Source organism: Podarcis filfolensis, assembly GCF_964270895.1.
Source record: "Podarcis filfolensis genome assembly, chromosome: 9".
Taxonomy (NCBI): Eukaryota; Metazoa; Chordata; class Lepidosauria; order Squamata; family Lacertidae; genus Podarcis; species Podarcis filfolensis.
In genome coordinates this window covers 74,437,648-74,489,046 of record NC_139610.1, presented here as the reverse complement: position 1 = coordinate 74,489,046, position 51,399 = coordinate 74,437,648, and the positions used below count along the sequence as shown (strand labels likewise).

The window sequence follows — 51,399 nt, the reverse complement described above, 5'->3', positions numbered from 1 at the left end:
TATATGAGAGTCATGGGTCTGGAATTTCCCAGTGATAAAGCCAAAATTATATTTGTGATTATTCTGCTAGAAGGGGACACCAGGTGCTGGGTGGCCCCCATTCTCATTGGCTGGCATGCAGGGTTGTCCTTAGGTGCCTTGTAAGGTAGCGACCATGGAGATCAGAAGAGGCAATGGGGCATCAAACACACAAAGTAAGGAAACAAATATTGGTATGCATTGCAAATAAATACATTAAACAGAAAACAGGCTATGACTGGACCCTTCCATTCTTTATTTTTGTAGCCATCTACGTTTAAGCTTGCAGAATAAGGTCTTTTCAAGGTGTTTTTGAGTGCTGACGCCAAAGAGTCCTATAATCTAGATGGCAGAGTGTGGATTGTGCATTAAAACAGTGAGGTGGGGTGGTCTCCTGGTTTTGTTTTTGTGTAGTGATCATGAGATCCAGTTTCGTTCATCTTAAAGTGTCTTCTTAGAGCCAAGCATCATTCGGCACCTTCTTGCAAATGTACCCTATGCGTTGCTCACAGTGTAATGCTATCCAGCAATCCATGTCGCAATTAAGGCCTATTGCAGCACAGTGGTTTCTGTCTTCGTTTTTAGGCTCACCTTTTTTCCAGTACCTGAAAAGAAAAGAGCAGCACTGAGCAATCAAGATTGGATGTCTACTTCCTCATGCGCTCTCTGTGCCTTCTACCATTAAAAATATGTCCAGCTCATTCTCTCTTAACATCCACCCACATTTGGGATGGATTTTTCTCCCCAGATTTTAGAATTCTAACCATGTAAGGAAAACAACAACAACTGTGGGTCAAGACTGTCTCTTTTCTTTTCACATGAAGTGGTTTCTCATAGGAAACTACAAAAAGTGAGGGTGTCACTTTGGAAGGCTCAGTGGTACACACAAGAACTGTCAGTCAGTTTAGTTTGGGCAGTATCCAATGCAGTACTTCTGCTATTGCCAGGGTTTCCATTTCTGCAACAGAACTGGCCCTCTCTTCTTTCCATATGCACCCACATCCTCCTCAGGTCTGCTCTGGATCATTGTGAGTGTTGAGAGATCCTTACTCTCAAGTAGCTGAGTTAGCACAGTAGTGATTTTTCTGAGCATATTAAAACCTTGTTAGATTTGCATCCGTCTTCATCCACCTCATCTCACATCCATCACCCACCCCATGCATGAGGAGAGCAATGACACTCTACAGAAACAAAAATGGCTATGTCCTCAAATGAATTACAAAATTAATTCTATAACCACAAAGCCATTATAGGGTTGATTGAAATGACATTTCTCTCAAATATATATCTTATCTAAATCTAACATAATGGTTCTAAGTTTACTTTAATCAATTACCCATAGTTGACAAAGGTATTGCCCTAGCCTCACACTTATTGTCACTTGCATTCTCCAGTGTCCATTGTGTACTGAATCAAGTCCCACTACACAGCACTAAAATTCTGTGATAAATGTATTCTATAACTCCCTCATTTTTAGCTCTCTGTGAATCTATTAAATTGATATTACTAGTAATGGTGTAGTAGGTGGTTGTTGTTTTTTACTCCCATGAGATGTTTGGGTGAGATTTGCCCTTTGATCAAGTCTAAGATCACAAACAGCAGTGGTTCCCAATTGGTGGTCCACGGACAACCCACCCAGGGGCTCCATGGTGTCATTCACATAACAAAAACTACTACAGAGATATCAAAATGTTCAAAGGTACGGTGTGGCTTTTGAAAACGAAGGGGTCTGCAGTACTTAGTTAACTGGGAACCGCTGGCATACAGGGTTTAATTTCCCAGCTTGTATTATACAACCCCACGGCCCGTTTGTAAAGTTTACTCAATACCTTTGCCAAAAAGGATTAGTGGTTGGTATTGGGTGCATCAATAGAGATGAATGTCAATGGATTTTATACCAGGAGACACTGCACAAATAGAAGGTGACCCTCTGTTAATCCGGACTACCTGTTCTACTACCAAACTGTGGATGAGCGAGATCTTCTCTGACCTTATCAATGCATCAACACAAGCTGAAAAGAGTTGTTAGATACTTAAAGGGAACCATGAACTATCTTAAACTGCCAGCTGACAGTGTTGCTCAGCTTTAGGTTCCTGCAAGTCCTTTTGAAGCTGAGCTAATCAGCACAACCATTTAAAAGCCTGCCTTCAGCCTCTTCCGAATCACCACATTCATTAGGTTAGAGAAGCAGGAAGAGTAGCCTTTCTGCCTCTGCAACCTAGTGAGAAGCACCAGTCACTCACCTGGACAATGATGTGGAGGAGTACATATGTAGATCTTTGGTAGTAGAGAAAATTGCATGGCAAAAGATATTTGGAGAGGGAAAGAATCAATTATGTAAACTGAATCTGGAACTTTTTGGAATGCATCCCATTAACAAATGTTTCTGCAGAAACTTACGTGACTAAAGCCTCTATTCCTGCCAGCCATCTCCATTTCTTTGCGTTGTCTTTAAAGACTCCAAACCAAAAAAACTTGTTACGCTTTTGTACTTGCCTGTTTATAAAATACTAGGGTAGGGGTGTTGAGAAAGAACAAATAAAATCTTTTAAGACAATGTCCCTTTCTCTGGGAGACTATAGCCCTTTACAGAAATTCAACAGGCATAAAACAAACACATTTTAAAAGGACAAGGTATCACATTTGAAGACGCAATCCAAATTTTTGGGGGGAAGTGATCAAAACTATACATTGTATTCCCATCACCAATAATAATTTTGCATAGTGGTTGTGATATTCTCCCCTTAATATAAATTATGATGCTGATGGTAATGACGATAATGATGGATGATGATGGTGATGGAATCAAGGAAGCATCCCTAAGAGGAAATATTGTAGTGAAGGGGAACTTCACCTGCCCTCACTGAGTCTGGCTACATATGTGTTCCAGTCATGACACAGAGTTATAATTTCCAGATACTTTAAATGACTGTGCCAGAGAACAGTTGGTCTTGGAACCACCTAGCAGGACAGTGACCTGTGTGTCAAATACTCCAATTTCTGCATCCATGTTTGATGGTTGGTTCCAGAGACACTGGAATCAGTCCAGTTGTGGTATGCTTGATGGCATGATGATGGGATCTCACACATGTCTGTGCCTTGCAGCACCCCAGTAGCCCCTCTGCCAGGGCTAAGGAGCTGGGAGAGGGATATACCTTGCAAGCTCCTCTAGAGTCATCTCCATGATACTCTCCTGCCATGTTAGCGTGGTGAGGGAAGCCATTTTTTTCTGAGCACTCAATACATCTCAAAAAGCAGAGGAAGAATTTACAGAGAATCCAAGAGATACATGCCTCCGAAGTATCTACACCTCCTCCTCCTCCTCCTTGAAGATCTCCATCCGGACTGCCATTTTCATTCTATTAGAGCTCAGCAGCTCCAAGAAACCTTAGTTAGCCCCAGATGGTAGCAGCTGCTCCCTGCCCCACCCACCCTTGGCTTGACTGATGGAGTTGCTGTCTTGGCTGCATACAGGTAGATGTAACCTTCTTAAATGGATAGTGATGATAGGAGCCCTTTGACTCAAGGAGATCCCCTACCTTTTCAATACTCGGCTTTGATGCTCACCTGTTCTTGATATGTTTCCATAGAAAGGAGCTGGGCGCCTTCCCTCTCACATTTTTTTTTGGAATCTGCCCATGAATCTTGGTCACGAGAAAGGAAATACATTGTCCTTTGATATATAATCCAACCACCTTCCAAGTTACCAATAAGGAGGTCTTTGAGTCAAGCCAGATATGGAGGAAGAAGAGAAAAAGAAAACAAGATAGGGAATTCAATTTCAGCCTCATATTCAAATTCAAGATAGGGAATTTAATGGGAACCACCTTGTATGCCTGTGCAGATTTCAATTATTTTTGTTAAATTCATTTCTGTCGCCGCATGGTAACATATATTCATCTAGGAAGCTCAGAAATCTTAAAACAAGAAAAACAATAACTCTTCAACCCATGTTGATGCTGCAGTAAATACCTGGGTGGGCATAGCTGGAACAGGGAGCACAGTCAAGAACCTCACCTACTTGTTTCCACCTGGATACTTAGGGCAGCATCAGGGCAGACTTGAAGGTTGGGAAGGGGGAGTAGCTGTGGTTTATCAAAATTCTCTTTCTCTCTACAGGCTCTCTGTCCAGTTGCGGGGGGGGGGGGGGAATCTAGAGTGTGTGTTCCTGGCATTGGGCAACTGGGACAGATGAGGGATTCTGCTGGTTTACCACCCGCTATGCTGCCAAGCAGTCTCCCTGCCTGAGCTGACAGGATGGATCCAGTGGGCTTCCAAATGGCTCTGGGGGATTTTCCAACTGCTCTGACAGGTGCTCCTACTGAGCTTTGACTGATCTCTGGAACATCCGAATAATAGTAATAATAATAATATGCTGCCTGTTGTTGTTGTTGTGGTTGTTGTTGTTGCTGTTGTTAATATGCTGCCCATCTCACTGGGTTGCCCCCAACCACTCTGGGTGAATTTCAAAAAAATAAAACACAATTGAACACCAACCATTTAAAACTTGCCTGAACAGGGCTGCCTTCAGATGTCTTCTGCGAGTAAGATAGTTCTTTTCCCCCCTTGACATCTGGTGGGAGGGAGTGCCATAAGAAGAGCGCAACCACCCAGAAGGCCCCCTGCCTTGGCTTGGGCCATGGACACAATTGGCCCTGAGTGCCCTTTCAGTTGACCTCTTTTGATTGTCTCTGCAGAGGCGGGGCTCTCATGGGTGAAAATAATAAAGGACAGGTCTTTTAGCTGACCTGTTTTGATTGTCTCTGTTACAGCAAATAATGGCAAAGTCTTTTCTTTCCTAACCATATAGGCTAAATCAATTCAAAAGTTCAAGAGAACTGAACTGAATATCTCTGATGTTTCCCTAGGGTGGCTGGATGCAAAGGAGGGCAGCACTCTGCTCTGGCTCTAAGAGTATTCAGCTAGAGGAGGGGCTTTCAGCTGGGGCAGAATCAGGGCAGGTTCCCACTGTACTACAATTCTTCAGCATTGTAAGGTATCTTACCAATTTCTTTTTGCAGTTCATCATTTTTGTTGGCAATATACCGCATTTCCTCTGATTTGTTTTGAGCTACAGCAAGTATTCCGAAGTCTAAAAGATTTGAAATAGTTCAAGGCAAAATAGTATCTGAAATAACAATCTGCAAATATTAAGAAACCATTTTCAAACATTTTCAAAATCTCTAGCTTGAAACAAGAAGCAGAGCTCAAGGATCGGGTTCTTATGAATATGAGGACAGACTTGATTCTCTGTGGCTGAGATCACCAATGAAAAGCCTCAGAAGACCCCTGCAGCTGGATCAGACCAAAGACCCATGCAATCCACTATCCTATTCTCATATTATAAGTGGCTCATGAAGTATCTCTAATGCTCCCTTCCTATGTCCTCCTTTTCTGCTGGGAATCACTGGGTCACAAAACAATTCCCACCTCGAGTCCCACAGTAAAGCCGAATATACAAAGAATACTTTGCAGTTTTCTATTATGCTTTGTGAGATCTAAGAAAATAGAGGCGCCAAAACGCTTTTTCTGATGAATACTGGGTTGCATTCCACATAATTCTAAGGAGGACATTATGTCAGTGCAGGAATTTCTCCTTGCGCAATGCAATCTTCCGCCCCTTTCCCTCCAATCTGTTCCCCACCCTGCAGAGCAGCTTTGGTGATGGCATGCAGGGTGAAGGGGGGGCAAAGTTCCCTTGTGCTAGTACTAAAATCTTGCAGCAGCACAAACATTGTGAATTACAGTTTGATGAGAAAGAACAGCATTTCTAGTGGGGGGATGTGAGAATCACAACCATCTGCTTTTCTTCCTGCTGAGCAGTGAAAAAGTGATAAACTCTATTGGGTGATGAGTTTCATTGAATAAATGTATTGCTTACACAATATGAATCCCAAAGTGAACTACAGGAATTGACGCCTGTTTAAATTAAACAAGGTCTAGCAAAAGTGAGGATGTGCATAAAAAAATGCTTACCATCCTTGTCTTCATGGATTGTATCAAGCCCAACAACAAAGGTCCGAATGATATCCATTGCCATTTGAAACTCGTCTCTTTTTTTTACTTCCTTTTGATCTAAGGAGGAGGTAGGTAGAAAAGACATGATTAAAATGTCTGACTGTCTGGGGGAGGGGATACTTGGTTTCAAACTGCTTTTAATATTGAATTTAAATTGCTGACTTGTAACGCAGATAAGAAATAAAATCAACAAAACCATGGCTATGACATTTATTATTATTTTCTGGTCTCGGCCCTTAACAGCGGCTGCCCTGCTGATCTGAAGTCCTGTTTCAATTTGGCCTGTTACTTCTGTCATTAGATGGTTTGGCCTTCCTTTGAGAGCTTTAGATTTTTGGTTGTCTAGATAGACCTTTCCTCTTTGTCCTACAGTCTTGCATTTGCCAGGCTGCCTCATGCTCTGCCACATGCTTAAACTATGCAAAATGTTGGATCATTTGATTCCCTCCACTCGAGATTTGCTTACTTTTGAGTGCCCTTTAAAAATGAATTAGGTGTGCAAATAGGTCAAGGGCTCATCTATCCAGTGCTATTTTTCTACAAAAAGAGGTGCTGGAACTCAGCATGAATGCCTCCCTTCTTCTCTTAAAATGGCAACAGAGCCCACCTGAGAGGGGCCAGAACAGGGTCCTGATGAATTCCAGCTGAAAAAGGCCCTGCATATATCTAGATATTTAGGTAAGCTCTGGACCCACCCACTTTGGCCATGGCCTTATCCTCTGCAGCCTGTATTCCCCAAGCACTTTCCTTCAGGGGACTGGAGCCCTGGCAGAAGGCAGGGTGGCGAGGATCAGGAATGGGGGCTCTCCCCCAGCAAATGAGGATTAGTTGGGAAAGGAGCAGAGAATGGCAACTGGGAAAGGGAATTGCCCAGGGTGTCCCAGAGACTTGTTAGTCTATGTGTTTGTTCCAAGTGCTGGAACTCATTCTGGGAGAACAAAACAGTGCTGTGCCATTGCTTTCAATGGGTGACAGCTGTAACTCATCCCCGGAAATCAAAGAGAGATGAAAGGGCTAAATGGAAGGTGGATCATGCCGTCTCTTTTTGGAAATATTATTGGCATTCAAGCAAAGCCCAACACAGTAGTAGCAAAGTATGCCAATTATGTACTTACATAGCAGGAAAATCAGCAGTGTCAACATAGTAAAGAGGATCATCATAAATACGACAATGTATTCACCCGTGGGAGATTTCATGAAGGTTAAAAACTTCTGAAAACCAGATGCTTGAAGAAAGACAATTCTGCTTTAGCCATCAGTATAAAAAGTTTCTTATCTCGATTTCTTATTCTTCCCGTAACTTTTGCCATTTATGCATATTGTTAGTATTGTAATATCTCATTATCACATTGCACAATGTTGCAGGTTGCCTTTAATTACTTAATTAATGTAGGAGTATGGGAACTATTTAAATGTCTCCTCCCTCTCTCTGCTCTCTCTCTCTGCTCCTCTGCTGAAGAAGATGGATGTGAGTGTCCTCTTGTTGTTTTGTTATTTGCTTTACAAATAAAACCTTTGGTGTTACTATTCCAACCACAGTTGCTTCTTCTGCATTCTGCTGTAAAGGACTGAATTTACTATCTGCAAATGGGCATTTAATGCTCACATATATTCCATACGTTTTTATAGCCGTTTCTCCTTTCCTGAGACTTCTGCTTCTTTCCACTTTGGGGCAAGTAGCATTCTTCCTGCTGTAGTAGCATACATAAATGTATTTCTATACAATTTGGGTAGTTCTGTCTCTATAATTCCCAAAAGAAAAGCTTCAAAAGGCGAAAGATTTATACGATCTGAGGTGAAACATTGGCACCTGACCCCACCTGACTCACCATTCCCCCCTCCACCTCTTACCCCCTTTTCTTCCTAATGCAACACAAATGTCTCAACAAACAAAACTGATCTGTAGAAAATGTAACTTGAAAAATAAGAGACATTGCACATACTTTTGTTAACCAAGAAATCTTTAATAAAAATATATATTTGGAAGGAAGGAAGGAAGGGAGGAAGGAAGGAAGAAAGAAAAGTTTCTGGGTTTGTTTTTTTACAAAAGTTATTTTGAACATCCATTTCAATTAATTGTAGATCATTTCCCTGTAAGCTTTAACCTTACTACAAGACCACCACATATGAGAAAAAGAACCTTCTTTCTTGTTACATTTCCAAGATTTATACATTTACACATTTTTGCCAGTTTACTCACTGTTAGATACCAACAATATACCATTTTCATATAATTTTCTTTTAAACCATAGCATGTTGTGAATTTTATATCCATACTCCACAATCATTCCCATGCTTCCATGTCTATATTATGACTGATATGAGTTGCCCAGTGTATCACTGAGGATTTTACTTGCTCATCCTTTTTACTTGCTCATCCAACCTGTTACCTCCGAGGATGTGGACAGGCTGCTTGGACAAGTGAAACGAACAACCTGTCTCCTTGATCCTTGTCCATCCTGGCTCATAAAAGTGAGCCGTGAAGGGCTGGGTGATGGGCTCCATGGGGTGGTGAATGCTTCTCTCTGTGAGGGAGCCTTCTCAGACCCACTGAAAGAGGCAGCTATTAAACCACTTCTTTAAAAAAAAAATAATCCTTATCGACTCCTTTACTTGCATCCCATACCACTTTCAATTTGTCTCCTGATTCAGATTGATTTAAAAATAATCTCTTGATATCCCCCCTTTTCTAATATTTATTGATCATTTAATAAATTCTCATTTAGTCTGAATCAGCAATTTTGCTCTGTTCTTATTTCTATAATAATAGAGTTGTGATCTGATAATGTCCTCGGTAAAATTTCTACCTTTTTTTACCTTAGTGTACATATCTCTGGAGGTCCATACAGAGTCTGTTCAACTCGCTGAATTATTCTCAAAGAAGTAAAATGTAAATTGTCTGTCCAGTGGGTGTTTCTCTCTCCACATATCAATTAGACTTAGGTTTTCTGTCATCTGAAAAAGGCCTTAGGTAGCTTCCCTTCTTTTGTATCGCTTCTTCTTATAGTCCTGTCCCATTCCAGGGAAGCTACACCATTCATATCTACCATCAAAATTATCTTTTCATTCATATATTCAAATAAGATTTCCTCGTCTCTTTTGAAAGTCAGATTTTTTGTCATTTCGTGCATCTACATCTATTAATATTATTTTTTTCTCTCTGCTTGTGATGTTATCTGTATTATCAGTATTCTTCCTTACTCATCTTTAAATAATTGTTTTGGATCTAATTCTGGTTTTTGTATACATTACTATGCCTCTTTTCTTTGTACAGTCAGAGGCTACAAAGTCATTTCAATAACCTTTTATTGATCAGAATTCTTCTGTGTTTCATCGCAATATGCAATTCCTGAGAGCAAATCACGTTCAAATTTATTTATTTTTACCACATGTTCAATCCCATTCCTTGTTTTATTATTGAGTCCATTTACATTCCAAATTAAGATTATCAATGCCATTTTCTCCTTTATTTATTAATCTCTCTTCTCCCCCTCTGTTGATTCTTCTTCATGTTGTGGCTCCAAACCAAATGCTCTTTCTCCTGCTAATTCTTTTCCTGCTAATTCTTTCTCCAGAATTTATCTGCTTCTGTGGAATCTCTACATCTCTGCTTTCTCCCTTTAAATGTAAAGGAGACTCTATCAGGGTATTCCCAATGAAAAGCGATTTTGTTTTATCACGGTGTGTTTGTCAGATGTTTGTAATTTGCTCCTTTCCATAGCAGTCTCATTGGGATTTATTTCAAAATTATTATTCTCTGGTCATCAAACTGAGATTTTTCTGGAAATGCTTCTGTATTATTCTGTCTTTAAATTGCTTTGAATTGAAAAAAGAAACCCAATCAATTGACATATTTTTTGCTTTAGCATATCTTGATTTTACAGAAAAAGATTTATCCAGTGCCACTTTAACAGTTTCTTCATCCATTTCAATCAAATTCACAAGTTCTTTTATTATTCTTTCACTTAATTCCACCGCTGTATCTTCTGGCAAATCTCAAACTAAGAATCAAATCTTTTAGATGTACTTCCAAAACTGTGATCTCATCCAGAGTCTGTTCATAAAGCAATTTGATTGCTTCAGTGTCCTCCCTCATTCTTTCTTGCTCCCTCTTTGTTTCTCTTACCTCCCCTTGTACTTTCTTAGATGATTCCTCCAAGCTGGATGAATTCAGCTTTAAATCCTGTACTGTTTTCTCTAATTCTGAAGTTTTATGTGACAGTTCTGTAATTTCTGCTGATAGGTTTTGAAATGCATGCACATTAAAATCAGCCTTCTGTCCTAGTCTCTGTATAGCCTCCCCCATCTCTTTTCTCATTTCTAATGAAATTCTTGTCAAATCAGACTTTGTGTCCCCTTCTACAATTAAACCTTTTCTCTGACTTGGTGTTTTGGTTGGGCCTGGAGGTGTTTTCATGCCTACTTTAGCCATAGCCATAAATATTTATAAAGTTACAAAAATTCTGCATCCAGAGCTTTAGAGAAATCACAAGTTAATCAAAATTCTTCGCCTGGAATGCTTGTAAAAATAATCACTAGACTGTACTTCTCATTCTCATTCTGAATTCAGTCCCTGCATATTTTTTCCATGCAGATCAACACCCGCGTCCGGTGGGGGGGCTCCTCTTTGCCACCCCAGTCTGGATCCAATGGTATTATTGACACTACCTTAAATTCTTTTTCTTGCCTTGTCGAATTGGTCCAAATTCCTTTGTTTGGAGATGTCACTGCTTCAATGGAGGCACAAGAGGCAGCTTACTGTGGGTCTTCAATTGTGCTGTGTGTCTGACCTCAATCTGGGATCTTTCTCAGCTCCCTGTGGAGCTTTGGGGGAATCCAGAGAGCATATTTTGACACCACTGGACCCTTCAGAAACTGAACTTTTCCTTCAGGCTCTTCTTGAGAAGGTGCTTTGCCGGAGCCCCATTCTTCGATCCTCACAGCAATCAGGCTGCTCAGAGCGAGCAGTCTCTGTCATCCTCCATTATTCGTATCCAGCAGGAAGTGCTGGAGGAAACTTTTCTGATAACTAGCAAATAAAAATGCTAGTAGAATTAAAGTAAATTCAGCAGTATATAATTAAGTTGGGAGAAAGTAGGAAATAAATTATATGGAGTAAGCTATACTTAAATGGAGTAACTTATATGGAGTAATTAGAATATGCAGCAGTAGGAGGTTAATAATTAGAAGGAACCCTGGAAGGGGGGAAAGGGTGTTTATGAATAAATGTATTTGGGTGTTTTCTTTTTGTAAATGTGGAAATTTGTATAAGTGTGGCATAGGGCAGGGAGGAGGAGGCAGAGCAAAGAAGGCGATTTTTGCCCTCGCTCGTCCCAGCCCCTTCCCGGCTGCCAGGATACCAGACAGAGGCTGGGAGGAGTGAAGGCACTTGTCCCAGGCCCCTCTCGACTCCTGGACTGCTGAGTGGAGTTTGGGAGGAGAGAAGGTGAAGATCCCCTCGCTTGTCCCAGCCTCCTCTTGACTCTTGGTCTTCTGGGCAGGGGCAGGGGTGGGGCACACAAAGGGTGCCCAGCGATGGTTGGGGATGTGAGCCCCTCAATATTGCAGCTTGTTTGGACCTCTGCCTCAACATGTTTACATGGCTGAAGCCCCTTGAACCTCCTATACCCAATGCCCCTGGACAAGATACTCCCTCTGTACACATAATTCTGTTAGGTTTCAGTTATGCCACTGTGCAGTTCTTGGAGTCACAAGACTCTGTTGACATTCCAGACTGTTGGAAGTCTCACGGGAGATGGGAGACGGATGTTGATGTTATTGGTTTCCTGTTTCTTTGACCTTTTCTTTTTTTCTGTCTCTCACGGAGAGCAGACACATATTCTTTTCTGTCTTGCGTAGTTAGAAATAAAGTAGCAATGTAGCATATATTTCTGGCTGCTTCTGCTGCTGTCTGGGTACTCTGTGCAATGGAGTGCATGCCTGAAGTCTCATTCAAAGGCTTAGGTCATTAATCACCGTCGGAGGAGAGCCTGGATGGGTTCCGAAGATACGTTGGAGGAGTAGCCATCACAGCTGGGTCGTATGGGGCTCCGACAAATTCCACATACAGAAACTTTACTGGGCTGGCCATGGGCTCTGTTTTGATGCTGCTGATGGGGCAGCAGGCTAACTGAGGAGGTGCAGTGCAGCTTGTGTGGTCTACACATCTCTACTCACCCCAGCACCTGCTACCTGAGTCAACTGCCTCATTCTGCCTAATGGTGGAGCCATTCCGGTCTGCACACAGTAAAGGAACACAACAGCCAGCAGCCAAGAGTGGGCTGAATCCTGGGGTTTCTATGGGGCTTAGTGGATCTCTGGCACCCAAAGAGCTGTGTGGGCTTTTCCCTGCATTTTCCCCTGGCACAATATGTCTGGTTCCACTTTCTACCTGTCTCTCCATCAACTTCCCTTTCCCGTGCATTCCTCTACTTTAAGAGAAACTTCATCCCATATGACTGTGCTGTATACAGACCTCCAGTTCCTGGTTGTTCTGCTCCCGCTTGAGCTGCAGGCTTTGCAGGCTTTGCTGGCTTTGCCGGCTTTGCCGGCTTTGCAGGCGCTGGCTTCCCCATCCTCTCAGTCTTGTCTGTGCAACAACAACAAAGAATCAGACAACAACAAATGGAGAATAAGACTATGAGCACATTAGGTATAGAGCAGCGACAGTCAGTCGGGTCGGGACTGCTGGTTCTCTTAGATCTGTCAGCAGCCTTTGACATGGTCGATCATGAACTTTTGGACCACCGCCTTGCCGACATGGGGATTCAGGGCACAGTCTGACAATGACTGCACTCCTTTATCTCAGGTCAGGGACAGAGGGTGGCACTAGGGAGGGAGTTGTTGCCGCGGCACTCCTTGGTGTGTGGAGTCCCACAGGGAGCAATCCTTTCCCCAATGCTTTTCAATATCTTTATGTGCCCCCTTGCCCAGATTGTCCGGAGCATTGGGTTGGGTTGTCATCAATATGCTGATAACACCCAGCTTTATCTGTTGATGGACGGCTGCCCTGACTTAGCCCCGGACACACTGACCAGATGCTTGGAAGCTGTGGCTGGATGGCTGCGTGGGAGCCGGTTCACCTCCAGGCTTGATTATTGTAAAGGATTTATTGTAACTCGCTCTACGTGGTTAAGGCTGCCCTTGAAGCTGACCCGGAAAATCCAGCAGGTTCAGAATGCCGTAGCAAGGCTCCTTACAGGATCCCTGCCATGGGATCACATTCGTTCAGTGCTTTACCAACTGCACTGGCTCCCGGTGGAGTACAGGGTCAGGTTTAAGGTGCTGGTTTTGACCTTTAAAGCCCTATGCAGTTATGACTGTGCTGTATACAGACCTCCAGTTCCTGGAGTTAGCTATGCAGCCTAGGACCGATGTACCTACGGGACCGCCTCACCTGGTATGCCACGCGGAGGACCTTAAGGTCCACAAATGACAACTTTTTGCAGGTCCCAGGTTGCAAGGTGGTTAGATTGGTCGCAACTAACGCCAGGGCCTTTTCAGTACTGGCCCCGACTTGGTGGAACACTCTGTCACAAGAGACTAGGGCCCTGCGGGACTTGACATCTTTCCGCAGGGCCTGCAAGACAGAGCTGTTCCGCCTGGCCTTTGGTTTGGACTCAGTCTGACCCTTATGTTTCCCTCCCCTTATGGTTTTGATCTATGGGTTACTATTAAAATGAGGCTGCATTTTAAACTTATTATAACTTTGGGTTTTTTTGTCCCCCCCATTATGTTTTTATTGTAATTTTACTGGTGTTAGCCACCCTGAGCCCAGCTCTGGCTGGGGAGGGCGGGGTATGAATAAAATTTATTAAAGTGGTACCTCGGGTTGCATATGCTTCAGGTTACATACGCTTCAGGTTACAGACTCCGCTAACCCAGAAATATTACCTCGGATTAGGATGAGAACAAAAATTGTGCTCAGGCAGCGCGGCAGCAGCTGAAGATAGTTTGAAGCTGAAGTGGTGCTTCAGGTTAAGAAGAGTTTCAGGTTAAGAACGGACCTCCGGAACAAGTTAAGTACTTAACCCGAGGTACCACTGTAGTATTATTATTATTATTATTATTATTATTATTATTATTATTATTAAATCCAACATAAAGATGTTGTTCAGTCCAATATAACTGAAACATCTTCCATTTTCTTTTGCTGGATCAATCTCAGTTTTTAAGCCAAAAGGATGTTCCATATGGATTCCAAGGCATTTTTAAAAATTGTTTTAGGTAATATAGCACATTCTCATTTTGCATCCTATTCCTCTCCCTTGACTCCTGGACATCTAGCTTACAGGACTCCAGTAAGATGTTCACCATTTAATAATAATGTGGGACCTATGAGGTGTCCTATGTTCCTGGGTGTCAACTTCCTCCATCACAGGGCCACATCTTCCCCACCCTTAATGGAAGATATATTCATTTAATTATACAACTACCTCCTGGTCATCAGAAAAGATGGAGTACTAGATCCGGTCTCAGTTGGACGCATATAAATCCACTTGAATCTAACAAGACTTTGGAGATCATGTGTTGGTCCTGGAAAAGAAGCAGAGGGAAGTTGTTATCCAGGCTCTCCAGGTGTGCCATTTTGTGTGTGTTTTGCCAAGACGCAGCCTGACATCTGATGCTGTGGCTTAAAGAAAGAAGAGGACTGTTGTAAAAGCAAGTGAATGCTTTCTGTGAATTAAAAAAAAAAATCTCAGCTGGCAAAACTTAACCCAAGGAACAGAACTGTTAACCCCTTGCGAGGTTTCCTGCCAAGCATACCCTTTTGAGTTAATATACCTTATGTGCAAATGTTATCTATCAATTTGTTCTGTGCAATCGCTGCCGTCTTTGTTATCTCTTCTCTTAACAGGTGAGCCTTTGCCAGAAAGCCTTGTGCCTTTGCTCGAACACCAGCTGATGAGGACCCAGATTGGACCCAGACGCCCAGACATCGCCCCAGCATTGTTGGAAGGGACCCAAGACGCCCAACGCCCACCAGACGCCTGACGCCCGTGAGATGACCACCCTGCCTTCCTGCATCACCCCTGGACGCTTTGCATGGCTCAAGAATCCAGCATGGATTGAAAGAGGACATTTTCTCATTTTCTTTTCTTTCCTTTTGCATAACTGATTTTTATAGAAGGTTGCAGAGCCCCTGGATAGCTTTATAACACCCCTGCAGAGGAGGGTATTTGTGTGGGTTGTTCAATCAGGGAAATCATGCCCCGGCCTCCTTTCATTATCTTGCCACCTGGTAGAGCTCCACCCAGAGCCTCCAGAACCTCCAGAACTTAACTAAAGCCCCCGTTGAACCACAGCACCAACTTGGTAATAACCCTGTGCACGAAAGGCTAGGTTCACCGAATTACTGGCTGGCTTTGTGTCAAAGAGCGCCAGTGACAATTTGACATGTACGTTCCCAGCCCAAACCGTTACACCTGAGTACACGCCAGGAACTTATCTTTTGGTTGCAATCTGACTGCATGCCTGACACGCTTGGTGTGGTGACAGCTGACCTAGCAACAGTTGCAAGCAGCTCCCAGCTCCCAAAACAAACAGGGGGGAATGAAGGGACAGGATGCCCAAATCCTGTCTGAAATCACCCCAGGCTTCAATAATCACCCCAGGCCTCAAAACTGTCCAAAACTCCTTTTGTCTTCTAAAAATCCAAAACAGCTTTTCTCTGCTTGTCTCTGCTTATTCTCACAAGATGCTGTGCATAGGCAAAATGTTACTTTTAAAGGCTAATGAATAGGCTCTGTCATTGCCAAGAATACTCAGGCCTGAGAAACGAATCTTATCTCATTCTAGTTGTAACACATCTGAACATGCTGAAAACCCCTTGGCTTCTCACCGCCCCCCCCCTTTCCTGGGAATAGTCCCAAGACAGCTTTCTGTTCATGCTCAGAGGAACTCATGGGGCAGGACTCTGGAAGAAGGAGGAGAAAGGGGGAGGGAACTGGAAAGGGGTATATATGCTTGTGCACATGACTGTGAACTTGTGCATGCTTTTGTGAACTATCACACTTGCTCCTTCTACCAGTTCATGGATGGTAGAAATAAAAAGCTTTTTCTCTGAAACTATTCCTTGAGTGTCTGTTGACTCCCACTTCCCTTTCCCGGGCGCAATATTTTTCCCACCCGAGGGCAAAGCCTCATAAGGCTACATTGTCTAATCCCGTTTCAAAGCCATCTGATCTAGCAGCCCTTGATATGCAAGTAAATGAGTTTTTTCAAGAACTGTATTTTCTGGATCATGTTCTGGATCATGATCTGGATCTGGATTTACAACCTGGGACCATGAATCAGAGCAGGGCACCTGTACACAGCCCTAGAATATACCACCACTCTGTTTCATTGGATGACCCTGGATTCTAATATTCAAAAGAGAAAAACTATCTGAAGTTTTATAAACCTGCTTATCATTTTCCCTCTTAGTGACCTTTTGGCCCTGGAATGAGACCCTGCAAATATCATAGCTTGTAAGGAAAGTAGTCCACCCATCAGACTTATTTCTGTTTGGATACCTTGGTGTTGTCATGGAATAATCTTTTCTCTCCTTTAATTTCTTCTTAAGGTTGTTTCATCCTCCCACTGGCTAAAAACCACCTCCCTTGTGATGTCAGGCATTCCAGAACTCCTCCCCTTTAGGCTATACCATTTCCTGATTGGCTGCTCATCATAGCCAATCAGCATGCCACATGTTGGCATGCTGTTTATTTCAGATCTTGTATACTACTTATTTTTTTCCAAAAGTTATTACTGTTTTATTTTTGAAGCTTTAAAAACTTATCTAGAAGTACATCCAATGGTCTTTGTTTTATTCCATTTTTGGAAGGTGTGTCTTTTTCTAATGCCTCTAATTGACCTACTGTGTTTGGTAGACACTCAAGCATTGCTGTATCCCAGTTTTTATTTTCTCATATGTTCAGGGATATTTCTTTTCTTTTAATAATAATTTTTATTACTTTGCAATTACGATCCAATAATAGCCTCATTATAACAATACCAATTTATAATACAATTATTAATACCTATTGTTCAAATACCTAATTATATAATTTAGATAAAATGGCCCCCGTGTGCTAGAATTTGTCATGGACAGGACTTCCCACAGTCAAGATGAGCAGTCCGCGTGGGTGAGGGGGCAGTCAGTCAAAAGAGGCAGAGAAAGACTTGCATTTTTCTTTTCTTTTTTAAAATATTTTTTAATTAGTTTTTAGCGTACAAAACTTTAAAGACATACCACACAAATTTTTATACACATATCCTTATTTGGACTTCCTTCAGCACCTCTGATAATCCTCCGTCTTAATTATTTCTCCTGCAATTCTTAACTTAATATTGCCTTTACATTTTCTAACAAATCATTTCTCCCTTTCCATTTTTACAATATTTCTTAAATTACTCCTCACAGAACTTCTTGTAATCCTACAAACGTAATCTGATCGTCACAGATACTTTTCAAATACCCCATAAATTTAGTCCAGTCTTCGGTAAACCTCTGGTCCCATCGGTCTCGGATCCTTCCTGTTAGCTTGTCTAGTTCTGCGTAGTCCATTAGTTTCATCCTCCATTCTTCTAATGTTGGCAATTCTTCTTGCCTCCATTTTTGGGCCAATAATATTCTTGCTGCTGTTACTGCATATAAAAAAAGCTTACAGTCTTTCCTGTTTATATCATTTCCAACTATACCCAAGGGAAATGCTTCTGGTTTCTTAATAAAAGTATATTTCAACATTTTTTTCAACTCATCATCTCCCAGAAGCATTTCACCTTTTTTACATTCCCACCACATATGATAAAATGATCCTTCTTTTTCTTTACATTTCCAGCATTTGTTACTAACTTTATACGTTTTTGCTAACTTTACTGGTGTGATGTACCATCTGTACATCATCTTCATGACATTTTCTTTTAGTGCATTGCATGCAGTAAATCTCAGACCCTCTTTCCATAATTTGACCCATTCATTTAACAGTATATTATAACCAAAGTCTTTTGCCCAATGAATCATAACTGATTTTACCTCCTTGTCTTTCAAGTGCCATTCAAGCAGTAATTTGTACATTTTGGACAGAATTTTAAAATCATTATTCAATATTTCTTGTTGAAACCTTGATTCTTTTTCACAAAAGCCCTTTTCTTTAATATCTTGTTTAAATACTTCATTAATCTGATGATAATGTAACCAATCATTAACATACTCTTTCACTTCCTCATATGGTTTCAATTTCCATTTTCCTCCTTCTCTAATTACCAATTTCCCATATGTTATCCACTTCCCGCTCATATTGACCTTTTTTACACACATCATTTCTAATGGAGACAACCAATGTGGTGTTTTTTGTTCCAGCAGGTTTTTATACCTATCCCAAATTTCAATAAGAGATCTTCGAAATATGTGGTTTCCAAATCCTTTATGGACCTTTTTTTACCATACCATAAATATGCATTCCAACCAAATCTATTATCATGGCCTGCTAAATCCAACAATTCTGTATTTTCCAATTTCATCCACTCCTTCAACCAACAGAGGCACGATGCTTCATAATATAATTTCAAGTCCGGCAGGGCAAAGCCTCCTCTTTCTTTTGCATCTGTTAATAACTTATATTGTATTCTCGGCTTCTTACCCTGCCAGATATATCTTGAAATTATCTTCTGCCACTCTTTAAATATTGCTGCCCCTTTGATTATGGAATTGTCTGAAACAGAAATAACATCTTTGGTAGCACGTTCATCTTTATTGCTGATATCCTTCCCCAAAATGATAGTTTCAACCTTCCCCATACCTCTAGATCCCTTTTAACATTATTCCACATTGGTGTATAATTATTTTGAAACAGATCAATATTTTTAGGAGTTAACCAAATTCCTAAGTATTTAACTTTTTTAACCACTTCTATACCTATCTGTTGTTGCAATGTTTCAACCAATTCCTGTTCCATGTTTTTAACCATTATCTTAGTTTTCCTTTTATTCAGTTTAAAACCCGCCACTTGACCGAACTGCTCTATTTCCTCAATTACTTCATTGATACTTGTTGGTGGTTCTTCAATTGTTAATACCAAGTCATCGGCAAAGGCTTTTACCTTATATTCATTCCGACCGACTGTAACACCCTTTATCTGCTCATTTTTCCTTATCGATCTTAGAAGTACTTCCAGTACCGATATAATAATAATAATAATAATAATAATAATAATAATAATTCTTTATTTATACCCCGCCCTCCCCAGCCAAGGCCGGGCTCAGAGTGGCTTACAAGCAATAATAAAAACAAGATGAATGATTACAACTTAAAAACAAAAATAAAATACAACATTAAAATAATGGAACATTAAAATATTAAAATGTAGCCTCATCGCAGGAGGAGAAGGAAAAGAAAAAAGAAAGAGAGGGAGGGAGGGAATCAAATTGGCTCCAAGCCAAAGGCCAGGCGGAACAACTCTGTCTCACAGGCCCTGCAGAAAGAAATCAGATCCCGCAGGGCCCTGGTCTCATGAGGCAGAGCGTTCCACCAGGCCGGAGCCAGAGTTGAAAAGGCCCTGGCTCTGGTTGAAGCCAATCTAACTTCCTTAGGGCCCGGGACCTCGAGGGTGTTGTTATTTATGGACCTTGAGGCTCTCCGTGGGGCATACCAGGAGAGGCGGTCCCGTAGGTACAAGGGTCCTAGGCCGTGAAGGGTTTTAAAGGTCAAAAGCAGCACCTTAAATCTGACCCTGTACTCCACCGGGAGCCAGTGCAGCTTGAAAAGCACTGAGTGGATATGTTCCCATGGCAGAGACCCCGTGAGGAGCCTCGCTGCAGCATTCTGTACCCGCTGGAGTTTCTGGGTCAGCTTCAAGGGCAGCCCTGCGTAGAGCGAATTACAGTAGTCAAGCCTGGAGATGACCGTCGCATGGATCACTGTGGCCAGGGCGGGGCGGGAAAGGTAAGGGACCAACTGCTTGATGCGGCGAAGGTGGAAAATGTCGCCTTGGCTGTTGCTGTAACTTGCGCCTCCATGGAAAGGGAGGCGTCAAGGATTACACCCAAACTCTTAACGGAAGGCAATGGCACTAATTGGGCCCCCGCAAGAGAAGGGAGTTGGTCCCTCATCCCCATGCCATCCCGACCTAGCCATAGGACCTCTGTCTTCGAAGGATTTAGTTTCAATCGGCTCCCACGAAACCATCCAGCCACAGCTTCCAAGCACTGGTCAGTGTGTTCGGGGCTGAGTCGGTGTGGCCATCCATCAGCAGATAGAGCTGAGTGTCATCAGCATATTGGTGGCAGCCCAGCCCAAAGCTCCGGATAATGTGGGCAAGGGGGCGCATAAAGATGTTAAAAAGCATTGGGGAGAGAATTGCGCCCTGCGGCACTCCACACACCAAGGAGTGGCGCGACGACATTTCCCTCCCTAGTGCCACCCTCTGTCCCCAACCAGAGATAAAAGAGCACAACCAGTTACGGGCTATGCCCTGTATCCCCATGTCTGCGAGGCGGTGGTCCAGCAGATCATGATCGACCATGTCAAAGGCTGCTGACAAATCTAAAAGGATCAGCAGTCCTGACCCGCCTTGATCCAGTTGTCTACGGATATGAATAATAATGGAGAAAGGGGACATCCTTGTCTTGTGCCTTTAGCAATTACAATATTTTCTGTTGTTATATTATTTACAATCAATTTTGCTTTCTGATCAGTATATATAGCTTTTAAACCATTTAAGAAGAATTGACCCATATCCATAAGTTCCAAATTTTTTAGCATAAATTCCCAAGATATATTATCAAAGGCCTTTTCCGCATCCACAAAAATTAACATTGCTTGTTTTTCATTCCTGGCTGTCAGGTATTGAATTATATTCACTATATTCCTTATGTTATCTTTCATCTGTCTGCCAGGAAGAAAACCTGCCTGATCTTTATGTATAATTTCTTTCAGTATTTTTTTCATCCTGCTCGCTAATATGCTTGCAAATAATTTATAATCATTATTCAACAGCGAAATTGGCCGATAATTCTTTACTTGTGTTAAATCAGAGTCTTGCTTCGGAATAAATGTAATATATGCTTCTTTCCATGTTTCAGGTAATTCTCCTTTCTTTAATATATTGTTCATAACTTCTTTCATTGGCACAAGTAGGATATGTTTCATTTCTTTATAGTATCTTGCAGTGAATCCATCCGGTCCCGGTGTCTTCCCACTTTTCAATTGTTTTTTGGCTTCTTTAATTTTGTTTTTTTTAGTCGTTTAGTCATGTCCAGCTCTTCGTGACCCCATGGACCAGAGCACGCCAGGCAATCCTGTCTTCCACTGCCTCCCGCAGTTTGGTCAAACTCATGCTGGTAGCTTCGAGAACACTGTCCCACCATCTCGTCCTCTGTCGTCCCCTTCTCCTTGGGCCCTCCATCTTTCCCAACATCAGGGTCTTTTCCAGGGAGTCTTCTCTTCTCATGAGGTGGCCAAAGTACTGGAGCCTCAGCTTCACGATCTGTCCTTCCAGTGAGCATTCAGGCCTGATTTCCTTAAGAATGGAGAGGTTTGATCTTCTTGCAGTCCATGGGACTCTCAAGAGTCTCCTCCAGCACCATAATTCAAAAGCATCAATTCTTCAACGATCATTAAATTCTTTAATTTCCTCTACTTCAATTGGGTCATTCAGTCTGTCTTTTTTATCAGTCGGGATTTTTTGCACCTCCTTTTCCCTCAGGAATTCTTCTATTTTTTTAATATCACTTTTCTCAGTTCTTTTATATAAATGTCTATAAAAGTCTACAAATCCTTTTCTAATTTCTTTTGGATTGTCTGTTTCTTTTCCATCCACTATAATTTTATTAATTGTATTCTGTTCCTTTCTTTTCTTAATTTGGCATGCCAGCCATTTTCCAGACTTATTTGCAAATTCAAAATTTTTCTGTCTCATTCTTTTAATATTCCATTCTACTTCTTTATTTATTATCATTGCAAATTGAGTTTGTAATATTTTAATATTTTGCTTTATTTTCAAATTGTTTGGTTTTTTTAATTAAATTCTTCTCATTTTCCATTATTTGTTTTAGAATTTCTTTCCTCCCTTTTTCTCTTAATTTGTTCTTAATCGTATTCTGCTGAATAAAAAAAAACCTCACATCACCGCTTTGCTGGCATCCCATACTGTACTAATTTTTCTACCCTTATTACAGTTCACAAAATAGTCCGTTAAATTCTTACGTGCCTTTTCTATTATTTCTGGTCACCCAAAAGACTCTCATTTATTCTCCATCAAAAGGATTTTTCTTCTATTCCTTTTATAACACACTTTATTGCATTATGATCCGAAAGTACTTTTGGCTGTATTTCTTGGTGTTAATTTGCTCCATACCTGATAAATTCTTGACATTGACTGATTTGCTTCTGAATGATAAGTGAATTGTTTTTCTAATGGGTTTCTTAGTCTCCAAATATCTATCAAGTTACAATTCTCAATCATTGAAAAAAAAAGTCTTGGGTAATTTCCCTTCCTTAACTTTCCCACTTACTCTTAATCTATCCATTTCCATTGACACCACTCCATTCATATCACCCATTATTATGATTTTCTGGTCCATAAATTCAAATAACTTTTCCTTCAACTCTTTATAAAAATCAGTTTTATTACCATTAGGTGCATAGGTAAAGGTAAAGGTACAGGTACCCCTGCCCGTACAGGCCAGTCTTGTGCGCTGATCTCACTCTAGAGGCCGGGAGCCAGCACTGTCCGCAGACACTTCCGGGTCACGTGGCCAGCGTGACGAAGCTGCTCCGGCGAACCGGCACCAGAGCAGCACACGGAACGCCGTTTACCTTCCCGCTAGAAAGCGGTACCTATTTATCTACTTGCACTTAGGGGTGCTTTCGAACTGCTAGGTGGGCAGGAGCTGGGACCGAAAGACGGGAGCTCACCCCGCCGTGGGGATTCGAACTGCCGACCATGCGATTGGCAAGTCCTAGGCGCTGAGGTTTTACCCACAGTGCCACCCGTGTCCCCCCTTAGGTGCATAGACTCCAACTATTATCAATTTTTTGCCTTGCCATTTGACTTGATCTGCAATAACTCTACCTTCCTCATCTTTAAAAATCTGCTGAGCTTCCAATTTATTTTTTATATACAGCACCACCCCTCTCTTCTTGCTTCTGTCTGATGAAATAAATTCGTTTCCTAGTTTTTTATTAATTAACACCTTTCTATGTCTTCTCGCCAGATGAGTCTCTTGCAAACAAATAATGTCCAAATTCTTCCTCTTCAAATAATATTCAATTTCATTGTGTTTTTTTTATCGTTCATCCCATTAATATTCCAAGTCCATAATTTCAGACTTGCATTTTTCACAGCAGTGGGCTAAAACGCCTCTTCTCAGGAGAAGAGAATGTACCTTATCAGCACAGTGATAGCGGGCTAGATGAAGGTCAACTCTCTGAAGAGCAGCCGCTAGTGTGCACGGCTCCGAGGTTAATGACTGTATGAAATAAATCTTCTTGCAATTACAACCACTACATGCTGATTACCTAAGCCAGTGTGCTGTAGTGGTTAAGAGTGGTAGACTCCTAATCTGGTGAACCAGGTTCGCATCTCCGCTCCTCCACATGCAGCTGCTGGGTGACCTTGGGCCAGTCACACTTCTTTGAAGTCTCTCAACCCCACTCACCTCACAGAGTGTTTGTTGTGGGGGAGGAAGGGAAAGGAGAATGTTAGCCGCTTTGAGACTCCTTCGGGTAGTGATAAAGCGCAATATCAAATCCAAACTCTTCTCTTCTAAGCCGGCAGTCTGCCAGATCTTGACAGAATTCATGGATTGATTATTTGCTTTATTTCTGTGTTTCAAAACCTTTTAAATTTCCATTACATTCTGGTCATAATAATAGACGCTTGTACAACAACTGCAATATTAATAACTTCTAGTTGTGTTGACACAGTAAATGATTTATAAAAGGACAAGTGAGCAACTCAAACTATATATTTGTTCTTCCTGTGTGTGGCAATTATTCTGTCTCATGTAAGAATCTATACACAAAGCTTTAAAAATATTCATTGAACAGTTGCCCTTTTTTATAATAATTTGTCCTGCATAGTTCTGTAATTTATTTTGCCAATCTTCTTCATTATCTTTTTTGGCCAAGACTTCTTCCTTCCATAGTGGTTGGCTGGTCTTAGCCTGGCATCCAGTCTCGCATATTGGAGCCAAGTTTTTCGCTCAAACGGTCCATCAAGTCCTGTACATCTCAATATCATAACTTCAATTTTTTTTAACAACAATCATTTCCCACTTTTTCTTCAAATCTTTATATGTCTTTTCCCAGGCCTTTTTAATAATTTTACATTGCCACCACATAAGATAGCCTCGTAAACCTTTTGCCCTCCCTTCCTGTTTCTTCTCCAGCACAGTCAAACCCTCCCAAATCATTTCACACATGGTACCATCTTCATCAGTCAGGACCTACCAAATCATTTCACATGGAATTCCATTTTTTGTCTTTGACTATTCTTACTTTCCCTTGTATTTTCCTCAGACCTCGTTTGTCTACCATTCCCACCTTGGTGGTTTGTGCATTCACCTCTTTTAATTGTCTCCCAGCCTCTGAAAGTGCATCAGTATTTTTAAGAATTTGAGAAGCTGTTTTGTTAACTTCTTCCTTTATCGGCTCAAAATTATAATATAAAAAAGCAAATCAAACAATTCATATTTTAAATTCTCTTGTATTGCAGTCTGGCTGGGTACTTTTAACATTGAGCTTTTTCCTTTTGCCATTTCCAATTTAGAGTATATTGGCAAAACCTACTGGTGTTTCACAACTTTATGACTAGTTGCAGGACCTTAGCCAGACCTAGCAGAGTAAATGCAGAATCCACGGAAGCAATTGGCAACTTGGCTGCAGACAAATAGACGAAGCAGGAACCAGGAACTTGTAGTTAGGTGTTTATTATATACAGTGGACTATTTACAGGAACAGAACACAGATCTTTAGCTAACTCTCTCTGACATGACTCACAATTCCTAAACTGACACACTGAACCACTGAACTAACGCATTCCAGTTAGTAGACCATTAATTATCATGAACTCCTGAACTACGAACTAACACATTCCAGTTAGTAGGCCATTAATTATCACTCCCTTGAGAGAGCTTGACCAATCATGGAGCTGTCTCCATGCCTCTGTATCACCAGGCAGACTTACTCCTTCACATGGCCTTTTGGCTGTCTGCCAAACCTTAATTGACTCTGTGTGAGTAGCTGCATGTACACAGTTTCCCAACAGAGTGGTGGGGGCAATTATCCTCTTTTCCCAGCTTCCTCTATAGGGTTTAATTCCAAAACACCAAGCTCTTTCCCACCACAGTGTGTATTATTTTTAGCTTTCTCAGTACTTTGTCAAGGTCATCAGCAGTGGAAGCCTATTTTTCCAACCTAATCCCTCCACCTCTGCCACGTTGCTCACAAATATCTGTTTCTGACAATTATATGTACAAATCTTTGCATCCATTCATGTCAAAATAGTTATAAGATCCAACATAATAATATTGAATAGATTTCAGTTGCTAAGAACTTTCCTTTCCACAACCATAAGCGAAAAATTTAAGACAGTGGTGTTGAGGTTCCCTGAGAATCCATATAATAAATCAATGTTATTAAATTTATTTTAGACAATGTTCACAGTGAGTATTCTGGTCCTCTTCTTTTTCTCTTGATTTTTAGCCAGCAAATGCCTTTTTAGTAAAATAAATACATAATTGTAAATCCGTTAATTTGGACATCTTCAGAGTAGGTCCAAAAGTACTTTCCCAGAAGTAAAATAGTTTCCAGAGAGTTAATCTTATATTTCTTCCAGAAAACAATTATAATATTGTTTTGCAGGACCCCGAGACACCCCAATGCTCCTCTTGGGTTTTTTGGGGGAGGCGCATCGCCCTTGGGCTCTTCCCCTCACTCTATGGAGCCGAATCTGATGGAGCCATCAGATTCTCAGTCCGATTGCCATTTTGCAAGGAGCTGGAAACCCGCTGAATGAAAAATTTAGCCCTTGAGGGAACTCCCAACGGAATTGAATGTTGTGTTTTCTCAAAGCGTCTGCTACGAATATCACTTAAATCTCCTGAGATCAAGGATTTTCTTGATGAAGTTGAAGATTCAAGGGCAGCCCCACCCACATGAGTGCATTACAGTAATACAGCCTTCAGATTATTAACACATGGGCTACAGTGATCAGGTTACTGCTGTCCAGGAATGGTCTCAGTTGGTGAAGGAGACCAAATTGATTTATTGGCCCTCATCCAGTCCACCATTGTATTGAGACACTGGATAGCTCCATTTGCCAGAGCATAGTGCTGATAATGCCAAGTCTGCAAGTTCAAGCCCCATAAGGAACAGTTGCACATTCCTGCATTGCAGGGGTTGGACTAGATGATCCTCAGGGTCCCTTTCAACTCTATGATTCTACCACCTGGGACGAAAAATTAGTCTCCTGCAGCCTATGAACCCACAGATTGCCCTTATTTAGCTTGTAAGATAGTGACCATGGAGATCAGAAGGGACAATGGGGCATCGGACATACAAAGTAAGGAAACAAATATTGGTATGCATTGCAAATACAGTGGTACCTCAGCTTACATACATTTCAGGTTACAGACTCCGCTAACCCAGAAATAGTACCTCGGGTTAAGAACTTTGCTTTAGGATGAGAACAGAAATCGTGCTCCGGCGGCGCAGCACCAGCAGGAGGCCCCATTAGCTAAAGTGGTGCTTCAGGTTAAGAACAGTTTCAGGTTAAGAACAGACCTCCAGAACTAATTATGTTCTTAACCCAAGGTACCACTGTACTTAACCCGAGTTACCACTGTAAATGCATTAAACAAAGGGCTATGATTGGACGCTTCCATTCTTTATTTTTGTAGCCATCTACATCTGTGCTTGCAGAATAAGGAGTTTTCAAGGTGACTTTGAGGGCTGATGCCAGAGATGCCAAAATCTAGATGGCAGAGTGTGGATTGTGCATTAAAACAGTGGGGTGGGTGATCTCTTGTTTTTGTGTAGAGATTATGCGATCCAGTTTCATTCATCTTAAAGGTGTCTTCTTAGAGCCAAACATCATTAGGCACCTTCTTACAAATATACCGTATGTGCTTCCCACAGTGTGATGCTAGCCAGCAATTGCTTCCACAGTCATAGGTCAATGCCCCACAGTTCCCTGGTCTTGGCTCCCCGGCATTCCAGTACCTAAAAAGAAAAGAAACAGCAGCACTGATCAATCAAGATTGGATGTTTACCTCCTCACTCGCTCCCTGTGCCTTCTACCATTAAAAAGATGTTCAGCTTTTTCTCTCTTAACATCCATCCATAATTGTGGTGGATTTTTCTCCCCATATTTTAGAATTCTAACCTCAGATCTGCTCTGTACCGTTGTGGGTGTTGGAGAGAGAACTTTGGAAGAGAGATCCATACTCTCTTGTAGGAGAGATAGCACAGTAGTGATTGTTGTGGGCATATAAAAAATTTTCACATCCATCACCCACCCGATGCATGAGGATAGCAATGACACTATACAGAAACAAAAATAGCTATGTCCTCAAATGAAATACAAAATATAATCTATAACCACAAATGTATAACCACATATGGATCTTATTGAAATGACACATCTCTCAAATATATATCTTATCTAAATCTTACATGACGGTTCGAACTTTACTCTAATCAATTATCCGTAGTTGATAAAGGTATCATCCTAGCCCCACACTTATTGTCACTTTTGCTAAGGCTTTGCATTCTCCAGTGTCCATTGTATATTGAATCAAGTCCCACTACACAGCACGAAGATTCTGTGGTAAGTGTAAATCTGTAACTCCTTTATTTTTAGCTCTCCAGGAATCTATTAAATTGATGTTAATAATAATGGTGTAATAGGTGTTTTTTTTACTCCCATGAGATGTTTGGGTTGGATCTGCCCTTTGATCAAGTCTAAAATCACATACAACAGTGGTTCCCAATTGGTGGTCCACAGACCACCCACCCAGGGGCTCCATGGCACCATCCACATAAGAAAAACTGCCACAGAGATATCAAAATGTTCAAAGGTAGGGTGGCCCATGGTTTGGCTTTTGAAAAACAAGGAGTCTGCAGTACTTAGCTACCATTTCCCCCCGAAAGTAAGATATCCCCCCAAAATAAGAACTACTTCCAGTTTTGCCTCTTGCTGTTATATAAGGCCTCCCCCGAACATAAGGCCTCCCCAGAATATAAGGCCCCCAAAGCTACTGTAAGGCGTTTGACTCCTCTGGACTGTAGTGGCGGGTGCAGCTGTGCAGCTCACTGATTGGCCGCAGTGCAGCCGGAGCTGTTTAGGCAGTGCGAGGTCTCTTTAAGTCAGAGAGCCTGCGCCGGCGCCCGGACAAGCTGCCGCCCGCTGCTCGCTCTGCCCTGACGGAGTCTGGCTGACTCACAATTAGACAATAAATGTGTACTGTATTATTCTTCATGGAAAAATAAGACATCCCCTGAAAATAAGACCTAGGGCATCTTTGGGATCAAAAATTAATATAAGACACTGTCTTATTTTCGGGAAAACAGGGTAACTGGGAACCACTGGCGTACAGGGTTTAAGTACCCAGCTAGTATTATACAACCACACTGCCCATTTGTAAAGTTTACTCAATACCTATGCCCAAAAGGATAAGTGGTTGGTATTGGGTGCAACAATGGAGATGAATGGAATTGGATTTTGATCCAGGAGACCCTGCACAAATAGAAAGTGACCCTCTGTTAATCTATTCTTGGTAATAAATGCCAGACCAGCTCGCTGTTCTACTACCAAGCTGTGGATGAGTGAGATCTTACTCTGATCTTGTACATCCATCAACACGGTTGAAAAGTGTTGTTAGATACTTAAAGGGAACCATGAACTGTCTTAAACTGCCAGCCGACAGGAGGTTGGACTAGATGACCCTTGGGGTGTCATTCAACTCTAAATTTCTATGTGTCTGTGATTCTATCCAAGAGAGTGACATGAACTACCCTCTCTCATACACATGCCTCATCTGCTATTATTTTAAGTTAGAGATTGCTGGTTATTCAGATTGTTTAGCAGATTACTGTAATTTCCTAAAGACAGTGTTGCTCAGCTTTAGGTTCCTGCAACTCCTTTTGAAGCTGAGCTAATCAGAACAAACCATTTAAAAGAATGCCTTCACCCTCTTCTGAATCACCGCATTCACTAGGTTAGAGAAGCAGGAAGAGTAGCCTTTCTGTCTCTGCAGCCTAGTGAGAAGCAGCAGCCGTTCATCTGGGCAATGATGTGGAGGAGTACATATGTAGGTCTTTGGTAGTAGAGAAAAGTGCATGGCAAAATATATTTGGAGAGGGAAAGAATTAATTATGTAAACTGAATCCGCAACTTTTTGGACATCATACCATTAACAAATGTTTCTTCAAAAACTTACGTGATTGAAGCTACTATCCCTGACAGCCATGTCCATGTCACTCCCTTGTCTTTAAAGAGTCCAATCCAAAACCACCGTTTACGGTCTTTTACTTGCTTATTCACAAATTGCTAGAATGAGGTGGGGTGGAGAGAAGGAACAAACAGAACATCTTTCTAGACATTGTATTTTCTCTTGGAGACTATAGTCCTTTACAGACATTCAACAGGAATAAAACAAACACATTTCAAAAGGAGTAGATGTCATCATTGAAGGCCCAATTCACATATTTTGGGGAAGCAGTGATCAAAAATATACAATGTATTCCAAGTATGGTTGCAGTATCAATGCATTACAATTTTGGCAGTTTTATTTTTGATCCATTTCCTAATGATCCCTTCAATGGAATTTGTGATCTGATATGGATGACATCTAGCAGGACAGTGACCTATGTGGCAAATACTCCAATTTCTGCATCCATGTTTGTTGGTTGGTTCCAAAGACACTGGAATCAGTCTGGTTGTGGTATGCTGATGATGATGGGGTCTCATACATGTCTATGCCCTGTAGCACCCCAGTAGCCCCTCTGCCAGGGCTAAGGCTCTGGGAGGGGTTTATACCTTGTAAGGTCCTCTAGAGTCATCTCCATGATACTCTCATGCCAGAGGGTGGTGAGGGAAGCCTTCTTTCTGAGCACTCAGTACATCTCAAATAGCAGAGTAAGACTCTACAGGCAATCAAGGGGATAGATGCCCCTCAAGTATCTACTCCTCCTCCTTCAAGGCCTCCTTTCTGACTGCCAACTTCAGTTTATTAGAGTTCAGCAGCTCCAAGAAACCTTAGTTAGTCCCAGATGGTAGCAGCTGCTCCCTGTCCCACCCAGCCCATGGCTTGACTGATGGAGTTGCTGTCTTGGTTGCATACCAAGAACTTCTTAACTGATTAGTGATAGTAGGATCCCTTTGGCTCAAGAAGATCCCCTACCTTTCCTATACTCAGCTTTGATGCTCACCTGTTCTTCCCATGTTTCGAAAGAAATGAGCTTGCCACCTTCCCTCTCACACCTTTTTTGGGAATCCACCCATGAGTGTTGCTCATGAGAAAAGAAATAGAATGTCCTTGCATATATAACCCAACCATCATTCAAGTTTCCAATAAGGTGGTCTTTGAGTCAAGCCAGATATAGAGGAAGAATAGAAAAAGAAAACAAGATAGGCAATTTAATGGGATAATCTCAAAGGGTGTCCAGAGCAGAGTCTGTTTCCATTGTGTTGGGTGTGTTTTAGTTGGTAAGGTTCAAGAATGCGGACAAGGAGCTTGGATTGGTCAGGACATCTGGAACTATGGGGATGGCCCTGCCTGGATTCCCGCCACTCTTACCAGGGTGACTGGGCCAGGCTCCTGCAAGGCTGGATGTTGACTTGATGTTCAGGTCCACTACCGGCCTGTGGACCAAATGCACTGCAACCTAGCTGATGCCCCAACTCCAGCCACTGCTACCACACCAGAGCACAGGGACAAGGTGAACGATCAGCCTGGCTCACAGGATGATGCACCTGATGAGAACCCTGTTTTGATTCGAGACATGATATCCAATCACAGGACATTTGAGGATCTGGGCTATTGCCATTGGCCCTTTAACTTTAAGTTATGATTCACAGCTTGGGAGTTTAGAAAGCCAATCACATTGGGAGTGGCAGTGGCCCAGGACTTCAGAAATGCATAAAGCAGTTGCTTTGCCCCCGTTGTCCAGTTCCATTAGTTTAATAAAGGTTCTTGTTGTCAATGGACCTTGCCTCGTGTGAACCCACCTAAAATTCATTAGCTATATAAGAAGTGGTTCCAATGAAGGAGAACCCACTTTAGAAACCTGTGCAGATTAATGGAGGACCCTATCCTGACCTAGCTTTGGGGTCTGGGTACAGGTCTTTTAGGTGACCTGTTTTGATTGTCTCTGTTATAGCAAAGAATGGCAAAGTCTTTTCTTTCCTAACCATAGAGGCTAAATCAATTAAACAGTTCAGGAGAGCTGAACTGAATATCTCTGATGTTTCCCTACAGTGGCTGGGTGCAAAGGAGGGCACCAGTCTGCTCTGGCTCTAAGAGTTTTCGGCTAGAGGAGGGGCTTTCAGCTGGTGTAGACTAAGGGGAGGTTCCCAATGCACTACAAGTCTTCAGCATCATAGGGTATCTTACCAATTTCTTTTTGCAGTTCATCATTTCTGTTGGCAAAATACCGCATTTCCTCTGATATGTTTTGAGCTACAGCGAGTATTTGGAAGTCTAAAAGATTTGAAATTGTTCAAGGCAAAAGAGTATCTGAAATAACAATCTGCAAATATTAAGAAACCATTTTCAAGCATTTTAAAACACTCTAGCCTGAAACAAGAAGCAGAGCTGCAGGATCGGGTTCTTATGAATATGAGGGCAGACTTGATTCTCTGTGGCTGAGATCACCAATGAAAGGCCTCAGAAGACCCCTGCAACTGGATCAGACCAAAGACCCATGCAATCCATGAAGCCAGTGTGGTGCAGTGGTTAAGAGTGGTAGACTCGTAATCTGGGGAATTGGGTTCACATCTCTGCTCCTCCACATGCAGCTGCTGGGTGACCTTGGGCTAGTCACACTTCTTTGAAGTCTCTCAGCCCCACTCATCTCACAGAGTGTTTGTTGTGGGGGAGGAAGGGAAAGGAGAATGTTAGCTGCTTTGAGACTCCTTCAGGTAGTGATAAAGCGTGATATCAAATCCAAACTCTTCTTCTATCCTATTCTCATATTAAAACTGGCTCGTGAAGTATCTCTAATGTTCCCTTCCTATGTCCTCCTTTTCTGCTGGGAATCACAGGGTCAAAAACCAATTCCCACCTCGAGTCCCACAGTAAAGCCGAATACACAAAGAATACTTTGTAGTTTTCAATTATGCTTCATGAGATCTAAGAAAACAGAGGCGCCGAAACTCTTTTTCTGATGAATATTGTGTTGCATTCCACATAATTCTAAGGAGGACATTATGTCAGTACAGGAATTTCTCCTTGTGCAATGCAATCTTCCGCCCCTTTCCCTCCAATCTGTTCCCCACCCTGCAGAGCAGTTTTGGTGATGGCATGCAGGGAGAGGGGGGGGCAAAGTTCCCTTGTGCTAATGCTAAAATCTTGCAGCAGCACAAACATTGTGAATTACAGTTTGATGGGGAAGAACAGCATTTCTAGTGGGGGGATGTGAGAATCACAACCATCTGCTTTTCTTCCTGCTGAGCAGTGAAAAAGTGATAAACTCCATTGGGTGATGAGTTTCATTGAATAAATGTATTGCTCACACAATATGAATCCCAAACTACAGAAATTGAAGCCTGTTTAAATTAAATAGGGTCTAGCAAAAGTGAGGATGTGCATAAAAAAATGCTTACCATCCTTGTCTTCATGGATTGAATCAAGCCCAACAACAAAGGTCCGAATCATATCCATTGCCATTTGAAACTCGTCTCTTTTTTTTACTTCTTTTTGATCTGAGGAGGAGGTAGGTAGAAAAGAAATGATTAAAATGTCTGACTGTCTGGGGGAGGGGACACTTGGTTTCAAACTGCTTTTAATATTGGATTTAAATTGCTGACTTGTAATGCAAATAAACATCAAATCAACAAAAACATGAATATGACTTCTATTAATATTTTCTTCTCCCAGCCCTTGATTGTGGCTCCCCTGATGGTTGTGGGTTGTGATACATAAGTACAACATTCCTTGTTTTCCTAGAATGGACATGCAGGGGGATTTTTGGTCCAGCCAGTTGGAACTTCCTTTTTCCTCCTGGACTGGGACATACTTCCTTTTGTATGTGACTAGAGGTGGACATGACCGTACCTGTTCAAGGTAACAAAAGCAAAGGGCACGCAGCACCCTCTCTCTTTTCCATCTTCCTTATGTTGTGTGAACTTCAGTAACTGCCAGTCTGCAGTCACTGGGATTAATCCCCCATATGGGGTAGATCCAGATGTATGTACTTTTTAACTACTTTTGTTTTCAGGGATCCATCTGTGAACTGAATGTGTGAGTAAACCACTTTTATATCCTTTACACAAAATTGTGGTATGTTTATTCTTTTAAGAGGGATATAAGGGGACTTACCAGGAACCTAATATTAAGAAGCTTAAACAAGCCCACAACCAGTTATCTGGTGTGTGTTTAAAAGGGGAATGTAAAACTCTGCTAAGTTATAGAACATGATAGCTCAAGTTAGGAAGGATATTAATAAACAATATATTCTGTCCTGCCTCCCTGAACATTCCTACAGTGGTCTGAAGTCCTGTTTACATTTGGCCTGTTGCTTCTATCATTAAATGGTTGGCCTTCCTTAGAGAGCTTTAAATTTTTGGGTGTCTAGATCATGGGTAGGCAAACTGAGGCCCAGGGGCTGGATCCGGCCCAATTGCCTTCTAAATCTGGCCTGCAGACAGTCCGGGAATCAGCATGTTTTTACATGAGTAGAATGTGTCCTTTTATTTAAAATGCATCTCTGGGTTATTTGTGGGGCATAGGAATTCGTTCATCCCCCCCCCCCCAAAATATAGTCCAGCCCCCCCCCACAAGGTCTGAGGGACAGTGGACCGGTCCCCTGCTGAAAAAGTTTGCTGACTCCATTCTAGATGCACATTTCCTCTTTGTCCTACGGACGTGCATTTGCCAGGCTGCCTCATACTCTGCCATAGGCTTAAAATATGCAAACTCTTGGATCATTTGATTCCCTCCCCCCAAGATTTGCTTACTTTGGAGTGCCCTTTAAAAATGAATTAGCTAAGCAAGTAGGTCATGTGTTCATCTATCTAGTGCTATTTTTCTAGAAAAACAGGCACAGGAACTCAGCACGAATGCCTCCCTTTTTCTCTTAAAATGGCAACAGCACCCACCTGAGAGGGCCTGGAACTGAGTCCTGATGAATTCCGGCTGAAAAAGGCCCTGCATATATCTAGATATTTAGGTAAGCTCTGGACTCACCCACTTTGGCCATGCCTTATCTTCTGCAGCCTGTTTTCCCCAAGCACTTTCCTTCAAGGGACTGGAGCCCTAGCAGAGGGCAGGGTGGCGAGGATCAGGAATGGGGGCTCTCCCACAGCAAATGAGGATTAGTTGGAAAAGAATTGCAAGCTGGGAAAGGGAATTGCCCAGGGTGTCCCAGGGACTTGTGTTATCCTGTGCTTCTGTTCCAAGTGCTGGAACTCACTTATTCAGGGAGAACAAAACAGTGTCGTTGCTCTCACTGGGTGACAGCTGTAACTCAACCCCTGAAATCAAGGAGGGGTGAAATGGGTAAATGGAAGGTGGATCCTGCCATCTCTTTTTGGAAATGCTATTGGAATGGAAGCAAAGCCCGCGACAGTAGTATCAATGTACGCCAATTGTGTACTTACATAGGAGGAAAATCAGCAGTGTCAACACAGTAAGGGCGATAATCACAAATACGATAATGTATTCAGCCATGGGAGAATTCTTGAGGGTTACAAAGTCCTGAAAAACAGATGCTTGAAGACAGAAAATTCTGCTTTAGCCATCGGTAGCCAACATATCATTGCTACCCCAGAAAAAATGATTTTCATACACTGTGGTAGCCATTAGCCAGAGATATTCAGTGGTTCAGGGGGTGGATCCTTGGGAAGGTAAGGAGATGGAGGAAGCAAGGCGAGATGCCTTGCTGCTTGAGGAAACTTCTCTTTTTCTTTTTTAAAAAAGTTTTAATCTATACTTTTCAAGTATATAGATTTCGTTAGTTTTACAATCATTTTAACATTTCAAAGTTTGACTTCCCCCTCTTTCTGTGGTTCCTTAAAATTATTTTTTAATATATTCTGCATATCCCAATTCATTTAACTTACTCATTTAATTATCTACTTTAAATATATACTCTTATGAAACTGCACATTATTATTATAAACCTCGTAATGTTTTTATCTGTTTTCAACTTATATGTAAATATTCAATAAACCATTTCCATTCTTATCCTTCCTGTAAGTTTCAACATTTCTGCATATTCCATAAGTTTTTGTAGCTGTTTTCCCTTTGCTGGGACTTCTGCTTCTTACCACTTTGGGGCAAGTAGCATTCTTCCTGTTGTAGTAGCATACATAAATAAATTTCCATACAATTTAGGTAGCTCTGTCCCTATAATTCCCAAAAGAAAAGCTTCTGGTGAAGCATTGCCACCCCACCCCAGTCACCATTCTCCCCCTCCCCCTTTTACCCCCTTTTCTTCCTAATGCAACACTAATGTCTCAATAAATGAAACTGATCTGTAGAAAATGTAACTTGAAAAATAAGAAATCTTTAGTAAAAATATAAAAAGAAAGAAAGAAAGAAAGAAAGAAAGAAAGAAAGAAAGAAAGAAAGAAAGAAAGAAAGAAAAGTTTCTGGGGTGTTTTTTTTACAAAAGTTATTTTGAACATCCATTTCAATTTATTGTATATCATTTCCCAGTAAGCGTTAACCTTGTTGGATACCAACAATATATCATTCCTTTAATATCTTGATTGCATATTATTCTTTGTGCTAATACTTCTAAAACTATTATAAACAACAAAGGTGACAATGGACAGCCTTGTCTTGTTCCTTTAGTTATTTTACAGTTCTCAGTCAGGACACTATTTACCATCAACTTAGCTGACTGGTTGGTATATACGCCTTAACTCCTTTTATAAAATTGTCTCCACAACCCATATACTCTAAAACTTTAAACATAAAATCCCAGGAGACATTATCAAATGCTTTCTCGGCGTCTAGAAACATTAAAACCACTTGTTTTTCATTTCTCACTTGTAAATATTCTAATATACCAATTACATTTCTAATATTATCTTTCATTTGTCTTTTTGTCAAAAAATCAGCCTGGTCATAATAATTACCTTTTTAAATACCAGTTTCAATCTATTTGCTAATACATTTGGAAAAGTTTATAATCATTCAACAGAGATATAGGTCAATAATTTTTTAGTTGCTCAGGGTCTCTATCTTGTTAAGAAATCAGAGTTATATAAGCATTCTTCCACAATTCTGGCAGTTCACCTGTCTTTAAAATCATATTCATAGTCATTTAATTGTTATATTATATAATCCTGCATCTACTTATAGTATATTGCTGACAGACCATCAGTTCCTGGTGCTTTCAAAGGTTTTGCCTGTAAAATTACTTGCTGTACTTCCATCATTGTCACCAGTGCATTCAAAATTGTCATTTCATCTATTGGTATTTTAGGGATTATACTATCTTCCGGATATTTTTGCATTTTCCACAATATAGTTTGGTATAAAAACTCATTAATTGATCTATTTCTTTAGGATTTTCCACAACTCTACCTCCTATGTTAATTTGATTTATACAGGCTTATTCTTGCCTTTTTGTTTATTTGCCATGTTAATAATTTCCCTGGTTTATTAGACTGCTCAATTGTTTTTGTTTTAAATATTTAATTTTCCACTCTATTTCTTGATTTATTATAATTGAAAACTGTGTTTGCAGTATCTTAATATCCTGCTTCACCCTTTCTTTTCTAGGGGAATTTATTGATTCATTTTCTTTCCTATTTATTTCTTGTAAAATTTGTTGCATGGGATGCATCCCTGCTTTACTTGCATCCCATACCACTTTCAAATTTGTCTCCTGATTTAGATTGATTTCAAAACAATCTCTTAATGTTCCCCCCTTTTCTAATATCTCTTGATTATTTAATAAATTCTTATTTAGTCTCAATGGCAATTTTGCTCTGTTCTTAATTCTATAATAATAGAGTTGTGATCTGATAATGTCCTGGGTAAAATTTCTACCTTCTTTACCTTAGTGTAACAAATCTCTATTGGTCCATACAGAGTCCGTACGACTCACTGAATTATTCTCAGACAAGTAAAATGTAAATTGTCTGTCCAGTGGGTGTTTCTCTCTCCACATATCAATTAGACTTAAGTTTTCTGTCACCTGAAAAAGGCCTTAGGTAGCTTCCCTTCTTTTGTATCGCTTCTTCTTACGGTCCTGTCTCATTCCAGGGAAGCTACACCATTCATATCTACCATCAAAATTATCTTTTAATTCATACATTCAAATAAGATTTCCTCATCTCTTATAAAAGTCAGCTTTTTTCTCATTTGGTGCATCTATCTCTATTAACATTCTTATTCTCTCTCCTTGTGATGTTATCTGGCTTATCAGTATTCTTCCTTACTCATCTTTAAATAATTGTTTTGGATCTAATTCTGGTTTTATATGCATTACTATGCCTCTTTTCTTTGTATGGTCAGAGGCCACAAAGTCCTTTCCTAACCTTTTATTGATCAGAATTATTCTGTGTTTCATCACAATATGCGTTTCCTGAAAGCAAATCACATCCAAATTTATTTATTTTTACCACATGTTCAATACCATGCCTTTTTGTTTTATTATTGCATCCATTTACATTCCACATTAGGATTATCAATGCCCTTTTGTCCCTTATTTATTTATTTCTCTTCTCCCCCTCTGTTGATTCTTCTTCATGTTGTGGCTCCAAACCAAATGCTCTTTCTCCTGCTAATTCTTTTCCATATTTTCTCCAGAATTTATCTCTTTCTGTGGGATCTCTACATCTCTGCTTTCTCCCTTTAAATGTAAAGGAAACTCCCACAGGGTATTCCCAAGGAAAAGTGATTTTGTTGTATGATGGTGCATCCGTCAATTATTTGTAATTTGCTCTTTTCATAAGCAGTCTCATCGGGATTTCTTTCAAAATTATTATTCTTTCATCATCAATCTGAAAGTTTTTCTGATGGTGCCTCTGTACTACTCTGTCTTTAAATCTCTTTGAATAAAAAAACACCAATCACCTGACAGATTTTTTTACTTTAGCATATCTTGATTTTACATGAAAAAAATTATCCACTGCCACTTTAACAGTTTCTTCATCCATTTCAATCAAATTCACAAGTTCTTTCATTATTTTTTCACTTAATTCCACTGCCGTATCTTCTGGCAAATCTCAAACTAAGAATCAAATCTTTTAGATGTACTTACAAAACTGTGATCTCATCCAGAGTCTGTTCATAAAGCAATTTGATTGCTTCAGCACCCCCCCCTCATTCTTTCTTGCTCCTCTTTGTTTCTCTTACCTCCCCTTGTACTTTCTTAGATGATTCCTCCAAGCTGGATGTATTCAGCTTTAAATCCTGTACTGTTTTCTCTAATTCTGAAGTTTTATGTGACAGTTCTGTAATTTCTGCTGATAGGTTTTGAAATGCATGCACATTAAAATCAGCCTTCTGTCCTAGTCTCTGTATACCCTCCCCCATCTCTTTTCTCATTTCTAATGAAATTCTTGTCAAATCAGACTTTGTGTCCCCTTCTACAATTAAACCTTTTCTCTGACTTGGTGTTGTGATGGGCCTGGAGGTGGTTTCTTGCCGACGTTAGCATAGCCATAGTATAATGTCACTATATGGTATCTTTCCTTTATTATAGGGAAATACTTAAAAAGGAAATAAAAAAGACCCTGCAATTATTTTTTCGGCCACACTGTGTCATTATATCACTATATTTCCACCCTTTGTCCCCAGTTAGTATCTAACCCCATCAGATCCCAATAATAAATTGTAAAAAGGTGCAGAGCGAAAAAAAATAAAAATTAATTCTTAGGTTATGTATTACAAAAAAAAGAGCAAGATAAAAAAAATCAGCAATCTACAAAGTAATTCAGATTAAATTCAGTCTCAAAGTGTCCCTCTCCTTTAGGTTATCAAAAGGAGGCAAAGGAAATAAAAATATATACAAAATATGCATTTTTAAAAGAAAAAAAGGGAAAAGAAATGAAAACACAAAGTCCCACTTTCCTTTCTTCCCCTCCACAACATTTAAAGATCTTTGTGATTTGACCCGCTTGCTGGAAGATATTTATTAAGTCACAAAAATTCTGCATCCAGAGCTTTAGACAAATCACAAGTCAAGCATAATTCTTCGGCTGCAATGCTTGTAAAAATAATCACTAGCCTGTACTTCTTATTCTCATTCTTAATTCAGTCCCTGCATATTTTTTACATGCAGATCAACAACCGCATCCAGGGAGGGACCTCTTCTTTGCCACCTTAGTGTGTTTTATGGACACTACCTTAAATTCTTTTTCTTGCCTTGTCGAATTGGTCTGAATTCCTTTGTTTGGAAATGTCGCTGCTTCAATGGAGGCACAAGAGGCAGCTTGCTGTGGGTCTTCGATTGTGCCATGTGTTTGAGCTCAATCTGGGATCTTTCTCAGCTCCCTGTGGAGCTTTGGGAGAATCTAGAGAGCATATTTTGACACCACTGGACCCTTCAGAAACTGAACTTTTTGTTCAGGCTTTTTTTGAGAAGGTGCTTTGCCAGAGCCCCATTCTTTGATCCTCACAGAAATCAGGCTGCTCAGAGCAAGCAGTCTCTGTCATCCACCATCATCTGTATCCAACAGGAAGTTCTGGAGGAAACTTTTCTGATAACTAGCAAATAAAAATGCTAGCAGAATTAAAGTAAATTCAGCAGCATATAATTAAGTTGGGAGAAAGTGAGAAAGAAGTACACGGAGTAAGTTATACTTAAATGGAGTAACTTATGTGGAGTAATTAGAATTTGCAGTAGCAGGAGGATAATAATTAGAAGGAACCATGGAAGGGGAGAAAGGGTGTTTATGAATAAATGTATTTGGCTGTTTTCTTTTTGTAAATGTGGAAATTTGTAAAAGTGTGGCATTGGACAGGAAGGAGCAGGCAGAGCAAAGAAAGCGATATTCGCCCTCGCTTGTTCCAGCCCCATCCGGCTCCCAGGATACCAGGCAGAGGCTGGGAGGAGTGAAGGCAAAGATCACCCTCACTACTCCCAGGCCCCTCTCGACTCCTGGGATGGAGTTTGGGAGAAGAGAAGGTGAAGATCCCCCCACTTGTCCCAACGCCCTCCTGGCTCCTTGTCTCCCAGGCAAGGGTGGGGGCACACATAGGGTGCCCAGTGATGGTTAGGGATGTTAGCCCCTCAATATTGCAGGGCCTGAGATCCTTGCCTCAACATATTTACATGGCTGAAGCCCCATGCACCTCCTATACCCAACGCCCTGGACAAGATACTCCCTCTGTACACATAATTCCACATACAGAAGCTTTACTGGGCTGGCCATGGGCTCTGTTTTGATGCTGCTGATGGGGCAGCAGGCTAACTGAGGAGGTGCAGTGTGGCTTGTGTGATCTACACATCTCTACTCACCCCAGCACCTGCTACCTGAGTCAACTGCCTTATTCTGCCTAATGGTAGAGCCATTCCGGACTGCATACAGTAAAGGAACACAACAGCCAGCAGCCAAGAGTGGGCTGAATCCTGGGGTTTCTATGGGGCTTAGTGGATCTCTGGCACCCAAGTGGCTGCGGAGGCTTCTCTCCACACTCTTCCCTGGCACAACATGTCTGGTTCCACTTTCTACCTGTCTCCCCACCAACTTCCCTTTCCCATGCATTCCTCTACTTTAAGAGAAACCTCATCCCATATGACTGTGCTGTATACAGACCACCAGTTCCTGGTCGTTCTGCTCCTCCTGGAGCTGCAGGCTTTGCGGGCGCTGCAGACTTTGCGGGCGCTGCAGGCTTGGCGGGCGCTGGCTTCCCCATCCTCTCAGTCTTGTCTGTGAAACAACAAGCTAGAATGAGACAACAACAAATGGAGAATAAGGCTATGAGCACATTAGGTATAGAGCAGCAACTCTCAGTATTAGACAAACCAACATAAAGATGTTGTTGAGTCCAATATAACTGAAACGTCTTTCTTTTTCTTATTCTGGCTAAATCTCAGTTTTAAACCAAAAGAGATGTTCCATATGGATTCCAAGGCATTTTAAAAAATTGTTTTAGATAATATAGCACATTCTCATTTTGCATCCTATCCCTCTCCCTTAACTCCTGGACATCTAGCTTACAGGACTCCAGTAAGATGTTCCCCATTTAATAGATAGTGTGGGACCTATGAGGTCTTCAGATGTTCCTGGGTGTCAACTCCCTCCATCACAGGGCCACATCTTCCCCACCTTTAATGGAAGGTATATTCATTTAATTATATAACTACCTCCTGATCATCAGAAAAGATGGAGTACTAGATCCGGTCTCAGTTGGAGAAATCCAATTGACTTTGGAGACCATGTGTTGGTCCTGGAAAAGAAGTAGGGGGAAGCTCTTTTCCAGGCTCTCCAAGTGTGCCTTTTTTTTTTCTTTTTGCAAAGTCCCAGCCTAACATCTGATGCCGTGGCTTAAAGAAAGAAGAGGACTGTTGTCTAATCCCGTTTCAAAGCAATCTGAACTAGCAGCCCTTGATATGCTAGTAAATGGGTTTTTCCAAAGAATCGTATTTTCTGGATCATGATCTGGATGAGGATTTACAACCTGGAACCATGAATCAGAGCAGGGCACCTGTACACAGCCCTAGAATATACCACCACTCACTTTCATTGGGTGACCTGAATTCTAGTATTTAAAAGAGAAAAACCATCTGTAGTTTATAAGAGCTCCCTATCATTTTCCCTCTTGGTGACCTTTCAGTCCTGGAATGAGTCCCTGCAAATATCATAGCTTGTAAGGAAAGTGTTACACCCATCAGACCTCTTTCTGTTTGGATACCTTGGTGTTGCCATGGAACAATCTTTTCTCTAATTTCTTCTTAAGGTTGTTTCATCCTCCCACTGGCTAAGAACCACCTCCCTTGTGATGTCAGGCATTCCAAAACTCCTCCCATTTAGGCTATACCATTTCCTGATTGGCTGCTCATCATATCCAATCAGCATGCCACATAAAGCATAAGCCCAGGAAAATGTTTATTTCAGATCTGTTATACTATATTTAAATATTTTCAAAAGTTACTGCAATTTTATTTTTGAACGATTACAAACATATATTTTATTCAGTCTCCAAGAGCTGCAGTTTTGCATGCACAGCTTTTCTCAGAGATTTGGGCTGTTTCTGTCCTTTGGTATATCAGCTCAAGGTTTTTAATTTCTGCAGTGAGAATCTTAGTCTTCTATTCATGCATTTGTCACACCTATGCAGTGCCCTCTTCATTGCATCCCACAATATAAGGGTGCCTATGTCTGGCAAGTCATTTTTCTTTAAAGTAAAGGTTCAAAAGATTTCATTAACCATTCTTTAGAGACTGCATCAGTGAGATGACCAGTGTTAAAGTACCAGTTCCAGGTCCTGGGGGGGGAGTGTGTGAAAATTTATGTTATGGAGACTGGTGAATGATCAGAGACCATTATAGACCCAATTTCTGCACCCACCACCTGCCCTTTGGTATTAATATTAGGTCTATACGGCCTCGATCCTGTATACCTGAAGGAGCATCTCCACCCCCATCGTTCAGCCCGGACACTGAGATCCAGCGCCGAGGGCCTTCTGGCGGTTCCCTCATTGCGACAAGTGAGGTTACAGGGAACCAGACAGAGGGCCTTCTCGGTAGTGGCGCCCTCCCTGTGGAACGCCCTCCCATCAGATGTCAAAGAGATAAACAACTACCTGACATTCAAAAGACATCTTAAGGCAGCCCTGTTCAGGGAAGTTTTTAATATGTAACGCTGTATTGTTTTTAACACTTGATTGGGAGCCGCCCAGAGTGGCTGGGGAAACTCAGCCAGATGGGTGGGGTATAAATAAATTACTATTATTATTATTATTATTATTATTATTATTATTATGTCTATGCATTACATTGATTTACGGAAGAAACATGAGAATTCCGTGCCTTCTGGATGCCTACCAAGTGTCCACCAGGTTCCATTCAGTTAATATTTCTGCCAAGTGTGGGTTGAAGATTTTGTTCACAGATTGGTGCCCACTTTGGTCCATTGTTTCATCGCTGCTGCAATTGAATCTCTCCTTTAAAATGGTCTAATTCTGTTAGCGTCTTCCAGAGAAAGTCCTGTGCTGAACCTTGTCATGTTAACTTTGCCATCTCAGTGAATTCCAATAATTTTATTACCCATTCCTCCACAGTAAGTAGGGTTCTATATTTTAATCTTTCTGCATGCAACAATCTCGCTGCTGTAACCATATATTGGAATAATCTTCCAAAATCCTTTCCCAATTGGATATCCAGTAGCCCTAAAAGAATAGGTTCTGGGTTCAATAGGATATTAACCTTTAAAATCTGCTGTGTCAATGTATGTAATTGTATGCAATTTTTTTTGGCCTTTTTACATGTCCGACAAGCATAATAAAATGTCCTTTCATGTTCTTTGCACTTCCAGCAAACATTTGTTTTTTTATATAAGATATTTATTGAAGTTTTACAAAAAGAAAAGTTTACAAAAATAAAACAAAAAGTCGTGTAATTAAAAAAAGGATACAAAAAGATACATAAAAAAGGAAAAAAGGAAAGTAAAAATATAAAATTCAGAAGACTAATAGATACAAAAAAATTAAAGACAAATCCGTTTTTGTAACTTTAAATTCATTTAACTTGTTTCCTTGACTCCCTCACACCTCCCCTTTTTGTATTCCCATTTAAATAATCAAATCAGCAAATCCTTACCCTCTTTCATTTATCTTAGCTCTATATCTTAACATATTATAACTATATTTTCATCCATTTATCAATTCATTTTTGCATATTCTTATTAACTTTTGTTACTAAATACCACTTATTTCTAATCTAAATCTCGACTCTCGAATCGTTAATCTCCAAAGTCTTCTGAAAGTGTGCACTCAGTATTTTATCTCTCTCTTCTTTCGTTCGGAGGGTAACCAAACAGTCTCTCACCCTGTTTTTTCTCCCTCCTCTTCCAAATCTGAATGCGCTCACTATCTTAAAGTCTTTCTCCAGCTCCAAATTCCAAAATTTTCCAAATTCCTGCGTAAGATAGTCACTTAGATTGTCTTTTTCAAGTTCCGGTACTGCCCTAATCCTCAGGTTTGTCTGTTTCTCCTTCAGTTCAATCATAGACAAAAGTGACTGATGGTCCCCAATCTGTTTACGCATAGGTTTAATTTCTTCCTCTACAGCCACTGCTTTATCTTTTGCTTCCTCAGCTACTTTTCGAATGGACACAGATTCTTCAAGCAATTTTTCAATAGACTTTGTATTTGAATTAATGCTGGCAGTATTCCTGTCAATTTTAGTTGATTGTTCTGTAACTTGTTTACTTAGGCCTTCCAATTTTTCATAAATTTTATTTAACACAGAAGTAAAGTCCCCTTCTGAGGCCATTCCTTTTGACTCAGCTTGTGCCAAATCTTCCTCCTGTGTCACAGGAAGGCCGGGGACAGATGCTCTACGTTGCTGGGAAACTGTACTGGGCTGCTGCGCTCTGGCCTTGCCCGATCTTGTTGCCCGCTAAAGTCACTTTCCCTCTTCCCCCCCTCTCCTAATCTGGGGGGGAATTCTTTCGCTTTGACATTCCGATTTGAAACTTTAGAGGCACCGCTCTCCAGGTATTAGCATGAAAACGTCTTTGCTTGATCTATTACAGAAACGGAAGGCGGACTTCCTGTTTACACCTTCCCGCTTCAGTGCCAAATTAAAGCCTTTTTTTCCTTCTTTGAGTCCAATTTTTTAACTTCACCTACTCACGGGTAGTAGTTTAACAGCCGAATTGTCACAGGAAAAAGGTCAGCGCTCTCCGGCAACAGCTGTGCGGCTTCACCCCACGGAAGGAGCAATTGACTCTCAGCACCACGCCGCTCCCGTTACGCTCAGGAGCCCCTTGCGGGGTTCCTTCGCTGATTCGGGGGGCGCTAATGGCGCCCGCCGAGTCCCACGCTCGCAGGATTCTTCTGCCTGCAATTTTCGATCGGGTCTCCGCTTCGCCGTAGCGGACAGACCCACTTTCTGCAGGGCTTCTCCCTCTTACTCAGAAGGAGACCGCCATTGCTGTTGGCGCCGCCTCCGGAAGTCCTTTCAGCAAACATTTGAAATACCCTTATACATTCCATTTACAGGTTCTCAAGAGTTAAGTACCAACAATACATCATTTTATAAAAGTTCTCTTTAAGATCATAACAGAATATGAATTTTAACCCTTTTGTCCACATATACCCCACTGTTCCACCTGTATATTATAACCATTTTTGCCCATTTAATCATGCTTTCTTTAACTTCTTCTGTTTCAAATTTCAACAAAAGTTTATACATTTCCACAATAACATGTTCATCATCTGCGCACAACTGAATTTCAAAGTCCATTCGCCTTGCTCTTTACCGAAAGTCTTTTAATCCTATTGAAACCTTGATGTTAATTGTACATAAGAAAACCACTGAAAATTTCAACTTTCCACTATTAGTTGTTCTCTTGTTTTAATTTTATAGGCTCCTTGATGCAATTAATGGTTATTGGTATGTTGTCCATTTCTCTTTGCCTGTCATCTCTTTTCTGGAGAAAGTTTCTTGTGATGAAATCCATAAAGGTGTCTTTTAGCACAACCTAGGTTTATATTTATTCCAAATTTTTAATATGGCACGTTTAATAAAGTGATCTCTACTGTCAATTTGAAATCCAGTTGGTTCTCCAACAACGCCTTTTGATATTCTGTCCTTAGGTTCTTTATTAACATTTTCATTTTCTGATGATTAACCTTAAAACCTGCTAGCATGCCAAATTCATTTAGCTTATCCACAGAATATCCGCTCACTGTAATGGGTTTTCCAGAACTATCATCAGATCATCAGCAAAGAAAGAACTGTAACTTGTAATTTTCTTTTAAAATCTTTATCCCCATAATTCTCTCACCTTGGTGAATATCTCTAAGCAAAGCTTCCAAAACCAAAATGAAAAATCATGGAGACAATGGACATCCTTGTCTTAACCCTTCTGTATCTCAGAGTTTAGCCAGTTGTCCATTAACAATTATATGAGCTGTCTGTGATTAATAAATCGATCCTACCCATTTAATAAAATTATCTTTAAAGTTCATTTTTTGCAAAACTCTAATCAGAAATATGCAATTCACTTTGCTGAAAGCTTTTTCTGCATCCCAAAAAATCCACACAGCTTGCTTTGTTAAGAAAACATTCTTAAAGAAACAGAAAAAAGTTCCTGGAAGCTTTAAAGAGGGTTCCAGAATTTTTCTTTAGTGTGGTACTCTAGGCTTGATTGGTGTCAGCTGGAGGTGCAAATAAAGGGAGGAAGTTGCAGGCTGCAATTTCTGCATGATAAAAGCACACACATGCTGTCACCATGCATGCTCATAACAAGGTTGGCAGTAAGACAATGTGTGCTGCTGATACTGTGAGTTTTGCTGTGTCAGGATTGTTATTTATTGGACAGAGATTATACCGTGCTGGAGAGATAAAGAAGGAATGTAAATAGCTTGTATATAATAGTAATATAAATGCTTGTGCAACCAGTCAAGCAATAAAGAAGTTCTTGACTGTGAATTTGAGTTTGACTCTTGTTCTTTTCCTCTGCCTCTGGGGAAAACTCTGCTACAAACAGTAAGAAATGGTTTTACCGAGGTGCCACCACACAAGCAGAAAAGCGCAGCAGAAGTGTGTTGGTTGTAACCTCTAATATGCTTCTCACTGTTACAATTCAAATATACGTTTCTGACATTATCTCTTAATGGTCTTTTTGGTAAAAATCATTTGTCATTCATAAGGTCTTGTAATTAAAAAAAATCTTTATGACAAAAAGATTGCAAATAACTTATAATCATTATTCAATAATAAAATCAGTCAATTTTTTTTTACTAAATTTGTCCTTCTTAAGTATAAGTGTAAGTTGGCCTCTTTTCAGCAATCTGTAGAATATAGTTCATTGTCCATTGTAAGGGTTGTGGACTCTTCTTCATTGGAAATTTTTAAGCAGATGTTGGATGGCCATCTGACATGGACACTTTATCTGAGATTCCTGCATTGCAGGGGGTTGGACTAGATGACCCTGGGGGTCCTTTCCAACTATACAAATCTATGATTCTAAAAGGCTATGCAGTAAGGCCAGCTGGAAATATACAGTGAAGTCTGGTGCATGCATTCTCAACCCTATAATGCTCAGTGGAGATTACTGTTTAAACTGAATGAATGGTGGACTATAGGTAGGGATTAGGAATGGTTAAATTGTAGGTGACTTTAAACTTACATGCTGCAACCCTCCGATGCGTGTAATAACCATGTTACCTAATACTTTAGTACAAACTGTTTCACACTTATTTTCCTCTTGCATGCACTGTGTTAAAGGCCTTCTGCAAAGACGACTAAGTAGTCTAGTTGCCGAGGCTTTTGATCTTCTAAATATTTTCTAAGGGTTCGCACCCTAACTTCGTTGAAGGATCCCTGAGGTGGACACTGTGTTCCGGGTTCCAGGTGATGGATACAAGCCACACATGGGCCCTCACAGAGGTATTTCAGCTTTTACTTTGATAGGTTTTCACATCCTGTCAATCCCCTCCAGTTGGATAACACAAACTGGAGGAGGGAATCGGGGTCCTCTTGGTTGTGGGAAGGCTTGCCAGAAGAATTCCTGCCAAGGGGAGTCCATCTGCTATGTTTGGAAGAATGGGTACCCATCAATTTAAGAGGCGTAAATAGAGTGTCTTCTAGCCTCATCTGCACACAATAACATGCACAAACAAACAAACAAATAAAAAGAAAAAATGCTATTAAACAATTTGCTTTCTCCAGGCCTCTTGCCCGTATCCTTCTGTAGATCTTTTGCCCACGCCTTCCTATCTAAGCAACCTGCCTTCCTATGGGCTTCCCACTCACAAATTCCACAAGCTTCCTGCCCGCAAACACAACTGAAAGCCTCCCACTCACCCAGCATCATTCATTAACCAGTTTTCCTTCCTAACTGACTCCTGGTGTGGTGCTCCATCTTCTGTCAGTGGACCTCCCACCCTACTACCCACGGCAACCTCCTGCCTGGCACCATAATCTAGTGAAAAGTCTCCTTGCTGAATGCCTGCACAGCTCAGTGCCAGATCAGGTCATGCAAGATAGCTGTTTGTAAAGGAACAAGTTTCTTTGCTTTCTGACATACCCGGGTATCTCCCCAACAGGGGATCGCTGAGCAGCAGGGGCAGCTAAACTTGATCAGATAAAAAGGGAAGATGAAGAAGAAACTTACTCCCTTGCATCTGAAGCATCCCACCTCAGGGCAGCTGAGTAAGAGAATGAACAGAGATAGAGTTCAGAACCCCTCCCTGGTTGAACATCCCATAACCCTCTTTGGTCAAAGCCTCCCTTTCCGAGCAACCAGGTTTGTAAACAGAACCCCAGTGTGCGGTAGAGTCAGGTAAAGGAGAGGAAAGAAATAATTTTGGTTGCTGTAGTGACTCACTACCTTCAACCTTCTTGTCAGTGTACTGCTTTTAACCATACTCACGTCGTCCTGTGGATCCTGGGATCCTCTGTTGACCAGTCGGATCTTGCCTTTGCTCCCTTGGCTGGGTCTTCCGGGTGACAGTTGATTACCGCCCATGAAGAAAAGGGACAGCAAAGGAAAAATCTCTGGGCTAAAGGTTGCCCAGTGGCACTGGATCTCTCAGGATCCTCCTTTACCCTCACAGGAGAACCAAGTGTGGCGTTCGTACGGAGCCCCCGGTCGTCTCAATGACTATTGACCCGTACACCACTAAGGTGTTGATGTTAAATGCTTAATACCACACACCTCCCATAGTCTTTTCATTAGTCTTGATGTGAAAGAAGAACCCAAGTCAGTGACTATTTCACTGGCAAAGCCCAGTCTACTCATATAGTTAATTAAAGCAGTTGCCACAGTTTCCGTTTCAATGTTTTGCAATGGAATGGCTTCTGGATATTTGGTTGCGTAATCCACTATGGTGAGGATGTATCTGTTTCCCCGCCTGCTGGCTCTAGGCAATGGCCCTATCAGGTCCAGCCCTAACCATTGAAAAGGGGTTGATATGATAGGCAAGGGGCACAATTTGGCTTTTGTTTTGTCTTGACCGGTGCCTCTTCTCTGACATATGTCACAGGCTTGACAGTATTGTTTTATTTGTTTCCCCATGCCTGGCCAATAAAAATTTTGAGCCACTCTCCGTTTTGTGCGTGTAATACCCATATGCGCTCCAAATACACTATTGTGAGCGTGCTGCAGGATTTTGCCTCGGTATTCATGTGGGATTACTAACTGTCTTCTCACTTCTTCACCCCCCCTACATGGTGGGACAAGGACTTCTCAATATAAAAGGTCCCTGCTCAAACAAAACCGTTCTGGGCACTCTGGAGTTAATGGCCTCTCTGACTTGGCTGCCTCAAAGTACATTTGTAACTCAGTATCTTCTTTTTGCTTTTTGGCAAAACATGGAGTTTGACTTTTAGTCAAAGGAAACAAAAAGGTGTTTTTTCTTTCCTCACACTGATCATCCCCTTGCTGTCCTTCAGCATTGTCTGCCTCTGCTACCGTATCCACCGCCTCAGGATTAGGTGACTGTGGGCTCCCTTTTGCTCTGGTAACTATGAAAGTACTCTGCACATGTTCTAAAGTGTCCCAACCAATGAGCACAGAGGCGGGAATTTCTTCCGAAAGGGCTACCTGCCACTTCCCTGCCCAGATTTTGAACCTGACATCTATTTCCGCCACCTTCAGGATCTCTGCTTGTTTCAAAATTCCTTTTAATTTCATTACTTTTCCTGGAATTATGGCCTCATCCCTGATTATTTCCGGGTGGACTATAGTGACGTGATCTCGTGTCCTTTAACCTGAGATATCTTTTTCCGTCTATTCAGATATACTCTCCAGCATTCTTTAACAAGAGATTATCTTGTTGAATCGCATAACAGTGCGGGACTTTGGCCTCAAGTACCTCAGCAGGCTCGGGCCTAGTGGGCATGTCCGTTTCCTTGACAACCTGACTAATTGGGCCCTGCTCCACTGGCTGCATACAATATGTCCGTTTCTGTGTGGTGCTAGAACTAGATGTTTCTTTTCCTGTTTTAAAATCAAAACTTTTATGACTTAATTTTCCACATCTCCAGCATGAAATGTCTTTGGGTCCTGCATAACTTGTTTTATTGACTTTTCCCTCAGTAAATTCTGTATGGGTGTGTGCCTTCTCATGTGGGCTTTTTGATGAGGGGCTGCTTCTCTTATCGGTTTCTGAGGTAATCTTTCCTTTGGTTTGCTGAAATTTATTCTTGTTTGTTTCCCGATATCTCCCACCAAATTTTGGTCCATCAAATCCATGGACTCTGATTTCATTTATTTTATCGGCAAAACCAGCTGCTTCCTCTATTGTCTTGGGGTTCCTTTCTTTTTTCAGGGACTTCAATTGGCCATTTCTTGTGTCGTAAAATTGCTCCAATGCTATCACTTCTCTAATCTTGGGTACCGTGTCTGCATTCTCTTGCTCTAACCATCTCGTGAGGTAAGTTTTTATCTTTGCACTAAGCTGCGCATAGGTTTCCTCCCTCACCTTTTGTCACACTTCTAATTTTTTTCCTCAACTGCTCTGAGGTAATCCCAAAGCGGGTGTGTATTAACTGCTTGTACACCTCAACATTTCGGGATTGTTCCTCAGTCATTTGAGCGTATATTTCAGCTAGAGGACCACTTATCCTAGCTCTCAAGATCATCATTTTATCTTCCTCTCTCACTTGAAAATCGTGACAGGCTCTCTCGAAAGATACCAGAAATGCTTCTGGGCTATCCTTATCTCTAAACTCAGGAAAGCGTTTTAAATCTATCTTCATTTGATTCTGCCCATCAGTCTTATTACTATTATTACGATTTTCCAAAACCGTTAATTCCAACCGTCTCATCTCTAACTGAAACCGCTGCTGTTCCCTTTCCTGCTCCACCCTCACCTTTTCTTTTTCCAATTCTTGCTCAAGCCTAAATTGTTCAGTTTCTTGTTAAAGCCTAATTTTTTCTTGTTCAGTTCTATTTTTCTCAAACTCTAATTTCAAGTTATATTTTTGTACTAATTTCCACTTTTCAAAATCCCCTGAGAACTCTGGAACCTCTACTTCAGGTGGGGTTTTAGTCAGCTCTTCTATTCTCGTTTCC

The 51,399-nt window shown here is 41.1% G+C and overlaps 2 protein-coding genes across 4 annotated transcripts; both read right to left on the bottom strand.

The window, feature by feature from the left end:
• Positions 1-251: 251 nt before the first annotated feature.
• On the bottom strand, positions 252-16,638 carry LOC310742404 (CD209 antigen-like protein 2). Of its 2 annotated transcripts, none has more exons than XM_083571888.1 (9): positions 16,552-16,638; positions 14,473-14,572; positions 12,513-12,626; positions 7,153-7,263; positions 5,996-6,094; positions 5,025-5,111; positions 3,587-3,738; positions 2,420-2,529; positions 252-623 (listed from the first exon to the last, which is right to left on the bottom strand). In XM_083571888.1, exons 3-9 carry the CDS (start codon positions 12,610-12,612, stop codon positions 473-475), a joined length of 810 nt encoding a protein of 269 aa, XP_083428014.1. In that variant the 5' UTR covers positions 12,613-12,626; positions 14,473-14,572; positions 16,552-16,638; the 3' UTR covers positions 252-472. The 2 variants fall into 2 exon arrangements, with proteins under 2 accessions (XP_083428014.1, XP_083428015.1); XM_083571889.1 differs by having other exon boundaries at positions 14,473-14,713; positions 16,552-16,593.
• Positions 16,639-26,891: 10,253 nt separating this feature from the next.
• Positions 26,892-42,184, bottom strand: LOC310742409 (macrophage mannose receptor 1-like). Of its 2 annotated transcripts, none has more exons than XM_083571900.1 (8): positions 42,062-42,184; positions 40,963-41,091; positions 34,843-34,953; positions 32,848-32,946; positions 31,637-31,723; positions 30,453-30,604; positions 29,462-29,571; positions 26,892-27,242 (listed from the first exon to the last, which is right to left on the bottom strand). In XM_083571900.1, exons 2-8 carry the CDS (start codon positions 41,060-41,062, stop codon positions 27,101-27,103), a joined length of 801 nt encoding a protein of 266 aa, XP_083428026.1. In that variant the 5' UTR covers positions 41,063-41,091; positions 42,062-42,184; the 3' UTR covers positions 26,892-27,100. The 2 variants fall into 2 exon arrangements, with proteins under 2 accessions (XP_083428026.1, XP_083428025.1); XM_083571899.1 differs by lacking the exon at positions 42,062-42,184 and adding an exon at positions 41,514-41,596.
• Between the last annotated feature and the right edge of the window lie 9,215 nt (positions 42,185-51,399).

What these genes read in the sequence shown, in the direction of transcription:
- LOC310742404 (XM_083571888.1), bottom strand. Translation starts at nt 12,612, where the DNA reads ATGGGGAAGCCAGCGCCTGCAAAGCCGGCAAAGCCGGCAAAGCCAGCA. An exon ending in TGAACTGCAAAAAGAAATTG is followed by an intron (nt 3,739 to 5,024) that starts GTAAGATACCTT and finishes CTTGACTCAAAG; the next exon opens with ACCTCCTTATTGGTAACTTG. An exon ending in TGGAAACATATCAAGAACAG is followed by an intron (nt 2,530 to 3,586) that starts GTGAGCATCAAA and finishes CCCCTACCCTAG; the next exon opens with TATTTTATAAACAGGCAAGT.
- LOC310742409 (XM_083571900.1), bottom strand. Translation starts at nt 41,062, where the DNA reads ATGGGGAAGCCAGCGCCCGCCAAGCCTGCAGCGCCCGCAAAGTCTGCA. An exon ending in AGAACGACCAGGAACTGGTG is followed by an intron (nt 34,954 to 40,962) that starts GTCTGTATACAG and finishes TCTGTCTTCAAG; the next exon opens with CATCTGTTTTTCAGGACTTT. An exon ending in TCGAAACATGGGAAGAACAG is followed by an intron (nt 29,572 to 30,452) that starts GTGAGCATCAAA and finishes ACCTCATTCTAG; the next exon opens with CAATTTGTGAATAAGCAAGT.